The sequence below is a fragment of the Syngnathus scovelli genome, chromosome 3 (genome assembly GCF_024217435.2).
Source record: "Syngnathus scovelli strain Florida chromosome 3, RoL_Ssco_1.2, whole genome shotgun sequence".
Lineage (NCBI taxonomy): Eukaryota > Metazoa > Chordata > Actinopteri > Syngnathiformes > Syngnathidae > Syngnathus > Syngnathus scovelli.
In genome coordinates this window covers 16,630,408-16,696,656 of record NC_090849.1, presented here as the reverse complement: position 1 = coordinate 16,696,656, position 66,249 = coordinate 16,630,408, and the positions used below count along the sequence as shown (strand labels likewise).

Here is a 66,249-nt window from a genome sequence, read left to right as displayed (position 1 = left end):
CGGAGCGGAAGGACCTTAATCCAGGCTCAGTCTTCTACGAGGTGTAGCCTCACTCATGCAACAGCACATTGCACCACACACGTTTAATGTTGGACCCTAAATGGCCAATTGGCACAGGTTTCAAATTCTTACCCCTAATACTCCCATCCCCTAGTCCAGCTTAGGTGACTAGGCCGAGGATGCACCGGGACCTAGGCGATGTAGAGTAGGGTTTCTTTTTCAGCCATTCCCTCCACAGGTATTGCAATACAGGTGAGTTCCCTCTAGGTACTTGGACTTCCCTGGAGCCTCGCGATGGCGGAAGCACAGCAAAGTTGGAGGAACGGATCCAGCATCTGCTTAGGTCGTGCGTTGACATGGGACAAAGAAGATTGCTCAAGAAGAAAGAAGCTTTTTTTTTCCAGGTACAACCGGGAGGAGAGCACTGGGGAGGCACTGCTTAGTCAGGGCTGGCTCCAGTGCTCTTGAACCCCGCCCGGTCAGAGGAGAAAGGCAGCGGTTCACCGCGGCTGGTTCTCACTCTGATTGGGGAGGATTTATCCCCAGCTCTTCTGCCTTGAGTGGCTTGACCTGGATACCTAGCGGTGTTAACGAAGGGTCAAGGTGACTCAGGGCTCCAGTGCTCTTGGACCCCGATCGGAGGAGAAAGGCAGCGGTTCACCGCGGCTGGTTCTCACTCTGATCGGGGAGGATTGATCCCCAGCTCTTCTGCCCTGAGTGGCTTGACCCGGATACCTAGCGGTGTTAACGTAAGGGTCAATGCGACTCAGGGGGTACGTATGCGGCCCCCCTGAGTTCCGATTCTAGGGACAACGCACGCAGGGTGTGGTGGTCCGGAGCGGAAGGACCTTAATCCAGGCTCAGTCTTCTACGAGGTGTAGCCTCACTCATGCAACAGCACATTGCACCACACACGTTTAATGTTGGACCCTAAATGGCCAATTGGCACAGGTTCCAAATTCTTACCCCTAATACTCCCATCCCCTAGTCCAGCTTAGGTGACTAGGCCGAGGATGCACCGGGACCTAGGCGATGTAGAGTAGGGTTTCTTTTTCAGCCATTCCCTCCACAGGTATTGCAATGCAGGTGAGTTCCCTCTAGGTACTTGGACTTCCCTGGAGCCTCGCGATGGAGGAAGCACAGCAAAGTTGGAGGAACGGATCCAGCATTTGCTTAGGTCGACAAAGAAGATTGCTCAAGAAGAAACAAGCTTTTTTTTGCAGGTACAACCGGGAGGAGAGCACTGGGGAGGCACTGCTTAGTCAGGGCTGGCTCCAGTGCTCTTGAACCCCACCCGGTCAGAGGAGAAAGGCAGCGGTTCACCGCGGCTGGTTCTCACTCTGATTGAGGAGGATTTATGCCCGGCTCTTCTGCCTTGAGTGGCTTGACCTGGATACCTAGCGGTGTTAACGAAGGGTCAAGCTGACTCAGGGCTCCAGTGCTCAGGGGCTCCAGTGCTCTTGGACCCTGATCGGAGGAGAAAGGCAGCGGTTCACCGCGGCTGGTTCTCACTCTGATTGGGGAGGATTGATCCCCAGCTCTTCTGCCCTGAGTGGCTTGACCCGGATACCTAGCGGTGTTAACGAAGGGTCAAGGCGACTCGGGGTAAGTATGTGGCAGGGATGTGCGGTCAGAGGAGGCAAGGGGGGCTTGCTACGCACGTCACTGAGGTAGGCATATTAGCCTTACGGCACACATCTCCACCATATGTGGGCCTCCACAGTCCTGTGACCCTTTTCACCTTTAGGTGTTGTTGATGGTATGCTGGAAGCAGTAACGTGCGGTGAGGTTCATGACTGGGGAGGCACTGATGTAACCCTAGCTTTAAACCCTACTAAGAAACCCTAACTCTCTTCGCCCTGCCCTCTACACTACTGGTCCATTGGTTTGCTGTGCCAACTTGGGGGTGGGGCCACCTTATGTATTTACACAAATACTTGCATTTGTTTGCATATGCATACAAAGCGAGGTTCCAATTCTAAAAGCACATTTAGGTATATGCTCACACTTGGGATCGGCCCAAGTACTTATCGAGCAAGAGCCCACGTCACTAACCATTCGGCTATTAAAACCTGGCAGCCCATGGCCGTCTGCACTCTTTTGTACTAGTGATGTGCATTCCAATTCTTTTAAGTGAACTGATTCTTTAAAATCGGTTCACTCAAAAGATTTGTTCAAAAGAATCGTTCACCGAATCGTTCACTACACTTTATTTATTTATCTATTTTTTTCTTTACCTCAAGTAGTGTGCCACACCCGCCCTCACCCCCACCTCCTGATTGGCTGTTTGATCTGTGATGTCATTCGGACACTCTATTAGGTACACCACCATTTTCAGGTTCGTTCGCGAAGTTCAGGCGTGAGTGACAGACAGCGTTGCTGCTATGCCAGCCGACCTACGTTATGCCGACATTGCTGTTTTAATTTTTTATTTGTTGGCTTGTAGTTGATGATGTTATTATACCGAGTGTGCAATTATAAATGTCGGCGCAACGTGTTTTTTTTTTAACCTTTTATTCAAAAATAAACACATTCGGTATAATGATGATACAAAATTATTGAAATTAAAAGGAAAATGACTATAATAAAAACAATTGAATTTGTTTTTCTCCTTTTCATGATGGCAGGGGAGGCTAACCCTTGCCTCCTCTGACCGCACATCCCTGGCTGGAAGGTTTAACACCATATGGACATGCTTTTTATGTTTAGCCCATATTAAATGATCAGTATAAGACCGCAGGCATAATCATACTCTTTGCACGAGGATTTGATGACAGTGTTGTAAGCACCGAGGCCAAGAAAAGCTAAGTCTCTTTGCATGCATCTGGCCTAAGTGGTCAAGCTAAAGTCTCTTCGAAGGAAGATTATTGCAATTCTTAAAATCTCATCTCTAACAAAGCATAACAAAATCCATCTGTATAAAACAGGAACAAACCTGATTTCTCCTAATGCAAGTTTTTTTTTTTTTTTCTTTCTTAAAGGTACAGGTTCAGGTACATCTAACCCAGTGATTATTTAGATAGTGGTGTAAGATGTTATCATAGAGATATTAATAAAAATATTTGCCATTAAAAGTAAATTGGTAATGAGGATAATTTAGATTTCTGATCAGAATATCTTTGCCTTATTAGTATTACTATTACTATTATTTATTTTTAATTATTATTATTATCCTTAAAAAATATTCTCAGTAGGGTGAGATATTCAAAACAGCTCCCTTCATCATGCAGCACATTTCTACACTCCCCCGAACTACATCCACAATAATTAACAGTGGCAAATTCGTAATTTGTAATGCTGTCAATCAAAATCAAGGTTAGGGTTAAGGGGTTAGGGATTAGGGTTTTGGGGCTAGTGATTAGGGGTTAAGGATTAGGGGTTAGGGTTAGGATTTAGGGGTTAGGGTTGGGGGTTAGGATTTGGGGTTAGGGTTTAGGGGGTTACGGTTAGGGTTTGAGGGTTAGGGGTTAGGGTTAGGACAAACAAGACCCACAAACTACAATAATTAAGATGCACTTAGTTAACAAACATTTGCATATTCGTTTGGTATTCATGGTGACAATATTTGTTGTAATAACACTTCCTGTTGAAACTAACCAGCTAACTTTAAGAACTATCGATATTAATGTTTTTCCCTCTTAGTTTTGTCGCCTCACTCGCAAACTCTCCACCCACCTAAAAACATCAGATAAGCTGGAGACTGATGAGGCCGCCTCCTCCGCCAGAGCGTGCGTTACTGGGAGACTGCACACTGATTTCATACACGCTCACTCGAACAGAAAAAGAGCTCCGTGGAGCAGAAATGCATCTCTTATTAGCAAAACTCATTCACCTGCACGCCACATTGACTCCCTGGCAATTTAGCAATAAATCATGAGAAATACCCATGGAGGCCCGGCAGCAGACTGACGCCGTGACGCCACCGTGCCCTCGCCTGTCATTTTAGGCACCCTGAATCATTTTGGGTTCAGTGACCTCGTTTCATCTCTGATGAACTGAAAGGTCATCTCACAGGCTACGCAAGCAATATGTCTGCGGCTCATCGTCTCCCAGTGCTCCCAGTGATTGCTCATTCAATTTAGAAATTCCGCACCTTGGTGTAATATTTCACTGGGGATCATGGGAAGTATTTCACGCAATTATTTCAGCAAAGAGAAAATGAAACCTACGGCTGCCCTGAGGGTTGCCTCCTCCTTGAGTTTAGCGCTGCTCAGACAGTGGAAATTGCATTGCACGAGCAAGTCGGTCAGCAACATCGTGCCGTGCATAAACGAGTTGGCTAAATCCCAGCAAAGAATCTGTGTGCTACTTATCAGCCTAAACACCTTAAAGCTTAACTAGCTGGACAATAGCTGAACATTTTGTGCTTCCAGTTGCTGAGCTTACATCAGCTTTCGCTCATTTGCAGTTTGAGAGTCTACCGCAGAGCGAGCATGATTCTAACCTATTGGTTGACACACATTTGTGTCGCGGTGAGCACACATATTTTGTTAACCACACGCATTTTCTCTGCAAGCGTGCATCTCCAGAGTTGCTGACAGTGATACTTGCAGGACCGAGGCCTGGCCTACTTAAGGGGCTGCAGAGAGGAGGGCAGGCCAACTTGTCAGCAGCACTAGGTGCTTGCTGCTTAGATAAACCTGCAGGATTAGTGGCCCAGTTAAAGTTGGGGCAAAGAGGATTAGCCTCTTCTCTTCTGAGGTGGCAAGAGATTCCCTCCATGTCCTTCAGCGCTGCTGGCCTTAGAGAAGGATGAGAGCGAGTGCGAGGGGGTTGAGTGCCCCAGGTTGTGCCCTTACTTATCTGAGTGAGAATCATCTTTGTAGCATGTTTAAAAAAGGAAGAATGAGAACAAAAAAGGGGAGGAAAGGTGAGGAATAATAAATAAAGGTGAAAAGCACTGAAGCATTGCATAAATGGTTCCCAGCGTATTTTCATTAAGAAGGCAAAAGCCGTAATTACCGGCCGAGTGTCACAGTGAGGTCAGCCGTGGTTTGGCAGAAATGTATTCAAGTGTTTTAGAAGTTATTTGTCATCATGGTAATGAGAGTATGTACTTGAATATCATATTTACATTACATTTAGGTGTTACTGTCATTTCAACGGCTAAGTATGCTAAGTGCAGCATTTCAGACCTCTACTGCCACCAGCAGGCAATGAGCAAGAACAGCACAAATCCTCAAATCAAAAAAACCAACTAATAGAAAAGGGAAGCTTACCCTTTATTTTGTTTTTTGTTTTTTTAAATATTAAATTTAAATGAGTCATTATCATTATTCAGCCATCTATTTCCAGAACCAAGATTCAAAAATTGAACTTCAAAACTGTGAAGCAGACATGCTAATGACGAGTCATCCATCTTTACTTTCAGGGAGAAATTATAATAACTAACTTGTTGGATACAAATCTGCATTTGATCAACTTTTCTCTGTTTATTGTTCTCTGCAACTATCAACTGTACAAAAAATAATTATGACAGGAATGTAAACATAGTGAAATGTGACTTGTAAAGCATCAATGAAAATGACCTCCAATGATACCTCTTGGACTGCTCAAATAACTCCAATATGACCATACAGTACATACATGCATCATATAGATAAATAGGAAGCACAAAAACAAGATGTTGTACAGGGCAAGGAGCCAAATGCATAAAAAATACTCGACTAAATAGAGGCAAGGCCTCCGCCTTGATTATGCAAATATCTCGCAGCTGCAAGGAACATAATAACTCCGGAAATTCAAAGACAACGCACAGCACGTAATGCTATTGTCTACTACTTGCTTGACAACAGTAACCTTGCTCATCAGGCCCTTTTTTGCAACAATAATCTATTGGGGATGAGCACAGTGCATTGTTTAACTCCAAAATAAGCTGCCTACCCAAGCTGGCAACCCAGGCTTGAAACTAGTTTTAAAATATATAATCAATTCCATATAAAAACACACTACAACTAGTATCATATTTAACAGTAGCAACACTAACAATCGTAAAATAGATAAATATTTATTGCCGTGTTTCTTACTGCTGCGATTGTCCATTTATAGATTTTAAAAAATGTCAGCACTGTAAGAGATGTGATACAGTAATTGTGTAGGACTCAATTATAGGAATGCAGTACTGTGACTGTGTCAAGTCCCTGAGTAAAATGCAATTACACGGAATATTTTCATGATGTTTTATGACATATATTACAGCTATACTGCTTCGTTAACATTCTTGATTTCAGGGTTTTCTCTATAAGGAGCCGGTTATTTGACATGTTGCACATCCATTGCCCAGTTTATGAGGGCTACTCCCAATCCCACTGGCTTTCAATAAATATTTACAATGGGGTGCCATGAATAAAAGGCGTGCACTTTAACGGGTGCCAGCAGAGTGATCTCCTTTCACACACATCTCGGCTGTCTTGGAACTAGAATCACCATTAGCCCACTGTGGCTTTCAATACTTGGACGTGAGGGGCTCCATCTCTATCACCAGATCGCGAGGTCGTGGCCCCCGACTTAACTCCACCACCCGTGGGACCACGGTGGACCAGCGGTCTGAAGGGAGGGTGCACACACAGAGAATGGATTTGTTTTTCTCTAATGAATCGCAGTCCGGTGTGGAATGTTCATATACATACATAGTACATATACTATATATTTTTATATACACACACACACACACATTCGCATATATACATATTCATGCATTCATGCTTTTGTTCATTCATAGTCATGAAGTGCAGCGACAATCTCACCCCTCCGTAAGGCTCTAACACTTTGTTGAAGGCCATTGGCCTGACAGGTCTCATTCTTGCCCGGGTCCTCATTGATTATTGCCAGGTTTTGATTCCAATGGCACCAGTTCACCTCATCCACTCTGTTAAAATACGTGTGGTCTTTGTAAGCTTTATTTTTTACTTACTCCCTGTTTACAGTTTCCATTCAACATTTTTTTGAAAAATGACTATGAAATGTCAAGTACCTAAAGCACAATCGTCGGTCAGGTGTTCCATCCCAGTTCTTGCCTACGGTAACCATCTCGCCAACTCGAAATGACTTGCGAATACAAACTGGGAATGAGCGTTCGATGTCCAAGATGGTTGTTGCCCACTGCAAACAGACAATATTATTTTTTTTTTCATTGAAATACCTGGAAGTTAAAATTGTTAAAGCACTTCACAACACTTATTTTGATTAGCACAATAGTTCTGATAACATCATGTTACAATAGGTTCAATATATTCATTTATCATTATCTTCATAAATTAAATTTGCTAACAATATATTTAAACTCACGTGTATGTTACAAAATATTTTTCCATAGCCAGAAAAGGGCTACCTTAAAAGAGTCTATTTGAAGCTCATAGATGGTGCAGAACACGAGAAAAAAATTAACAGTATGCATGGATAATTGAAAAAGTTACATATGTGTGACTGCAACTCTTTCACTTTTATTGTAAGAATCTAGTAACCTGCAGCTTCCAGATTTTTTTGCTCTCCTTGGACACCTGGCCCACCGTCTCCCCCATCAAGGCAATCAACATGTTGAGTAGCAGCACAAATGTGAGGATGATGTAGGTCACTAAGAGAATGAGGAAAACTGCAGGGTATTGAGCACTGTGGATCATGTCCAATTCTCCCATCCCGATGGTCAGCTTAAAGAGGTCCAGTAAGAAAGTACTGAAGGTGTCAGGGTCCCTGCACTTGGGGTACGTTGGGCAGTCTCCATCACAGTCCGTGCCCGGGGGAGGGCACACGCTGAGGAGCGATACAAGAGCTGTGTAGGGTTAGAACACACGTTTATTTATTTACAATTTGTTTTCATATTGAATGAACGATACTCAATAGTGTATGATATTTAAGATCAATACAAGAAAGATATTAAAAAAAGAATGACTTCATTATGGTAGAAAATATGCTAAAACTCAAATAGCTTTCAGGTTCATGTTGGTCTCACCTGATGCATAGCCAATCATGAAGAGAACGTACACCAGTAGAAACCTAAACAGGTCTTTGAAAAGAATCTGGGAATCAAGCACAAACACGTTATAATTGTATTACGGTCGTATTTGAGGTTTGATAAGTACTTCAATTTCTCTGCATGGTTCATGAATATCAATGCACCTTCTGTATCATGATGCTGTAGGTACCAGTGAGCTTGAGGCCTCTGGTAAAGTAAAGTGTGTTCATCCAGCCCAGGACGAGAGCAAAGACCATCACAGACACATAAGCCTCAATGCCAGACAAGTAGAGAGCAGCTGTGACTATGATCAGTATCGAGTAGATGAAACTGAAAGGAGACAGAAGAAAAAAATAAAAGAGTGTCAAGGAAAGCGCTTGCGGTGCTAAACTCTGACACATGACTTGCTAGGCGAAGAAATGTACAAAGGTGTTCAACATTCAGTGCCCTTTGTTTTAATCACGGCTTTAATTAAAGATGTAAACTTGAAAACATGGCAGGGAGGAGGTAAACTAGACGATTCAATTAAGAGGAAGCAGAATTTGCCGCGGGTAAAATTTCACAAGATGTGAGGAAGAGTGCTTGCTGTGTGGGAGGTAGTGCGAGACTTACTACAGCAGTTGAAAGGATCCATCAATAAATAACGACTTCACCCCAGGGCACTTCTTCAAGAAGAGGTCCTTAATCTGCAATGAGTTGAAGACACATTTCCATAAATGCAACAACAAACACTCATTAAAGACGCAAGTGAGCAACCAGCCATTAAATATTTGACTTGAACTCACGTTGGTTAGGAGGAAGAAGATTCCCGATGCTAATGTGATGACCTCTCCTGCCATCCGCAAGTAGTCACTGGATGTTGTATAAGGATACGGGGGCTACAACATAAACGGCATGATCAGAAGGATATTTAGAAGCATTCAAGGAGATAAAATCAGAGTATAGCATACCAAATATATTTGGTACATCTACAAAATATGAGATCTAACCTTAAAGTGTACATGATGAATTAAATAACCTGATTTTATGACAGTATAGTGGTCGGGGATTGGCAACCGCACACTGTAGGTGGTCCCAATTTTTAAAATGACATTTTTGTCAGACATCACATTAGGATTTAGGCGGATTAAAAATTGTGCCCCCCCTTCCATTATTTGTTGTCCATGTCTGGTATAGTTTGTGAGTGCATTTGATGTTGACTCACTGGCTCTCACAGTTTCTAGCACCCACCGTTCCCTGTGTCGGGTGGTAATAAGCCACCAGAGTGAAGATGATCATGGTGAAGAGGTAGGAAACTACGTTGATGTAAAAGGTCACAGCTGCAAACTTCTGCCACTTGGCCCTCAGCAGTTCGTTGATGGGCTCCACTGCTAGCATCTCGTGACGGATCTGACAAAAGGACATTGTCATCGGACTTTTTAATACGCTGGACTAGGAAGAAACTATTTTTATTCATAGATTAATGCGTCTTTTTTATATTTTATTTTTTTACCTCACTACGACTGTTGTAGACAAGGATCTCAAGCACAGATGGTTCCCCTCCACAAGTGTCCAACGAAGATAGATCATAAAGGGACGAGTACACCGGTCCATAAGCCCAGTCCTTAAACTTGCGTGACAGATGCCGGACGTCCTCATCTTTGATCTCACGTCGGATGATGTGTTGAAAAACCTATGAAAGAAAATTAATATGATTTCATGCAAGAGTTCATGTTGTCATTGCATGTTGCAAGTTTTCACAAAAAGACTTGATAACAAAAACATTTGATATTCAAATGAGTGGGCAAATATAAAAAAAAAAAAATATGGGGTGATAATGGGGGGTGCCATTTGTTATATCGTAGGTAAAAAGGAAAAAAAGTGCAACTGCCTCACACTCAAGCCACACGCACGTGCAGCTCAGTTTTTGACTCATCGACATCACGGCTAGTAAAATGCTTTTGGCAGAACATTTAACAAAAAAGAAAAAAAAAAGAGCAATAACAAGGCAACATTAAATGGCATTTAAGCATCCTCACATTGGCACATCTGATGGCACAAAACAAAGTTAATGTTTTCATAGCATCATAATAATTCTTACTATTTAAACTTTTAGTGTTGCACCTGTCTGCATTCTACAGTTCTGAAAACAGACGACAAATTATTGACGTCCCACTTTCCAAAAAAGAACGATTAAATACCGTATGTTGTCGCTTTGCTTTAAATGTCATTAAATGTGTTTCTGTTCACACAAGTATTTAACAGTTTGTTTTGCATTTTATCCCCTTACTGTAAAATATGTTAGATAAACCGTGACCTACATGTGAGCTACATACTGAACCGTGATTTCAACACTTCTATCGATTCTACATTTCTGTAGTTTTACTGTTCCATCATTACAACCGGCCTCCTGAGTGCAACCATAAATAAAATATGGCCTGTAATGATAACAAGCTTGACATCCCAAAAACTATCTCAAATTATAACTACATAGAGCAGTGATTCTGTTGTTTTCACTGGATTGTACTAATGATAAAAACAAGTACTGTAAAGTTATGCAAGTATAAAAAGTGCAATTATGGAATTTACAAATAGTCACCAGCTTATTGCAAGGAATGAGGATTCCATTGTTGGGGGAGAAGCTCCTAAATTGAATTTGTAAAACTGTTGTTCTTGGGTGCTATTTTCCATCCATCTTACCCCAATCTTGCCCAGTTTGGCCGCCATCATAAGAGGAGACATGCCATCATTATTGAGCACCCTCTCCAGGCTGCAGTCTGGGTACAGTTTGGCGCTCTTGATCAGAAGCAGGTCATACATCTTGGTGAGGAAGCGAGTGTTGTCCTTGGTGTTGTCCGCAATGTGCACCAGGGCGTGCAGGACGGTGTTGCCACGGGAATCTTGGCGCCGCAGGTCGGCCTTCTTGTGGGGATTCTCGGTCAGGTAGTGCACAATGTTTGGCTGGTTGGTGCATGCGGCCAGTGAGAGAGGAAGCTCACCTGTGGGAGCCAGAAGGGAAAATTGTCAATTCCCCAGGGAGGACAGCAATTTGCTTGATAAAGCAGCTAATGAATGCAAGAGTTAATTAGGAACTGTTGCCGGCTTCTTTCGGGATGTGTTTGCGAAGCATACTAAACATGGATCAAAGATTGGACTCTAATCCCTGCTATGAAAACAGCGCAATTAGCAGTTGTTGGAGGGAAGGTTGCAATGGGGCCAGAGTGCAAAAAGCAGCTGCAGAAAATGAGCCGTTGCTATGGGTGACAGATTACTTTGTCACCTCAGATAGAAACGCTCCTCTTCATGGATTTGCACGGATGCACGCTGAGTGTTAGCGTGAGTCGAAATCCCATTAGCCATCAGCCCTGCCAGGTTTCTGTTCACCTCGCCGCAAAGCTCCGCAGCAAATTACTCACACTGTGCACGGACACGCTGGGATTTGGGAATGACAACCGTGCTACGTGCAAATAGAAATCATCTCCTCTGTGATGGCTGACGAGTAAAATGTGCCTTTACAATCAAATGCGAACATGCCTTTATATTGAGTAGACAGGACCAAAATCAAGGAAGCCACAAATTACATTGATTTCAGTGCTACATGGGAATATTTAATCCATCCTGTTTTGTTTTAATAATAATGAGAAAGAAATGCTGTAAATATTTCATCTACTGTAGTTTCTTCATTAGGTGCTTTTTATTTTATTTAGTTTCATTGTCAAATAAAAAATAGTGACATAACAGATATATCAAATCATACTCAAATTCTGAGAAAATACTTTATACATCTATTTTTGAAATATCAAATGAACAAAATACTGGGGAGGATTAACTGAGGCTATAGGGTTGGCCATAACACGACCCCTTTCCCAAAAACATGTATTTATATATAATTGACAATAAATAAATAAAGTTAATTTCCTTTTGGAGCATTTCAGAAGTTGTACTGAGTTCAGGAATTGAATTAGTACTTTTGCCACCTCTGCTTGTAAGTATCTACCAACAGAGGGTAGTGTTGCGTTTTACTCTAACTGAAATAGTGCCTTTCAACAGGTGTTTGTTTTCCGCGACAGAACACAGACACCTTTCTTCTGATGCAACTTGAACACGTGCCATGCTATACACACACACACACACGTGTTTGTAGAGCATTGCAGGACTGCCTTCAAGAAACCCTGAAAGGTGGAGACTCAGTCGAAGACACTAGCACTTTCTGAATTGGCCAGTTTAAAAGGGGGAGTAGTAAAATAAGTGTCACTTTTTCTCTGCCAAGAACATGTAATAAGGTACTTCTCCATCTTGGCAGCTGCTTGAAATGCATTCAGAGTGGAAAATGGTGACTGGTAAAGCTGCAGACACGGCGCATCATTACCTCTGCGTCATTTTCCTCAACACTGCTCCTTGTCTACAGTCTTTCATGACTTAAAGAAGAATCTGAGGTTTAATAGAGTGCAGTTAGAGACAAAGAGGAACAGTTTAAAGTAGGCACTTAGGTTATTACCAAAGTAGAAGTAGCCCCCCTCGTCCCTGGGTTGGAAGAAACGTCCTCTGGCCTGTGCGTGAACATCAGCTCCTTTCTCCACAAGTAATTCCACATATTGCTTACACCGGCGCTCGATGGCAATGTGGAGCGCCGTCTGGCCTGACCAAAACAAATTTAGAATAAGGAATTATTCAAATAGAATGAAGTGTTTGCGAAAATGACTTTCAAGCTGTGTGAGCAAACTCTTTCAATCATGCAAATGCAAGTGGTGGAGACCTTGAGGGCAGATGTCAAACAAAGCTGAATGAGAGCTGCAAAGTGTTTTTATGGAAACACGTGTTTCGGCGTTGTCACATAAACTTAACAGTTTTTCTGAACCAGACGCAAAGTTTAATTAACCTCCCGGTGACTTTTAGTCTGTGCAGAGGATGGAAAAAGTCAGGTACTCAAAAGAGCAACATTTCTACAGCTGTAAACAGTCACCAAGCACATTTGCACTGTAAATACTGACACTGTACATTCCTTTTTCTCACAATAGGACCTCACCCTTCGCGCTAAACATTGGTAGCTTCGACACAAGGAAGGAGAACTCAACTTAGATCAAGAAATGAGCCATAGTCATACGTACCTCTGTAGTAAACATCCCTGAAAGGTGTGTTGACAAACTCTCTCAGGCTTCCCGTCTTCTCCGCTATGTCCAACAGCAGCGGGATGGTGTCGTTCTGCCCGCTGTAGAGGTTCAACAGAGCTTTAGGAAGACACGTCTTGCCGGTGGATGGCTCTAATGGGGAAATGACAATAAAACAAAGAATGTAGGAAGGTTATTGGAACAAATAAATGAACACATTTGTGGATTGGAGATGCAGAACTCCCCTCAAATGACTAGTTTATCACATTGTTGGTCTACAGTGCCCCCCCCACACACTGTCTCACTTATTTTTACAGTCAACAGGTTAAATTGAAAAGAAGTAATCTAGTCAGGTCTCTATTTTTAGCCTCCTTCTAAATAGTCGGAGTCCTCCAGTAGGCCACAGTTTGCTGTGATTTTTCCTTGCTCCGTGTTATAAGTCCTGAGCATACACAGGAAGCTTTTCTTGCGACTCCCCATGCTAAAACAAAGTCTATGACATCAGTGCCCTTTCCCGGTCAAATCTATCTGGGTCAAAGAACAGCAAAAACCCAGAGGATCAACGGGAAACAGAAAGTCAACAAGGTGGAGATTACAATGGGTTCTGCTTGGACAGCTAAATGCCCAGCCTTTGCTAGCTCTGTTTAAACACATCCTGAGAATGCAGACACTCCCGGTCCTACCTTTGAACTCCTCATCCGTCAGCCTCTTGTCGTTTTTTTGCAAGTACTCCAACAGGCCCTCCAAGGCTTCAGGATCCCCACGTGAAACGCATTCAAAGAGGACGGAGCGGTTGAATACTTTCATAACCTTTGGCGGGTCCTCACTCGGACCGTCCACGTTGGATGTCTCGGTTTTACTATGAAGGTACACAAAGCACAATTGTCATGTATCATCTGCAAGATGCTTCAATTTGACATACACAAACATGAGCACAGAAGAATCTGAGAATTGTGACCACAACCCCGTCAAGCAAAACACAAACTGGAAATCGGGTCTTCTCGCAAGTCCAACATGATTGAACTTTCACTATTTTTTCTTCTGGAAGAATCAACGATTCCCACAGAAAGGAACCGACTCCACAGGTTCTTCCATTTTCACTTCAGGGCTATTTTCTGTGTGTTCGAATGCTTTTGCCCATGTAGTGTAGAGCTCTGTGCATGAGCAAGGAAAGTGCAGGGTGGAGGTAGTTATCCAAATATTACCTCAACGGCAACGGAAGGCACCAACAACATGCGCTCTGTTAGATTACTGAAAGAGGCCCACAGTGTGTGAGACCTGTGCCACATAAAGTGTGAGCTCACCACACTTTATGTGGCACACCTCTGTCCACAGCACTTGGAATATTTTTAGATTACATTTTTCCAACGCAATGTGTCCCAATGAAAGAAGATGTATTCGGTCTGTTGTGTGCCTGCTCACCCTCTGGGCAGCTTCTTCCTGCGTCGTTTCTGGTTGCTCGTGTTCCTGTAGGTGCCATAGTCAAAAAGGGAGTCCATGGGTGCTTTCTTTGGGCCTGGAACCACATTTGATTCATATATGGTGGATTCCAGGAGATCCATGGGGTTGGAAATGCCCTTCTTGAAAGCACCTTGGAACTTCATTCGCAGGTTTTGTCTCCCATCCACAGGCTGTCCAGACTGAACCAGTTCCTGGGCTGAATTCTGGCTGGCGTCCTGAGTAGATGGGGATCCATCTGCACTCTCAAACAATTCCGAGAACTCTGACAAGAACTGCCCTTCGGTCTCAGCCTGAGCGAGATCGCCATCGCCGGGATCGATCGAGAGGGCTGTGCTGGCTGAGGTGGTGTCGGTCTTAGACAAGGCGAGGTGGCACCTTCTCAGGAGGGTCGTTGCAGAGCGACCCTGGAATTACAACAGTCACACTTCACAACTTAAAAGGACTTTAGCAATAGCTGAGACAAACAGAAAAGGATGGTGCCAAAAATTTAAAACATTCAGCTGATTTTTAAAACACTAATCTCAAGTAAGGAATGATTATTTTTTTGTACAAATTCATTCAGCTTTGGTTGGGATGCTTTTTTTTTTTTTTTTATTATAGTGCATTGCATTCATGGCTTGCGTACCTCATTCATCCCTTTTATCACAACAGTGTGGTAAATTCCTCTTCAAGGGGAGTGGAAATGATGCTGAAGCATGGGTTCAACCTAAAAAAACCAACGGAGTTACTGCAAACCCACTCTAACATTTATGCATGCTTTAAAAAAAAAAAAAAAAAAACATCTGACCACCATGAAATAAAAAGTGGTTTGTGTCTGCCGTTTGGAAATTTGGAAAACAGATGCCAAAGGCAATAAGGTGACAGTTGCGTTTGCTCTGTGATTGGTCAGAGAGCCCATCAGACAGAATCACACCACCTGCACGTTCAAATGCATGACAGGTTTGCACTAAATAGTAAATAATCTTCCATTTCTAAGTCACTGTGGGAACATAAACATACATGTCGCTGATATGGTCCTTACAAAAGTTTATACAACATGTCAACCCTTAAAGCATCCTCTCAAAACCTGCGTTGGCTCATGTCAATGCAATCTTATCTAAGCTCTGAAAGGGAACAAGACAAACACAAGAGGGGTGTTGGGGGGGGGGGGTTCTGGCTCTGAGGGACAGCTATGACTCACACGCTGGCTTATCATTCCGTTACACTTCATTTCACATTGGAGAGTGAACACACACTCAAAAAAAGATGATGACCTTAATATAGTTTCACAAAAGTTTAAAGTTATGAGAAGATTAATGGAGGTGTCTGGGGGCACTTCTTTACAGACCAGCTGTCTGATTTGATGGATCAGATGCTCTGAAATTTCTAGTCTCACAAAAGTAATAAAGATTCTAAAAGCCCCTGTGACTCACGGTGGCCTAAAAAGCAGTATTTTTAATTTGGAGTATTGAAGTGATGGGGTACAATGCTTTTTTTTTTTTCCACAGGCCCCCAAATCCATGACACTGCTCTCACACACACATATTGCAGGTACAGTGCTGAACTGTGGATATTCTCTTGTGACAATTTTGGCATTAACAGGATAACATGCTCCACTGATGGTTTTTCTTTCATATTAAACACAGTTTCTTAATTTAAAGAAAATAGCAAACAGAATAAAAATAACTAAATGTATTTCTTCTGCTCCTCGACACTAAAGTTGTTTTTTTTAAATGATGTACATATAATAAGAGGCCCTAGTATTAAAAAGCATGAAGTCTTTACCTTAATCTGCAAGGCTGGTTTTATTTCTTTGCCTTCTCAGTCCTTCTTCATCATTTCCAGTTTTTCTTCACCAGTTGAATTTTAGTCTCTCTTCAACTTTTGACTTTCAGGTGACATAAAGCGCTTCAAGAGAGATGGCCGAACCCGCCGGTAAAATGCAGCACAACCACGCACGGTTCATGCTGGGATTTAGGGTGGAGTTGTCATTTACTAACTTGGCTCCAAAGTTGGAACTGACGAGGCAGTAAAACATGCAGTACCATATATTACCGCAAGGGGGAGACTCTTGATCGTGAACAGAGAATGAGAGGAGGATACACATTTTACAAATAATAAAAATACAAACTTAGAAAGGGTAAAATGAACTTCGTATTTAAAAAAAGAAAAAACTAAGATAGCTAAACTGAAAAATATTTTTATAGGGTTTTGCTCTTCTATTATGATTCCTAGGAATGTTGTCAAAGTGATAATTTAAAAATGTAAATATTTTGATAAAATGTTACGTTATTTTTCTATATTATCTACTGAGTTAAATGATTGTCAATTACTGTGATGAAATCGATGCTAAATAATCACCACGAAAGTGAAATGCACACGGAAAAACAAATAAAATGTTGCATGTTTTGTTTATTGTACTTATAGTGGGATGCTTGTTATCAAACATATGACATGGTTTTGCACAACCACATTTTAACTTAAATACAGCAGCAATTCGAGGAATTGGAGAGTTACTAAAACAATTAACACCCATGTTGAGCATATTTATTGTCACGCCCGTGCCACAGCACGCTCGGCCTGCACTTCGCTCGGCCACACCCCTTTCGTTACCATAATGTCTGTCACCTGCTTCCTATTGTTACCCTGTGTATTTAAGCCCTGCCCGTGTGTTTCTCCCGGTCGGTGTCTACTGTTGTGTCCATTCCTGTTCGTGCCCAGTGTTCCTGTTCGTGTCATCTGGTTTTCCCTCGGTCTGTCTGAAGGCTCACGGTCAGAATTTTAACCTTGTCCAAGGGGACTTCATGTCGGTCAGTCTGTCTGTTTTGCTGGCCGTGAGTCTTCCTCCCGTCTGTGTCGTTCGTTCCCCACCTGCCTCCCTTCCAACTCCTTTTCCCTGCAATAAATCCTGGTTCAAGCTGCATTTGGTCGCCCTGGCTCAACTCATTCCTGACAATTTATTATAGATAAGGAGGAAAATGAAATGATGCATCTCAAGGGGACATACTTTTTAAGCAATAAACAAAACAAAACAGATCATTGTAAATTCAGGTAATCAAAGTATTGTGGCTAACAATAGCTTGGACAGCTTGCCATCATGTCAACTGTCTACATTAAAAGTACAAATACACAAAAGTGAACAGACATCTGTGGTACATTTGTCATAACTAAAATTGCTAACAAAACACATCAGAGAAGGATTTAGGATTATTTCACACTCAAACTCTGTAGTCAACATCAGCATTCATTTTATTGTACAGCTCATAAACTGCATCGACTGTGGCAGAGAAGTTGATCAGGAATTTTTTTACTTTCTCCAAACATTCTTCTTCCTTCACTTCCCGGCCTTTGGAGAGCGCCTTCAAGAAGTCCGATCTGTATGGGGCAGCGAACAAAGCTGCCTAGACGCAAACACAAATGGCAGATGTATAAAACACAACTCAGGCCTCCTGTGTGGACTTGTCATGTTCTCTCGTGCTTGCACGGGTTCACTCCAGATTATTCGGCCATGTTCCAAAAGCATGCATATTAAGTGAGCCCTCTAAATTATCAATAGGCACGTGATAGTCAGCGAGATTGTGCTCCAGCTCAAGGTCCCGCACAAGAGCTTTCAAAAAGTGATGTCTGGGTGATCGTGTACTGTTCTTTTACAGCATGCCAGAACTCACCCTGAAAAGCTGCTGAAGCCACCAGCTATGGTATCGCTTCAACGCCAGTTCGTATGCTTTGGTCACATTGACTCGAATGAGGTTCGGGTTGTTTTCATCCTTTTCACCATCAAGCAGACTTTGAAGGAACACTTGGATAAAGCGTAGACCCCTTGGGATATAGAAGGAAATTATGATCACACTACAGTACACAGAAATATGTTACACGTGTGATTTGGACTTGCAAACCTTTTCAGCCACATGAGTGCTAGTGTGGCTCCAACTTTGGGCCATTGAGATCCATACATTTCCTTTTCGACCTCCAAAATTTGTTGAAGGGTCCTAAAGCGTCCTGGGTTGGTGTCATAGACTGCCTTGATTTTCTAAACATTTGATCACAAATATCTTATTTTGTTATGATGTGGCAAATATATCGTTGCTGTCGAGTGGATAATGCTCATTAAATAACAGACCAATGTGGGGATTGACCAATAGTACCGATTTGTGATGAAACTGAATAATTATGAACGGAGAAGATTTCCACTCGACAATGATGATATTGTTTATGTATGATACAAAGTAATACACAGGTACAAAGGGGGACAAAATTTTTATGGTCGACTAACTTTGCTGCTTTAGATGTCGTATTTGTGATTCACTCACAAGGGTGTCACATATGTACATAAATAATCACAATCCAAGTGCCCATACTTCACAGTAGTGATTTGTGATCACCAACTTTACATCTTTGCACGCTATGATCTTCTGCATGGACTCACTGACTTTCTGCTTCAAAGTGTGTGTGTGTGTGTGTGTGTGTGTGTGTGTGTGTGTGTGTGTGTGTATTGTAGTATGAGTAAGAAAATATGACTCCTGCCATAAAGTGCAGTATGACTGTGGTAGAAATACATTAGAGTTGAATATATTACATTCATTAAATCACTTGTACTTACTGTAATATTTGTTAATATGTCAGACTTGATGGGTGCAAAGATAGTCGGGCCAAGGCAGTCTGGGGGGACACATAGTATCCAAAACTTTAGAGAACTGAACTTGCACTTTGCATTAATTCTAAAAGTATCACAAATGAATGATAGTATTCTATAAAATGATGTGTTATTTCTGCATACTTCGTTGAACAACCAGAATGAAGTTTTTTAAAATTCAGCTTGTCCGTTTCAAAAATATAATGTTAAAATTAGTTATCAATAATCAACAGATTCAAATAAAATGTATTGTATGGTATCATGCAAGCACAGTCCTCAGAATGGAGCCACTGTAGTGTCTCTTTTCATGGACCCATTAGTACAGTATTATCATGAGTTGTTTGATAATTAGCCTCCTAGACGGGTGGAGGATTTGGTGTCAGGAAAGTGAACAATGAGATCTGTAGACCCACGTGGTGCTTTCTCAACTCACAGGCAGCTGTCAACAATACTTTCCGAATTTCTTCATGAAGGCACATCTTGTTTGGGAATTGCAGCAGAATTTGACTTAATTTTTCCAATAAGTCAACAAGCTTCAGAGCAATTTTGCAAATGTGCTGCTTTGCATGTTAAAAAAAAAGGGCAAAGGAATGAATGAAAAAGCTAAATTTGGCCCAAATGCCTTAAACCTTTATCAGGAACCCAAATTTGCGGTATAATCTCTCAAAACAAAGGAGAAATTCGTACCAGACAGTGCCAGTCACATCCTCATTTCATGACTGAGTGGGCCCGTAATGGGTCATGGCCAAAACATTTCTAGGTCATTAAAAAGAATGAGGGACAGTGTTCAATATTGACATCCGATTTGGTTCTTCTAAAAGGTCTCACATAACAATTTCTAAAGAGAACCTTTGACATATTAATACAGAATGAAGTGGCACAAAGATGCCCTGCACAGATGAATGGGCAAGCGGAACATAACACCATACTAATCATTTTCACAACTTCAAATCCAGGGCAGGGAATTAAATTATGCATGATAAAACAAATGGTGACAGCTTGATGAAGAGAAATCCGATCCAAAGAATTTGTTTGAAAAAAAAAAAGTTTAATTGCAACTATTGAACAAATCAACCAATTAGATCATTTTATCAATTCCAAACAGTTTGAAGCATTTAAAAACCAAAATGACTTTTTATAATCACACTGTCTATTAACATCATCCACTCCAGTATCTAAAATCCGTAAACAGAATAAATGATATTTTTCTAATTTGGGCACAGACTCAACAACATTGCCTGATATCGAAAGTTAAACCTGCATGATATCATACTTACCAAAGAATGGTGGAAGGTAAGTGGCAGCCTCAAGAAAAGGTCTGGTTTCCACTTGTCTGTCAGCAGGCAGTGGTCTGAACTGGTGCTCCAGTAGCAGAGCCATGGTGTCTTGTCTGCACTTGTCCACTCAGAGGTGATGTATCAGACTGACAGAGTTTCAGTGACCTCCATGAGACTGGGTGACACACACACGCGCACACACACGCACAGAAAATTTGAATTCTGTTAGTTCACTTATCTTTGGTCTGTCTGGCTTTCCGTAGTAGCGTGGGGGTGAGTAACCAGGAAGTGGAGGTAGAATCAAACGGCGAAAACCCGGATGACATCGGTAAAGTCTTTTTTAGTTGTTCTTGCGTTTTACTACAAACCCGTGGCCAAAGTGAACTTATTAGAAAATGCCTACTATCGGGCGTTTTTAGATCTAAACGTTTATTAAAATATAATTTCTGCGTGTTTTGTTAATTATGCTAACGGTTGTCTGTTGTATAAAAGCGAAACATAAGCTACGTGACGTAGATGGAGCGAGGAAAGGGGATGGCTGTCGTTTAATCAGTGTGTCTTTGCAGGTCCATGGCTCTGCCGGCCTTCTCCACATATAGGTCTCATCGGTATCGGAACCTTGGCATACAGCTGGCCTGGAAGAGGGAGCAACAATGCCGGAGGCGGGAGCAGTGCGCCCTCGATGCTAAGTACTTCAGGGACCTGAGTGTCATCAACCATTTCCACTCCGAGTGGACCTCCCGGCAATACTTCGAGCACAGGTAAACAGCACACAACAAATGATATTTGCTTGCATTGATTTTTTTTTATATGTATATGAACGAACCAAATGAGCTGGTGATCAGTAATATAAAAAATTATCACATCAAAACGTGTTATCATTAGCCTATTTCAATACAGAGTATCTTATATAAGTGCACAATTTGCAAACGTGGAATCCTCGGGGAAATAACTCATGTATGTACTTTGCCAGCATGGCAGCATATTCTAAACAGAAGATAGAGGAAGACAAAATAAACAATCTGGAACAGCGCAGGATGCGACTCAAGCACATGCTTGAAGAGGAGCAAAAACAAATGGACGCAGAGCTGGATCTTGTGGTACCTCACAGATGTGCAATGATGAGAAGAAAAGCAGATGCTACACACTCGATGAAAGAAGAGAGGAGAAAAAAGGTAGATTAAATCAATTATTAGAAGCATATTTGCTTTCGGCCTGCGTGTTATGCTTATTGTTATTGTCTTTTACTCCTAGCTAGCACAGGAGCTTCTGAAGGAGCACCGTAAGAAAAGCAACCTTGAATTGCAACAGGTAGACAATTTGATTTAAAAAAATAATAAGTTAGACAATGCTTGTTACACTGGCTTTGATAAATAATGCTATATCTGTTATGTGAATGACAAACATGTTGGCAAGTTTTGTCATTCCCATGTTTAAAGATGTATTCTGTCCAGGGGCTGAAGTTTCTTTCTGCATTTAATTTGTTCACAGGTTGAGACGGCCTCAGAGCAACATCAGATTGTCAAGCCGTTGCAAAGGCCATTGACTGAAATGAAACAGGTAGGAAACCCAGCCATAATATCAGTTTTCTTGTCAATTATGAGCTCAGTTTCAAATCTTAAATATTCTCACGTCCATGCTCCTAATGTAAATTGTTGACAACGTGCAGCAAGACGTGAAGGCGCAGGAGATGTGTAGCTTTCCAAAAGCATGTGAGAGAACCCAAAGAAAAGAAATCGAGGAGATCGAACAGGCAGAGGAAATTAGGAAACTTGAAGAGAATGAGAGGTCACAGGAAATTCACAAAAAAATGGAACAACTGAAGTTGATGGAAGAAGAGGTACTCTGGAATCTATAAAAGCAGATGTTGAGGAAAAACGGTATGATTAAAGTTCAAATCATTTTTTTCCTGGCCAAGGCAACTCATCTTAAGAAGGAAGAAGAAACTTTACAGGTCGAGCTATGGCAGTTGGAAAATATGGAAGTTGAGAGGAGAACAAATGAGGAAAGGCGCAAGAAAGCGGAAATGCGGTAAGGAAAACTCTTAAGGTGCAGAGATATTCAAGTGGTGGCAAACTAAGATCTCTGAATATTTCTCCAATTAGCAATTTCCTGATCCGACAATATAGAGCCCAGCTTAGGAGGCGAGCGCAGCAGGTGCAGGAAGAGCTGGTGAGTTGCCAACAAAGTTTTACTTCTGAAGCCTTGTGAAACCAAATCATTTGCACTTTAATCAATTTAAAAAAAAAAAAAATGGTTATACTCAAAACTGTTGGCGTCTGTTTGCCTTCATACCCTCCAGGAGTCTGATCATAAGATCCTGGCAGCTTTGCTGAAGGGAGAGCAAGAGCAAGAGCAGGTTAAAAGGTCGGGGGCACGAAGAGAAAGGGTCTTTGCTGATGCTTCCTGGCTGAATCGTATGATTGAAGAGCAGCTTGAGCTGGAGAGAGAGCGGGAGGCCGAGTTTGACCTCCTCCATAGGTGAGTGCCAGCGTTAAGCCTGCTCTCCAAAAGTTGATCCTAAATTTAACAGAGTGAGTCAGCCATTTTGTAATTCTGTTTGAACGTGTTAAAAGTGCGCCTTGAACAGTAATGAACAACAATTATGCAGAGGAAATCAAATCATGAGGCGTTTTGTTTGATAGCTCTGCAAGCGATATTTTGCAAAAAAGTAAAAGTAAAGCAACAAAGATGTACATAAGGTGCTTTGCTTGCAGGAATAAATTCCAAATTCACCCTTCTTTCTTCTGCTTTTCTACATGCACCTTCCAATTCAGAGAGGAAGCCCAACGTGCGTGGGAGCAACGAGAAGCAATATGGGAACGGGAGAGAAAAGCCAGGGAACTACTCATGCAAGAGGTGCTCTCGTCTCTTAATAAGCAATTTTAAAAATACTAATTATTTGTCACTGTTAAAAGGCTAACTGAGCATTCTTGTTTTTGCTTTGTAAAAGGTGCTTGCGGGAAGACGGCAGTATTTGGAGCTGAAAAAGCAAAACAATCGTGAGGCTCAATTAGAGTCCCTGAGGAAACGAGAAGAACTGATCCAGGAGTTGGAGCTGAACACCAGCAGAGGGAAGAAGAGCGGTGCCAAAGAAAAGCAAACGTGCAAGAGAACGGTGCTCAGATTTTGGATTGCTGCATTCAAATTGTTATTACTGATGAGGAAATGGAATGAAGAGACTGTGTACTCTCAATATTATTCAGCTATGTAATGCATGTGTGTCCTGAAGGAGGAGCAGCAGCTACAAGAGCAGTGGGAGGAGCAGTGCAGGATAGAGGACCTGCAGGAGGAGGAGGAGGAGGATCCTCACCTCATCCAGGAGGAGGCGCTAAAGCAGAAGATAATTAATAACGCATACCAGCCAAAGGTAAAATCACAATTCAGCGAACGAGGTCTGGCAGGGAACTTTGACTCTTGTATGTAAATGATTAACTAAACTTTTTCCCCCTCATTTTAGGTAAACAGTAAGCCTCGAGTAGCGTGGACATGAGCAACATCAAAACAATAGTTTTTTCATTTAAATTCATCAGTTATTGCCTTATGAAAAGGCTTGTGTGCAGTCTTTGATGTAAACGTGTTCAAGAAAAAAACATTTTGTACTTTCAAATTGTAGAACTAATTTTTAACAAATACATTGTTAGCATTGTATATGGAATAAACACTTTCTAATGTTCATTTTAAATAAATTAAATTTATTTAGAAAATTATTTTTTTTCCCAAATTGCAGCTTAAACAGCTACGTCATATACAGTACAGTACATCGCTGCACTCCATTCAGATACATTAAGTTGTGCTGCACAATCAGAAAAAACAGACATGAACAGCTCTATCTGATAATGTTGCACAACACAAAACAGATCAGAGTACAAAACACGTGGACACATGGTTGTTAGCTCCAACTATTTGTAACATTGCCAACACTGTAGTGGCACACGGACTGCATCATAGTGCAGAGTAGAAACATTTTCTTGTCAGCTTGCTAATGGTAGAACACAGAAGCGACAGATAGCGACAAAAATGTATTCATCATCACAACAACACCCCTACGTTGCACAATTGGGAGTATATTCTCCCGTTCGTGATGAAGTTATTTTACATGTGGGGCTTGCGCACTTTCAAGGTGCGGCGATTCTCCCGTCCAGACTTCTGACACACCCACTGTGCGTATTCTGGAAATTCACGCGCCGTGTGAAATGAATCCGCTACTGTGCTTGATCGTATTGGCTTTTAGAAGAGGACTTGTGGAACATGAATTAACCTTGAGTTAAATTGTGCAATTAACAGTATTTGTTGTAAAGCTCAGAGTTGGTAAAAGTCCCATCAAAATAATTAAAAAAATGAAGGCATGCATATTATTACCACAAAGATGAAAACAAAACCAGTTCTAAAATAAAATTAGAGCCCGAGGACTGAGATGCACGTGGCGCTGCAGCCCTGTCAGTGGGTGTTCTCCTTGGTGGTGATGGTGACAAGCTGCTTGGCTGCCTTGGCAATATCATAAGCACATTGAATGACCTGCTGGGTGACAAGCTGCATGTCCGGTCCTGGGCAGCCTTCCGGAGGCACCGCCTTCCTGCATTCGCTCTGAAGCCTGCACGCACTGGAAGTCAACAAGCGCAGAGAGCTTCTTACAGTCTCGGAGCGCGGCCGCTGTGGAGACAGGTGAAATACGTATCGGTAAGTTGAATATGTGCAGAAGGCTGAATATTGTATTTTCTAGCCGTTTCACATTCATCATTAGACATCTTGACGAGCCACTTTGAATGAACAGAAACTGACACCAGTTTTCTTACCTTTGGAAAGAGTGCAGCCATTTCTGTTACAGCCACGTGTATTCTTTCTGAGCAGGGTATAAAGCTGTGGGAGAGCAAAACAATGTATTACCAAGATTGGTTCATTTGAACAAGTGTAGTATGCATAAATTCACAATACAAGTGTAAATTCAGTTATTGTAAATCCATGCTCAATAGTTCAAGCAAAATAGCACACATTTTAGATATGCACTGTTTCCAAAACATTCCGCAATACAAAATAGCAGATAACATTTGTCATTAAAGAGTTCCAATGCCGCAACTAAAGATGCTAAGAGAAACGATAAATGAAACGATATATAAGAAACTCAACTGAGCTTTGACTTATAGGTGCATCTCAACAAATATCGTAGGAAATATATTTTAGTTCAATTCAAACAGTAAAGAGCATCGATTCATGTCATTCACTTATGTACATAAGTGAAATATTTCATGATTTTCTTGTTTTACTATTTTGATTATAGTTTACAACTAGCCAAAACCCCAAATTGATCATCTACAAAAATTTGATTTCAAAATATGTATCGACAAAAGACTTTCCTCTTTGTTTAGCTAATCTGTACAAGTTTCCCTTTTTGAATCACCCACAGCAGATGGAGACAAACTGTAACCAATTGCTGCTGGTAAGATGCAGCCTGACTATCATTGAGGTGCCCTTTAATTTCACTTCTAGAACTCAAAATCAATTTAACATTGCAGCTTAGAGTTGACCTACTAGTTGAATGAGGTTTTAGTATGACAAAAGTGTAAAATACGAAGATGTTGTGTTAGGCATAGTCATTCAAACAAACTGACAAACTCATGCTGATGAAAGCCAAACCATGAATAAATCAGGACCACGTCATGGTAAGAAACATTTGTGGCTAATGATTCACAATTTAAGAGAAAGGGCGGAGGCAGAGAACGAGCAAACGGTGCCTGGGAGGCAGGGACAGAAGCCAGAGTACCAGGAGGAGGGATCAGGGGAGCGCAGGTTGAGCGGATGAAGAGTGGAAGGCTTCTCAGCCCAGGGCATCAGAGTGCTGAAACATCCCAAACTGTGCCTGAGGCGGCGCACGCCTTCGCGCTCACACGGCCTGCTGACAGGCATGAGGCCCGAGGACAGGAGTGAAGATGCCAGAAGAGTCAACAAAAACTCAACAAAATAACGGGAGATGCGAGAGGTGTTGAAATGAAATAGAGAAGAACTTGAATAAACCCGTCAGATCTTCCTGACCTCTCGTGTTTGTTATCCTGAGCCGCTCGCAGGAGCTCCTGAATATTTTTAGTAATCTGCTCCGTTTTGCGGATGACGTCCTCGGTGCTGGGAAGCGCCGGGTCCGACTCCGCTTCCGTGTCATCCAACTCGGGGATGGAACTGCCCTCACCCAGCCGGCCACTGCTCCTCAACCTTCCTCTCCTGCACAGACTACAGAGGGAACACAACTTTGCAGCCAACTACTTATTAATGGCGACAGGTCAGTTTGACGTCGTCATAATTCTTACCCTGAATCGTCCACTTCAGAGTCATTGAATGTATTGTCATAGTCGCTTTCAGGCATGCTGCTCTGCTTCTCTAACTTGGAGGCCTGCAGAGGAAGCCATCGATGCGGCGCGTCATTGGAAATAGAAAACAGAAACATCTGTGCTGAAAACACAAGTTGAGTTTTGCATCACACTCACCCGTCTAAAAAATAATAAGCAACTGTAATTTTTTTTGTTGTTGTTGTTGCCAACAAGAGTGGGCCCAAATCACAACTGTCATAAAAGCTATTGCAGAAAACATCTGAAACAGGCTAATGAGGCCGTGAAGCAAGAGTGGACAATGTTGAAGCCATTTCGACAATGATAATTAGTACGGTTAGATTGTTTAGTCTGCAGAAAATAAGTACAGTCGCTGACAGCAGTGGAAAATGATTTTTTTAAAAAACACAATATTAGGGGGGGACTGCTATGCTGCATCTTTAACCAATTAAGTTTGCACTTTGCCAGAATAAATACGACTGAAACCCTCATCTCGAGACAGCAAAAATGAGGAAAAACAAATGATGACATTATAACTGTGAAACAAAGGCTTGTTTCTTCTAGAGGGGACTGTGAAGAAAGCTGATGATGAGGATGACAAAGTCCAGATGGCTTCAAAAAATAACCATCAAAACAAAACAAGAAAATTAACAGAGACAATCCAACCTCACAGACAGTATCGGGTACATTTTCACTGTCTTTGTAAAGTCATGTGAGGCACAAAAGCTGCTCATAGCAGAATATGAAATTATAGCAGATATGTTTAGACACAAGCCACAAACTCCTGGATCATCACTTCATTACCAGATGGGAACAGGTCGGGCTGCTTTACTGTGCAAAAAGATTTTGCATTGTTGCATTGAATGCTGAAACTAGTAAAATTACTATTTAATCTTATATTTATTTATATCTTATATTTTTCAGTCATAATGGATGATGTAAAAAATGTCTTGTGGGGCTAAAACAGAAATTTAAGTTGAAACAACTTTAAAAGCTAAATTATGACATTTATGGCGACAATGTTAGCACAACAAAGCAAGCAAGTTGTTAGCTTTAAACAATTTGCCAAGTTATTTGTACGTATATTTTCAACTTGGGGGACAAACTTCTTCGTCGAAAATGCGGGAAAGCCAATTTTTTTTTTAGCAAAACTTAAAATGTTCTGTCGAATTGCCCGTTTTTTTACCATGTACAGGTAAAAAATATTGCAAATCATATTTAGCATTGTCGTTTGCCGTGTAGAATTAATAGCTAATGATGAATTAAACCGACCTTTGTCACTATAGTGACAATATTTTCTGAATTCAACGCTACTCAAAATGACAATATTTTTTTTGTTTCCTTGAGCGTTTGTTTCAGTGAGTGTGACGCTGATTAAGGCGGGTGTTTGATGAGGAGGCGGCTCATGCAGATTGGCAGGCAGGAAGCAGAGATCAATAACGAGTGAGGCGAGGAAAAAGGTGATGAAAGCACCCAGTGGACTCGCTGCGTCCTGCAAGGTGAGCCCCGCATGAGGAAGTACTTAACCTTTAGATTACTTTCATCCTTGGACCAGGACAGGGTGGACGGAAATGAGGGGAGGGATGAAGAGGTGGTCACAAAAGCGCCCTTTTCCTTCTAAACATGTGGTCCAAATCACATTTTAGGGAGACAAAGATCTTGTTAAATTGTTATAACTAAAAATGGATGAATTATTTCTAATTAAAGCACTTTTTTTAAATAAATCTAAGGAAAAACAATTGTTAAATCCTAATTTAAAAAAGTAAATAAAAATAAAACCGCTGAGCTTTTCCTTGTTACCGAACACATGCTTCCTCAAAGTTTTGCAATCAACTGAGAGAAAGAACTTTCATTCGAACCAAACAGAAAGAAAAGCAGATGAGATTATGAGTTTGTCATGCAGTACAAAAACACAGTCTTTGTATGGTTGTTTTAATGCTTCATCAACATAAAAGAGAAGACAGTACAAAACTGATATAAAATCACGATAACACCATCTGCAAGCCAGTGTACAACTAATTATTGTCTATAAAAAAAAAAAGACAAGATGCACACCAGTAAACAACAGATGTAATGGCCTGGCTTTGCAACTGAACAAGATGAGGTGTGAGAGGATGTGATTGTGATTTTTAGAGATGCTCACAGTAAGGGGGGGGGAAAAAAACGAAATGGAGGACACTGAGAGGAGAAATGGGGCCAGTGGGGAGGAAAAGGCGAAGGAATGCAGGGAACAGGTCTTACTTACATGAGGTGGGAAGGGATGCAGGGTGGGAATAGCCTCCTCTGGGTAAGGACTTTCCCCTTTAGGGAGATAAGGCTTCAGGCCCGAGCCGGTCTCGTACATAGACATGGGCCGACTGGCCCGAGCGGATTGCCGGCGTTTCAGGGCTGAAGGACTGGCGGGGTCGGGATAGTCTGACGTGCTGGGGATCTGATAGATATTGGCTGTGACCTGCCGCCTAAGAGAGGTGTTCTCACTTTGCAGACATTGCAGCTGGAAGAGACGGTCAGCAACACACTAAGAGGCGCTCGCAGCAAAGCAAGCCTTCAAGTCACAGGAGTGTTTATGCTCACATCGAAAAAGCCAGCGGTAAGCAAGCAAAGGACGGAATGTGCAGCGAGCGAGCGAGGTGGGAGTGGAATCAGAGGTGCCGTTTACAGATCAAGCGTTGGCAGCAATGGAGATTTGGGAATTGACTCAAGAAAGAGGTTTTTGTTGTCACTGATGTTCTTGATTATACTGTAGTGCGTCACTACAATCGCACTGCACTGGAAATGGATTGACGTTGAACAGTGGGAAGAAAAATCGACTTCTGAGGACCACAATACTATCATGTGTTTGCCAGATTGAAATATTCCTATGCTGAGGAGACTAAAATAATCGACTACTGTAATATTTACAGTACAAATAAGAATGGCCTCTATCACATTTATGGAAGTAAATTGCCTTTTCTGTCCAAGCAGTAAAAAGGTAAATCACTTTTTTTTCACAGATTCTAGGGCCCTAATCAATCATTTACAAAATACCCCTACAAAAATAAACTGCTAAAATTACATCGTCTGTATTTTCTATGAACCACTCGGAAGACAGATAAACATTACCGAGAGCGCACAATCATGTGATGAAGCAAGGCACACTCATACAAATGAAGTTAGTCATTATCACCTATCTAATGAATTCAAACAAACAAAAAAAACATGCATTTTAAAACATTCTTGTTAGTAATTGGACAACATTCTTAAATTAAAAAAAAAATAAAAAGAAAAATCAACTGTGAAATGAACCGGAGTGATTTCCTCGTCCGTTGATTACGAGTGAGTGAGCATGCTGGCCGACAACAGAGGGAGGGTGGAGCAGGAGGGTGTTACGGCGGCCTTCCCGTTCACGTGGTCACGCACGGGCGGCCTAATTACAAGGCACGGGCTGAGCCGCTGTGGCCCCCGACACCGATCCCCCACCCTGACTCAGTCCTGGCCCTCGGTGATGTTAGTGATCTTATTGTTGGAGCCCGGCGGATACCTTTTTCTGCATCAGTCGCAGCTCATCGCTCAGGTTGTTGTTGGCTTTCAGGAGATGCTGGATTTTGGCCTCGGAGGCCGAGAGAGCATTTTTCACCTCCAGGTATTCCTGCATGGTGATGGGGCTGTCGGAGAGGTCCGAATCCAGGCTCTGCGGGGGTTAGGGAAGAAAATACATCCATGGTTGGAATGGTGCATAAGATTATCCGATGGTGAAGCTCGTGGTTTCACGGCGAAAAAGGCGAAGCACCTTACCTTTGTCCGATCGCCTTTACTTGAAGGGAGCTCTTGGTCTGTATCTTCATCGGACGCTACGCTATCATAATCGGGCTGGTCGTTGTCTTGGCTGTCACTGCGCGGCCGGCCGGACATGCTCTTCAGTATGAGTTCCACATCGTCTGCAATTAAAAGGGACAAATTGGAATTCTGTGCCAACTGTTTTGCGTCATACTTCAAAAAAGCTCAACACAGCATGGTTTGGAATTGGAAGGCGGGGATAAGTTGTAGATAATTTACTAGTGTGACATCATAGCAGCATGACTCAGTGCGACACTGCAATGGATTTAACAAAGAAAGTAATGTAGCACTTTGTACATCCAATTACAAAAAGACAAGACTTGTTTTGAGAACATTCTTGTGTTACTGATCCTTACGTGTCAGTGACGATTTCAGAATTCAGTTCTGCGGCAAGTGGTACAGTACTTCAGACCAGAACTCTGGAGTTTGGTCAAAAGAAGGTTTTAATTACTACTCACCTTGGCTGGCTGCTGAATTCCCTTGTTGTCTCCGCTTTGCATCGCTGAGTATGTCAATCACAAGCGTTGCAAATTCATGTGCATTGAATCGAGCAAGTTTCTGGCGTCCCTAAAAAACAAAAAAACAGCTCATTCTTATGTGGTCAGTATGGGAAGAGGGAAAGAATGCTTTTTGGGGCGCGAACTTGCCTGGTTTCTTGTGGATGAATACTCTGGATTGACGGGAAGGAAAGGCACCACAGTCGTCTCAGTCACAAGGGCGCTGTGATTCTGCGTTGCTAACCACACTTGGAGAGAGTGTGACAAATCAAATCAATTCAGTGTGCTTTTCATTATAAAGATCAGTGTGAAAACCGGCTCTGCAGAAAACTTTACCTGCGTCAGTTTCTCGCCTGTCTACCTCATCATACACATCCATGGCCAGCTCCTCAAATAAATGATTACTTAGCTGCAAAAGAGTCACAAAGTTGGGACTTTTAAGGAGGAAAGAGACAAAGTGGAAATAAAATAGTCGGGTGACGCCATCACTTACTGACTGCAGCTTCTTCTTTGCCGCCTTGGCCAGTTCGGATAGATCTAAACTGCTACAGTGAGATATTTTTTTTATCAACATGCTGCTGAAGCCTAAGGTCAAATATTGATGTGCATGACATGCCACTTGATCACACTTACATGTTCCTAATCCACCGACAGAATGCATAACAAAAGATCAAACAACAACATTTAAATGTTTGCTCTAGTTCTGCGATAAGAAAAGAAAAAAAAGGGCTAAAAGGGTTAAGTGTGACATATTTGGAGGTACTCCACTTCCTCTGACAATGTTTCAGCGAGTCCCAACAAGCCACTTGAGAGCAAAGACAACTTTTGGCTGTTGCAACCGCCTCACTTTGCAGTTTCAAGTTAAGTTCAAGTCGCTCAGTGAGAAAACATTAGGTTAACTCGCTTACCTGTCGGCCATTTGAGGAACGATGAAGTGCGGCCCATTTTTATGATCTTAAAGGAACAAGAAGAATGTTTGTGTACATAGAGCTCAAATTCAAAAGTAGGAAAAGTCACGTACCGTTTAACAGATTCCCTAAAGTAAACTTGAATTCCTGCTTCAATATCAGTTCTGAGGACCAATCTATCAACTGCCTTGAGTCAGTCTAATCTAAAATCATTCTTGGCTCGATTTTTCATGACCTTCAATCACCTTGCTGACATTAATACCTGAATGATGAACAGTGTTTTCTACTTTTTACTGTACGTGCATCGTGATTTGAACCTGAAAACACACCTGGTTTCCTCCCACACAGGTAGAACGCCAACCGATCCGTCAGCTCGTATTGAATCTCCACCAGTCTATCTGCCAGGTCATGGTGGCCCGCCTCCCTAAGGTGACACGCATTACAACCCTAGCAGAATCAACAAGACTCGTGTGAGCGTAACAACCCTGTGACTAACCTCGCATAGTCAATGGGAGTTTTCCCGTTGCTATCAGGGGCTCCGGGATCGGCGCCGTAAACGGTTAACAGTTCAGCTTGAGAGACTTGCCCTGCCTTTGCTGCCACATGCAAGGGAGTGTTGCCCTTTTCCTTGAAGAAAAAGAATGTGTGAGACCAAATCAGACAGAACATGTGTGGGAGTCTAATTTTAAATTCAATACTACTGGGATAAAAGGCGATTTAGGATTAAAAATGAATGAGGTTAGTGGCGGGAATCTTACTGGGTGAAAGAAGTTTGCTTGAGCGCCCAGAGAGAGCAACCTTAAGCAGGTCTCAAGATTTCCAGTGCGAACACTTGAATGAAGTTGCTGGAATAAAAAAAAAAGAAGAAAACAACCTACATTGCCACTGAACTGATGTTATGCTTTCCTTGTGAGCAGCGGCAGTATTTCTCCTCACCTTACTCAGATCCTTGGCTGTTGAGCTGTCATCCTCTCGACAAGGCATCCGGTGGACAAATGCCAGCATTTGATATTTGGCTTTGATAAATTCGGACTTGTTGGGGCTATCGGGAACATGAGGAGATACAACAGTTCATAGAGAGACAAGTAAGGAGGAGGAAAATGTTCATCGCTTTCAAATAAGAACAACTCACTGCAACTTGTCTTGGGGGTTGGCTTTGCGTTTTCCACTCATCACAGATGCTGGGTCCAGAAGGGAATGCTCCCAAATGGAATTAGCGCCATTGCTGTACAACATCTGAACCATCTAGGTGAAATTTAAAACATTTTTTCGTCCCGAAAGCCATTCAGAAGAATGCAGTAACAATTTCTAATTCAGCCAAAAATTGACACACTTGTATGCACACTACTAGTCAAAGGTTTGGACACACAAGTAAGAGTAAGAATTACTTGTAGCTGTGTAGGAGGCCACGGCGTGTGCGTCAGGTGACGGACTTGAGAGCTGTGTCTGCCCAGACTTCGATGAACACTGCAGCACTCATCGCAAATCAACACCCCCCTGTTCACTGAGGCCCAGCGGGGTTCTGCGAGGCGGGGGGAACAGAACACTTACTCGCTGTTAACTCAGTTTCTATGCGAGATGCAAACTAAAGACATCCATTACAAACGAAATTGTAATCCATGTGATTGGCGGATGCTGAGATAGGTGAGCAGCTGAAGCGTAGTGGGAACAGCTGCAGGGGGTACTAGTCGCATTATGGCGCCTGCTTGTACTTCACCCAAACTACTGTCCTTCAAGACCTCTCTGCTGGTGGGCCTTTACGCTTTCCTCAAACAAGTGCTTCTAAATTTGATAGCAGATCTTGAAAATCTAAAAATATTCACAACCAACAACTGGTCACAGTTACAAGGGAGGGGCAAGTGAGGCCAGCTGCTGTGGAAACCTAACACAATCAAATAAGATGAGGAGCAAAGCAGGGTTCTAAAACATGAGGAATTACATATGTATTCACTTCTGATCAATGATGTTCCCGTCTGTGTTTTAATGTATAATTTTAACAGGATATCCCCCCTCAGAAAAAGACTTCCGTATTGGAAACACTTGTCAATTCAGTAAGCATCCTGTTTGGCTTCCTGTGCTTGCTGAAAAACATCACGTCACAACTATAGAAAGGGGATTTCACACACTAGAATGAATGTATTGACAGTCAGGAATGGTTTTCAACTACAGTAGCTCTTTGGTTTGAAATACTTTGCTACATTTGGTTTCACAATGCATTCAGGAAAATGCTAAGCCCGGATGGTATTCAACTCCAGTTGAGTCATACTATCCAATCTGTGCAACCAAACAAGTCACATTAAAATGGGATCATTGTGTCTCGCATTACAAAGAAAAAGAGGCAATGGATTCATTGAAGATAAATGAATTAACAAAAATGTTCCATGGTATATAGCCTGATCAAACCCAGCCACAGAGCGTTCGTTTTTGAGTATTGATCAAATAAACAGTCCGATTGCTCAACTCAAACAATGACTGACCGGAAGCGACCGCTTGAGGTCAAATAGCATCCTCCTCTGGGAGTTCAGATGTCAAATACATTAAACTCGTCACATTGTATTTAAGAGTTAAGTAGACAGGAGCGTGCATGGGTGGGCAGAGTACCAATAATCCGATTAGAATCAGAATCATGGGGTGTGATACTTGTGGACAGACTGTCAAGAATCCACACGTCACTTAATGTGTCGAAAACGTCGGGTTAATGTTGACCGGTCGACTACAATGCTCACTTACCTGGGACGCAACAGTCTGCACACACCTCCGTGTTCCTCGTGCGTTTAGACATCCTAAGCCACGATGGAAATGCTTGCAGAAATTAGCTCAATTTTTGGCGGTGTGCACGCTGATCATTGATGACTCCCTGGAGATGCCTTCCGCGTTAGCTAAAAGCTAGCCAATTAAAGGCAACACCGAACAGCAAGACGCTACGTCCGATTGAGGCTGTTTTGAAAACCATTATAATGCCATTTCCCCTGCAGCGCTGAATGCCAATCTTCTTAAAGTTTGCCGAGTTAGCAGCTGGCAAGTCGACAACACTACGCCCGTTTACTGAGACGCGCTGCGGTTACTGGTAGACAGACAGCCGCAACACGACAGCGAGCTTCAGTGTCTGCCGCTGAATAAAAGCCAAACCCCCAGCTACGTCTTACAGGAAAACTTTGCCATAATATGAGCAAAAATGTCTTAAATATAGTCCTCAATTTATTGTTTTGTCATAATTTATAGCATTTTATTTTACAAACTGAAGTATTTATTCTGTTTTAGTGAACTTATTTGGAGCAAATTGCCTGGCATACATAGTTGAGGAAAAACTAACCTGCATTTAACGCTCCTTTCGGCGCATATGAAGATTTTAGTGGCGATGCTTCAGTTCCAACAATCACATTATGATGAATTTAAACTAGGATCACGTCCATATGCTTGAATGAGGTCAGACTTGAGAGGCATTCGTGTGCCATTGTTTAGTTTACATTTTGTTCGTAAAGTGACAAACAATCTGAAATGAAATACATAACGTGGTGACAGACGTGTTTATTACAAGTTAATTATCTTGGCGCGTCAATAGGATATACAATTTTGATAACCCCCCTAAATGCAACAGGCGATCCTATTTGATGCATAATTAACTTGCGCTGTATTTCGCATTCATTTTTTAAGTATTATATATGCACATAGTTAATATTAATACACTTTTTACTTTGTGATTGGAACGTATGACCATACTGTGACAACTGCAGTGACGTTGTATCGATTCGTAAACGTACCTTTGTAAAATATTTCGACACCCCCATGTTATTACGTTGAATGGACGTGTCCTGCTGGAACTGACTATTTATAGTTTTGTGGGCAAAATAATTAAAGCTATTTCATCTGTATCGCAATGACAATTTAGTGCGATGAAAGTGTTTAATCTAGAATGTATTCCTACACGTTTAAATAGCATACATTTTGGTGCAATACTATTTAGTTTCTAAATGGGCTTCCCCTGCCTTTGTTATGGACTCTTCCTGCCACTTCCTTGTTCGAACTTTTGTTTTGGGGAGAGCTTAGCACAAGTTTAGTGAGTTAGCGAATACTCTGATTTATTTTGGTTGATAATGTCAACGCCATGATCGATAACAATCGTAGAAGTGTGCTGGTAGAAGCCATCGCTATCACCGTGGTCGTGTTTAGAAAAAGATCGCTAACGTTGCTTTAGGCTCCACATACAGAGATGTCTTTAGCTAATGTTAGTGAAAACATTCGAATGGAGTTCCCACTGCACTCCTATGTTTGGGAGAATAATTACAGGAAGCTGGAGCAGCAAATTGTACTATTGCAGGTTCGTAAAACAGCTGTGTAGTCAGAAATGTAAAGCACTAACCATTGTTAGCTTAACGAAGCTAGGAAATTGCTACGAGGAAATAGGCCGCCTTGTTTGACAGATCTGCTCATTGCTACACGTTTGATGTACTAAATGCACGATTTTTCAATGGTACTATTGTAAATTAGTCATTTACATATTACTAAAAACGTACAATCACCGACCACACTATGAGGTACACCTGCTCAATGTTTGATCAATGATCAGTTTTGATTGACACTCCCAAATAGTATTACACTTCATAATTTACGCCATATTTATTAACGTATTTTGTTTTGTCAAAATGTCATATTTTAATTGGGTTGTGGGTGTGTAGACTTTTTATACACTCTATATAATGATGACCCCACCCGCATGTTATGTCTGCTACGTTTTAACCTATAGAAGACCTACCTCATTTATTGTGCTCCATTTCTGTAACTTTTTTTTTTTTTTTATGTGAAATTCCTTAGGATGAACTTGAGTGTGTGGATCCGAGAGGTCGGACACCTTTGCATCTGGCTGTGTCACTTGGGCACATGGAGTCGGTGAGAGTCCTCCTGAGACATGGAGCTCAAGTTACAAAAGAAAATGCCAATAATTGGACAGGTTTGTATTTAATTGTTCCATTCACTGCTTTTTCCTCGATGTGTCTCACTGATGGAAATTATTTTGCTGTCTGTGCACGGTTCAACTGTTTTTATCAAAACATTGCATTTGTCTATCTAGTGCTGCAGGAAGCCGTCAGCACGGGAGATCCAGAGATGGTTCAGTTAGTTCTGCAACGGAGAGACTACTTCAAAGCATCCACTGCTTTGGAAGGAGTACCCGGGCTTTTGTCAAAGATTCGAGAGGTTTAACAAAAAAAAACATGTTTTCGTTTATTTACAGCAACATTTAATATGATTTATGAAACAGTCATTTCTTTCTTTCTGTCTTTCGTCCACAGTCACCAGACTTCTATATGGAAATGAAGTGGGAATTCACCAGCTGGAGTAAGTTCTATGGAAAAATAGAGCAAGTTTTTTTGTTTCTCTTTGCACGTTGACTGTCAGGAGTGGACTGAATAAACATTGTTTTGCTGCACTTAAAAATATACCCAATGACGCAAACATGGCCTTTCCGAGTCCTACTGTCCCAACCACATAATTAACCTTCTTTATTAAAATGACTCAATGTTTTGTCTCACTTTTTTTTTTTTTTTTTTAATTTCCCTCATGCACTGTTGCTTCACAGTCCCTCTTGTGTCCCGGGTTTGCCCAAGTGACGTGTGCCGCATTTGGAAAAGTGGAGCAAACCTCCGTGTGGATGCCACCCTTCTAGGCTTCGAGAACATGACTTGGATCAGAGGGCGAAGGAGCTACCTTTTCAGAGGAGATGGTGCGTGTGCGTTCATAACAACATGAAGAGAATGACGTTATCTGATCAAATGGAACTCAACAAGCTTCTTGGCAGATTCGTGTGCAGAGTTGATGGAGGTGAACCATGATGATCAGATTGTGGACACGGAGCGTTTCATAATATCACAAGAAATGGAAGATGTCACTCTGGAGTCAATGCAGCCAGCAGAACAAGAAGTGGCCAAAAGGTTGACCACGCCAATTGTCAACACCTACTTGGACACCAAGGACATTGCTTTTGAAAGGCAAGGATCTCATTTTCTTCACTTAATGGCTGGCTTCTTCACAGGTTGCAGTGTGTGCTTGCTTCCAACTGCACTTTGAAAGGATTCCTTCCCATTTTACTGCTTTTACAGATTGAGTGTGAACATGGTTGGCAATGAATCCCACACAATATACTGGTTTGCGTAGTTGTAAAAGTACGAAAGACATGACACATTATTGACAGCTTTAAAATAAGACAAATTCTGATCTTGAGCTTTAAACGTTTGCTCGGTGACACTATCCAATCTCACTGATATTGTTTATGATGCACTTTTCCCCTTTTAATGATATTGTTCTCTTTTTTTGTCTTCTGACAGGAACATGTCTGGAATTTGGGGCTGGAGGACAGACAAAACCGAAGTAGTCAATGGTTTTGAAACAAAGGTTCAAATAATTCTTTTGCCAATGAGAAACAATTAAAATGTATGGAATTTCATATTTGTGTGAATTACCGTCTTCTGCCATCACTTTCTTAGGTTTTCAGTGTAAACAATGTGAATGTCGTCATCAGGACAAGGACTGAACATCTTACAGATGAGGAGAAAGCCAGGATAAAAAGTAGGTGGAAGAAAATTGTATTTCTCCTTTAAAGGGGACATTTTTACTTGGATTAAAAAATTACATCATGTAGGAAGCCGCTCTGTTTTAAAAAGTTGCAACAACTTCATGGCGCAATCAAGGTTTATAAGAAAATGGTGGATGTGGAATTTCATCACCAAGACACACTTAGACTTGTCACTTAAAGTAGCAGTGCGATGCATGACGTTGCCAAACACGCATATTTCTTTTTGTTTTTCACGTGGTAGGTCTTCATTTGTCGCCAAAGTTGTTCTCACTCTGGCATTTCAGCCAGTCTAGCTATCAACTCATTGGCAGAAAAACTTGCAGGAAAGTGCAGGAACGGTTGTTATGTTAATTACACTGGCATGAGTGCAGCAGAAAGGCTTGCTCACATACACGTTATTAAAACTGGCCAGACAACTAAACATTTATTTAGTTGCTTAATTTACCAGTTGATGGGCGACCAGGCACTTTAGAGAATCAATTGTACGCAAACATTCAAAATTCAAATGTTCTATAATGTGTCCCGTTTAAGATACATACATTTTGTGAGTGTGTGCGCATGTGTAAAACTTTGTTATTGGAGAAAAGTGAATGTGGAATTTCTCTTAAAAGGTGAAAGGAACATCCTGGAGTCTCTGCTTGGCACAGTTGAACAGCATATAAGTGCACAAGGGGTAATACGCACATCCTGTGATCAAACACATTAACGACATCCACAACCACAATCTATTGAGATCAAATCCAAGCGCTCTTAGCAAAAGAACACGAGAATGGCACTTGTAACAAGGAGCAAAAGCACAAAAGTCCATTTGTCGTTTAGCAACCTCCTTCCTGCATCCAAGAGCATGACATAAAACATCACAAATGGACTCAAAGTGACGTTTTGATGTTGTTTAGTGGTTGAACCAAGAATAAAAGTGCCAAGAAATTTGGCAATTTGAACCTTTTTCCAAGTCATAATTTAAAGCTCTCTTTGGCCTGACATCATTTCTCGATAGTTTCATGGGGATTCGTTAATGGCTTTCATACATTACTACACACTAACAGACAGATTTATTGCTGAAACAATACACCGTGTCTATTTTTTTGTCATTTTGTCTGTGTGTGAATTTAAGTTTTTTTTCTTCCCACAAGTTGATGAGTTGCCTGCTAACTCTTACAGGACCTGACACTTGAATATGCAACAGCCACGAATCCCACAGCCATCACTCCAGCGGAATATTTTAATCCCAATTTCGATTTGGGGAACAGAGATATCGGCCGACCAATTGAGCTGAGCGTGCGAACGCAGAAGTGAGACAACGATCCTTAAGATACTTCAAAAAACGTTTTCCGCATGTTCAAGCGGTGTGACCTTCTCACACAGGTTCAAAGGGACATTGTGGATGAGTGAAGATCATCCTCTGTCCCTGGTGGAGCAGGTGACCCCCATCATTGACCTGATGGCTCGGACCAGCTCGCATTTTGCACGGCTACGAGATTTTGTCACGCTCAAATTCCCTCCTGGATTTCCTATCAAAATTGGTGATTGTCGTAGCTGGGAGAATCCCACTTTTTTTGTGTGAAACGGCTAAATGATGTAGCGCTTTCTTCTATTTTGCAGAGATTCCTCTATTTCATGTGCTGAATGCCAGGATTACTTTTGGTAACGTGAATAAATGCAGTACTGAAGAGGAAGCCAACAAAACACCAGCAACCACACCGTCGTCCTCAGGAGACGACGACGAGGCTCGAGGTAGACGCATATTCAACAACCAAATGCATTCAACTCACTTTGCTTCTCAACCGCCGCTTACCTGCGTGTCCAGTCGCGCCAACATTCCAGGTATGTCCGTCTGTGTTTGCGATACCCAACCACTACCTCCGCCGAGGGGGCAGCCGACACGTCACTACGCCCGCTAATGACGAGGAGTTTTTGCAATACGCAATCCATCAAAGTCTCTTGGATTCCCACATGAACCGAGAGCAGGTGAGGCCTCAGCGAGCTTCTATTTGTGCTACTCGCTCATCTATTTTATTGGGAATGCTTGTCACCTTTCTGTCACTGTAGGAGAGAACAGGGGATGAGCCACACAGCCAATATAATGACGTCATGGTCAACAGCCAGAGTGAGAGGTAGATTTTTTGATGTTGATAAAATGACTGAACCTATTGCAGCAAGCACACAATTAATATTGTGACTGTAAGTTCAAAATGACTTGTGCATTTATGTTTTTGGTCCAAGCATATTGGAAAAATCCACATCAAGGCCATTTAGGTGATGTGTGGTTATCTATGGCAGTGTTTGCAACCATTAATGATGCTCATATTTCATCTCACATCACCATTGCTACAACAAAAATGGCACAAAGTGGAACGGTCATACATTTCTGATCCGTCTCATAAACAGCCTATGTGATTCCAGGAGTATCCCAGAGGGGGTGCTCGTGGATTATGGCGACACCTCTAGCCCCACGAGCACCTTCTCCACCTCAAGCCATGACTCAGAGCTCCACTTGGCCATGGAGCTCTCTGCGCGGGCACAAGAGCGAGAGGAGCAGCTGAGGAAGCAGGAGGAAGAGGACCTGGAGCGGATTTTGCAGCTGTCTCTCACTGAGAAGTAGAAGGACGAAGAGGGAATTGGAAACGGCCCCAAAGCGGCCGCCTCACCTCATTGACACTTTCCTGTCTTCTGTAGACCCCTTTAGGGTTTCTTTATTTTGGGGGCGCGCCTTAGCTGGAGGCAAAAAGATCCAGCTAACACCGTGACTTGGGCCGTAAAGCGGTCTATGCAAATTGGGACCGCAGATTTTCCCTTTTACAGCCTAGCCTAAACAGGCAAAACTTTCGTTCTCATTAACTTTTTAAAGAGTGTTTTGGGCTAAGAGGTTCCACGTTATTTCGTATCTACGTCCTGGGGCGTTGTGGGCTTTTAGTACTTCAAACAGCAGCCCCATCATATCTTAGTCTTACGGCAGCTCCCAAGAATGTTATCAAAAATGACTACTTCAGGCGACGCAACCTAAGTTGCTACTCCCACTTGAGAATTAAGTGCCAGAGCACAGTTTATATTCTTGGTGTGGTTTTAATCTTAAATTTCTGATGTGATCAAGTTTGGGGAATAAAATAATACTTTGCTGTGGACCACCAGGGGTTTAATGCTACAAGCCATTTCCATTGGATAACAGAAATCTCAGGGTCAAGTTGTAACAATTCTTTCTTTGGAAGTTTGAAACTACTGGTTATTATTATCACATATCTCTCTGCCATACTACTAACTAAAAGTACTTGCAGGTTTCTTGTACTTTTCAGAAGGCCAAGAAGAAATTGCTGCGAGAGAATGCAAGTTCCTGCAGCAGTTGTATATATTGTTGGTTTGTTTTGTTTTAAGTGGAATTTGTAGGGATTTTTTTTGCTGCCTGAGCAAATACCAGCAATAATGCCTCAGTTCAAAAATGCAACAGCAGCCTGTGCAGGGTGCAGTCCTGTGCAAGCTGTCTCCATATTCCTGAAGGCAGTCAGACTTGCTTGTTTCTCCTGTAGCCACAAACAACTTCAAACCTCTTGAGTGCGTGCAGGCCACATCAGGATCTGATTCATTCATTTGTTTTCTTTCAGCATGTGCCAACAGACACTTTGTCTGTTACTTGATGGAAAGTTTGTTTTGCCACCCAAAACCTTTTGATTATTTCCTTTTCCGACAGAAAGCAAGTTGTACCCATCGTGATGTTGAATAACCACTGTCATGTAGTTATTTTACATATATGACCAACCACTAACCTGAGTGCTTTCAGCTAATCTTATCCTCTGTGGTACATGATGAAAAATTAGCTGATATCATTTTGCCAACCTTTTAATAAAGGACAACCTTTGGTTCAGTCAACTGAGATCATTGAGCTACAGATGTTCCTAAAATAAAGCACTTTACTTACATATATTTTGTGTGTGACTTCATGCACTTTGTGAGAATGTAGACATACCTTTGTTAAACCTTCATAATATTAACTAAAAAAAAAATATTGGGTCATATTAAATTTAATGAGCAACACAACTCAGGTAACATTATAAACAACCAAAACATGTATTTACATCACGAGGTCAATTCATCGCATATGGTATAGTCTTAACTCCAAATAAATAATATAAACTCACACAAAACTCAATTTGAAAACACAATGTACAGTATATCGCCTGAGGTGGGATCAAGGTAACCCCTAGAGCCACTCCAGCCATTGTGAAGCCCACTTTTCTCTGGTGGGTGGATTTGATGACAATTGAGTGGCCCCTCAGGTTATTTATTTTGGAGTCCTTTGTCTCCGTGACTGAGGAGCGAGGACACGCTCAGCGCCTGGGTAGAGGGTTGTAGACGCACACCGCCATGATGATCATCAGCAGCAGGAGGACACCGAGGACGCTCCCCAGTGCGACTGTGCACAAAAACCCGCATCAATTTATTCAATCCTAATTTGACGTGTTTCTGGTTTAAGCAGCAAAAGGAAGTAACGGGAAAAGGCGCGGTCAGCCAATCATTAGTGTTTATTTCTTACCTAAATTTTGTTTCAGTAGGACCACGTAAGGTCTCTCGGCTACTATAAATTCCTCGCCTTGGCCATCTACCAATATCATTAGTGACATTATGAATAAAGCCTGTGGGAAGGCAGCTAGCATCACAGCAGTAGAAGCGGATGGTGATGAGAATGATGCTGATGGGAGCGAGCGCTTCCGCTACGGGATCGGGGTCCTACAACCGTCGAATTTTCTGACTCAGCAAAAATAAAAAAAGATTCATTAATAGTGTTATGTGATTTGTAGCTGTTACATGAACGAAACAAAATAGCTAATGCTCAAATGATTTTCAAAGAATATGACGCTCGCTGAGAAAGATTCAATTATAGCCCCTTCTATTAAATGTTAAACGTATATGGCTGAGAATTAAATTTATCATACCATCCAAAGTCATGGTTTCAGGTTGAAAAAAAAAAAACACGACATACAATTCTTGGCCAACACTTCATAATAACAATTAGGAACAAACCGAAGTAAAAAAAAAAAAAATCGTTTAGAATTTTGAATTGTAGAATTTATGTGTGACATTGTGATTAATAGGTATGATTTGAATGCATGGGCCATCAATCGCAGTATTGATCACTCTGTTAGCCAGCACATGGTGGTTATTTGTGAGAGAAAAAAAAAGTTTTAAGATGTAATCAACCACAAAAGCTGACTTTTAGATCATAATTATCATGTCAATGTGATGAAACTACTGTAAGAAAAGTTGAAGCAGTTCCATATATTACAATGGGAAAACTATTGTGATTGAGTCATAATATAAAATCAAAGTTGGATCATCACGCAGCAGGCACGTTCGCAGGTCTTGGTAGTTGTGGTAGCTGTCAACAAACCTACACTACAAATATTATAAAACCTCATGTCTTATTGGAAACCATCATGCGAGTGTCAGGCCTCCATCACATTTCACATGGCTGAAATGTCAAAGAGCAATCAAGAATTATGTAAAGGTCAAATTCCTTGGGGTTATATCCTTCTATAATTACTTTGCATGAATGTTTATGGCCTTTAGCTTCATCCCGAAAGAACCATTTCATAACACATATTGCCCCTGATTTGCAGCAAAGCTTTTGAGGGATGGAATGAAATATTCACACTAATACCTTTCCATCATGTGATGTCTTCGATGTGTATGTTTTGTCATACACTTCCTGAAAGAAGTTTAAAATCCTACCCCTCAATCCCAATATTTATTTATGTTGACTCCATAATCAAAAGTAACTATAATCATACAATTTATATATTTTGGGAGTTCTCATTGATAGTAACATACATAATGTATATGTGTTACTGCATTGCCGTAGTTCATAATCAATCTTTGTACCATTTGTTGAACTGAACATTACTGCAGTAATGTTAAAACAATTTAATACACTACTATTTCAAACCAAATTTGGATCCCCGGATACATGAACAATCCTTGAGTGACATATTTATATTTATTCATTTCCTTTAAAAATTGCTGCATCAATTTGATTTATTTATCGGTTTTTCTCTACCAATCGCCGCTCATGTTATTTAGGAGCAGCAGCCTATTAAGAAACATCTCTTTTATGTGTTTCCTGTTGTATACTTCAATGGTCACTGACACAAAGAAGCTTTGATCAACATCGGCGAGAAGCTCAATGGTGGATCGTACTGTATGTTACAAACTACTTTATACTCTTGTGTATGTTCCTACTTGTAGTCTTTGTAGTGATGGGGCTTGGTTTCTTTACCACAACCAAAATGACATCTAAAATGGGCTTTTAATGGACCAAAATAAGTGTTTGCATGCAGTCCTCAGTACTGTGTATCCTGTACAAACTTGTCTGGCATTGAAGACAAAAAGCAAGTGTGCTTGTTAGTTTTTCAGTTCAGGGGATATTTTTTATGTTTTTTAAATTAGCATGCTAATCAAATTTGATATGAAATGATGTAACAAAATAGTAAATTGGAATTAAGTTAACCATCTCATAAATATAAAATCATGATTGCAATTTATTGTTTTTTTTTTCTTAGTAGCACATTTTGTTAAACTTGCCTCCTCTTGTTAGAGCACAGGAAAACCAGCCCACTCAAATGACTTATAGAATAATGGACACTAAATTTAAATCAGACATTTACTGAAATAATGTAATTCATACAGCAATCATCACTTTTCTCATCACATTACTCACTGGATAAAAAGAAAAAGTTAAAGCGCTTGTATATGAGATTTGACCAATGTTGAAAAAAAATAAATAGGCATCTTCAATTATCAAGTCAAAACACTGTTTGGAGAGGCACAATATCAAAACAACCAATACCCATGATGTACATCCACTGACATATTTAGGAAGATTAAGGCCAAAGAGTCTATTCGAAGAAAAGTGACGAATCAGACAGAAGTTTGAAACGATCTCGTTGCGCAACCATTTCATCACTATGTTTAGGGGGAGGGGGGGGGGGGGGGGGGAAATCCCTCAGTCAAGCCTCATTGTCTCATTTGTTTTCATTTTCATTCATAAATGTTTGGCAGCTGATATAGAAACCTACACATCATGTGAAGATGATGTATTACAAATAATGACACAGAGTAAAAGTCACAATTAAAAAAAATAATAACCCACAATGTGTCTTCAAACTGCTGCCAGAAATACATCATTTGTTAATTATATAAAATCACACGTTATTGACTTGAAAAAATTAGCTGAACACATCCAACTTTTATCATAGTTTGTAAACAGCGATTGACTTGAGGAAATACCTCATGCAAGGCAATGCACGCTGTTATTTTCTTTCCTTCTTTATCAGTTATTGTGAAAACAATACCAGGTACAGACTCTTAGAGACTATAACACTGAAACACCAACTTGCAAAAACTTTACATTGTCCCATTGATCCAGACATATCTTTGAGCACACAAACAAGTATTTATTTTTAATATTATCAAAATGTACCTTGTAATTCCTTATTAACTTGATAAGTTACCAAAAAAAAAAAAAATCACCACATAAGCTGTAAACAGTCATTATGTCACAGATAAAAAAAAAAAAAAACTTCCGATACAAGACAGACAAAGGTATTTTTTTCATCTGTAGTATCTTCCTTCCTATGGAACGATGGCCATGTTTAGGCTGTCGGTGTGAATGTCAGGTAAGGTCCTCTCCGGTCTCAGACACACTGCTAGCCTCTGTCAATTGGAAAGTCATTCCATTAAGAACATTGGTTTTCTACCCAGGTCTTTTTTTTTTTCTTTCTAAATTGACATTGCGGATTCACAGACCTGTTTGAGAGATCCTGGTGTCCACACCATTTTGTAAATCATGTAAATAGGGATCCACATTAGGGATGAAAAGCCAATGATGTATCCAACTGTGATGCTCCAGTCTGGGTACTGATAGTCAAACAATGTGAGTAGTGGGGCTTTCAGTAGTGAACTCACCATGATATACTGAAAATAGAGGAGAGACATGGCATGACCATATAGATGACATTCAATTCACACCAATATTATGTTTTGAATGCAAACTTTTACTAGTGTTAGCCCTTTGTGGCCCCCAACTAGATAATGTGTGGGGAAATAATATTAATAGAGATAACAACATATAGTATAATTGGTTTTATTGAAAATAGTCCTAAAGTAAACAGAGACTTCTTACCGCCAGAAAGGCTGGACTGATAGCAACCCAGCACACCTTCCAAAACATTCCCGGGGCTTTGCCCAGCATGGCTTCAATATCATTGCTGAATCTGTTGATACCTGAAAGCAAGAGATGGAAGACAAAACCGATATGACTTGGAGTTGATGCTTTTCGTTGCTGTCACAGGAAAACAATTACGCCATCAACCACACTTGGGTGTACCATAGAACCAGGCAACTGCAATGGCCTCAAGGAATCCCACAGCAATGATGGAACAGCCAACCCCAAACTCCTCCAGCAGCTTCACAACATAGGCACCGCCCTGCCATTCAGCCAATGTTAAGTCACGTTAAGACAAATGATCAAAAATCTAAAAAAAAACAACAACAACATACATTTGTAAGAGTACTCAAAGAGCCCAGAAAGCAGACCACCACCAAAATAAGAACAAAAAGTTCACGTCTTTGAGAGAACTGATCGGGGTATTCATCCAATACGGCTGTGATGATCGCCTCCAGCCCACCAAACTGAAACAAATAGTAAGTAATTGTCTTCACGGTGTCACATTATTTGCTCTATCTATCACAGCATGTACATTTTAAAACTTCAGTTTGTCCAACTGTAATATCATATCTGTGGGATATAAAGTTAATTTTCCATTAGACCCGATGATTACATGAAACATGAGGGGAGCGTTCACTTCCATATGTTGTTATGTTATTTAACTCGATTGTGTAGTGAATGGAGGTGTCAAGATGTACCGTACTGTCCAGCCCCAGGGTAATCATCATTACAAAAAATATGATGGCGAAGAAAGTGGAGCCCATCATGTTGGCGATGGCCTCAGGGTACGTGATGAAGAGTAAACTGGGTCCTGTGATCAAGCCAACATTTTATGAGGTCAGTATGAATTTGGATCATTTTTAATGTCTTGGGGTTACCTTTATCTCTGGCCACATCCTCAACTTTCACTTTCCTCATCTCCGCCATGTAACCCAGCACGGTAAAAATGACGAACCCTGACACGAAACTGGTCACACAGTTCACCAAACTGGTCACAATGGCATCACTAAAGAAGCGCAACAGAAAACAAACAATTCAACGCTAAGCTTATTTCTTGTAATAAAATTCAATTAGCGTCTTGGATTATATGAATAGTCCAACCCGAGTCCGTTCTTACCGATAGCAATTGTTAGTGAAAGGGTTATAGCTGGAGAGTGCCAGTAGCACTCCAAAGCCTGGACCGAGGGAAAAGAAGATCTGAGCAGCAGCATCAACCCACACCTTTAAAAAAAATGCAGAGAGGAAACCATGAGTCTGCAAATGCAATTCTAACTGTGACAAAACCATTATATTCAAGGCGAAATCCCAAATAAATCATCATTGTTATTCGCCCAAATGATGTGGACGCCAAGTGGTGTTGTGCAATTAAAGCATATATTGTAGCTGCCTTGTTGCCACCCAGCTGTTCGCAGGGAGATCTGAAGAGCAGCGTGTTAAAAAGAAGAGGGCAGCGTTGTGAGTGAGAAAAAGGAGGCCTTTGTTAATGGGCAGAAAATCTAAACCAATTATGCATCTTATTATGCCCCTCTGTAGCTTATTTATGCATCTCATTTCGTCTCATCCATATTCGCCTCCAACCAAAGCGCACACAGGTTTTAGCATAACGCCTCGGTGAGCCACAGAAAACCTTTTATCGTCAGTATCTCAAGGGATCACACATTACATTTCTATACAATTATTTTCTATCTCGGCAAAATTGTTCCGTATTCAAAATGGTTCAGATGCTTTCTCAATACAGGCATAGTCAATGTTTTAAATTAGTAGTTATTAGAATGCTGTGTAATATAGAGCATAGAGTCTTGATCAGTGTAATGAAATAATGCAAAGTGATTTTTTTTTTTTATTAGGATTGTCTAATTGTTTTGGATATGTTTACTTTTCAGGGAAGAGGACCACTCACACTGGTCTCCAGCAGTTTCTCCCAATTGGGTTTGAGGTAAAATTCCACTCCTCTCCAAGCACCTGGCAAAGTTGCACCGCGGATCAACAGGATGAAAAGGACAATGTAGGGCAGAGTGGCGGTCACCCATACAACCTGGATGTGAAAGGTGACAAGTGAGAAAAGGAGGGGGTGGGGAGAATAGCAGTGACAAGGTGTTACCTTGCCAGAAGTCTTCACCCCCTTCCACAGACTAAAGTAAACAATGGTGAAAATGAGAAAAAGGCAGAGCATCAGCTGCCAGCGAACACCTCCCACATTTCCCAGACCCGCCGACTTGTGGATCTCAAGGACATTCCTCCTGGTAGGGGTGAACACATTCTGCCATCAGCACCCCTTCAACAACTTTCAATCCTGACATGCCTTTTCTTATTAGTCAAACTTACATGCACTTACGTGTAAAATTCCTCTGCCGGAGATCGTGAAGAATTTGTCCAGGTGACGTTATCCATTCCAAAATAATTGGTGCAGTTGTCAGTGTTCCACACGTTGTCACAGTTTGTCCATGGCAAGATGGTGGAGAAGGAGGAGTAGAAGTAGAAGAGGGCCCAGGCGATGATGGTGTTGTAGTAGAAAGAAACATACAGAGCGATAACGCAAATGGCATATCCTATACCTAAAACACAAGAAAAAAGCAGACAGATTTTTTTTTTTTTTTTGAGACAGCATTTTTTATTGTTGTCAAAGTGTACTGTAGATAATGTAGATTTCCTGGCTGCATTTGGCTTACCTTTGAAGATGGGACAAATGTGTTTCCATATGGATATGGCTCCAGTTCTGTGGAACTGTCCCAGAGCCAGCTCCATATAAAAGAGTGGCACCCCGCCAAAGATGGCCATCAGAATATAAGGGATAAGGAAAGCTCCTGCACTCTCACATGCGCACGCACACACACAAGCATACACATGGACGAAGATACACCAGTCAAAATTAGGATACACAGTTCCACAAAATATTGTATTTAGGATAATTATTTATATTTATCGAGTTTGTAATATGATGACAGGCAAATTGAAGATGTTTAAGAGGCTTAAATTAAAAGGTTTTAGGCTCAAATTAAAATGTTTCATTGTGATTTACCTGGATTGCATTTTTCTGCAATCAATTTCATTGGCATAAACCACACTTGCTAATGAAATTGCTAATAAACTTTATGCTGTCTATGGGATTTACAATAATTCTATTTTAATTCAATCATAATCTAATCACAAGTGTGGTTAAAAACGAACAGCTCCTTAACAAATATCACCCTAATTATAGCAACACATTTAAGAATTGTATTTTATTTGTTTAGAAATGTAAGTTTATTATTTGTTGTTTTGACGTGCTGGTGGAGATGAAGTGTCATTGGCTTCTTCTTAAAATCTGTTAAATCTGAATGTGATTTAAAAAAAACGATTTTCTGGTCTTTTAAACATGACAAAATGAATGTCATTTAGTCCTCTTTCGTGGAAAATACGGTCATTTTTCGAGAAACAAGCTACTTTCAGTACCATGGACAGCGTGCGTGCACTTGTAGCGTGTTTGGTGGTTATTCTTAAAATTACATCCAAATGGCCTACTTAACATAAATGAACAATGGTGAAAGTAAAATACACATATCTTACCGCCACCGTTCTGGTAACATATGTAAGGAAACCTCCAAACATTTCCCAAGTCCACAGCAAAGCCCACGACAGACAAGAGAAAGTCCATCTTTTTGCTCCATTTGTCCCTTGAGCCAGTTTGCGTGATGATTGGCATCTGGACCGCGTTGGACGCGTATCCGGGTTTTGGGGACCCGTGGTGGATCAGACTACCGGCCATGACCACTGAGATCTGTTGGGCCACCGGACTGCGAAAAGTCAGCCACAGGAGCAGCTCCATGAGGGGTGGGGCGGGGGTGGTGAGCGGGCGCTGTGGGCGGGGCCTTGATATACGCCTCGATTCACCAGAGAGGATCTTTTGCAATGCAAGTAAGATTTTGTCATAACCTTGTATATGTGAAGAAGTTTGGATTGATGAAAGCCACATTAGAATTTTTAGGACAAGTTATAAATAAAGCCTTTTTAGAATTAGGAGTATGAAAGCATCGGGAATGATATTTGCACATTATAACCACGCAAAGATAAGTGCTGCATCATACTGGCCTACACAACATCTATTTACCAAATCAGTTTTGAAAATGTCAGACTTGATGCACATGAAGGCCAACAAGAAGGCCTCATTGACTGTATAAAGTTTAATCCAGAAAGCTGTTGATAGGCAAGTGTACTGCTTGCTTGAATAGAATCACAGAGGCTAAAATGCTCTTATTAAGAAAACTTGATAAATGATAAATCAAATCCATCGCTTTTAGCAACAAGCGTATTAAAAAGATTGCACACCGGAAGAGATCTCAGATTGGTTCTGTGAGAGCAGAGTGCATCAAATGAAGTTAGTCTGGTAAATTGAGACACATACAGTTCCATCATTAAGGTGTCACCTTTAAAGCTAATGTCTGTGTCCGGTGAGCAATAGAGCCTGTAAGAAACTAAATGGCCATTGCAGCGCGAGGAAATGGAAAAATATGTTTTTTGTTCCCATTTTTTGCAGCAAATACGTATAATAGCAGCCATTCTTCTGGGACAAGTAACATTTCTTTTTAGATGCTGAAATGCGTCTGGGGAATTTTGTCCATTCATCCAGAAGAACATTTTCAATATCAGAGATAATTGATTTGGTGTGAGGTGGCCTGGCTCACAATTTCAAGTCTCGACCCTCTCAAAGGCATTCGATATGGTCGGTCGGCTCATGTTCTTCATGCCTTCATGGATAGCAATCATCTGAGGGCGGAGGGGTGCAAGCTGTGGCTGCTCAGCCGAGGTGTGCGCTTCCCGAGGGCCTACAAGCAAAAAGACAACAGCTCACATTGCTTTGGCCTTCTCTAGCATACCATTCTGTCAATCTACATTGGCACACGGCGGTAGAAGAACATCAGACTGACAGGAGCCTCCATCGCTTGTACGAGCACGTCGACTCCAATCACACGTGGACATGTGCATGTCAGCCATGCCCGCGGATGCTGCCAGTAGACGAACACACACAGAGATGGCACGCCATTGATGTTTCTCAAACTTGCAGATCCAATGGATTGTTCCAACTGATCCTTCACCAAAATGGCATCCTGGTGACTCTTTTCATTCTCCTCTCAATGATGATACTGAACCTGTTGGTGTGATAATAAAACCAAACACATGATGAAGTTTGGAGAGAGCTCTGCTGTGCTGTTTACTCGAGCAGAAGCCCTGCTTTGACATTTAACAATGTGCTTTTACCTCAACCTCATGTCACTGTCAGGTGTGAGTCACTTCTGAAATGGAATCCTAAGACAAACATGTAAAGGAGAGAAAAAATGCAAGTAAATAGAGAGAGAAAAGAAAAGCGTTACAAGATGCTGGGGTTTCCTCTGCGTATTTCTCTATTGATCTCATTTTTGTGGGTCTTTGACAGGTGCTAATTTTTATGCATTTTACATTGTAGTTAATTTTTATATCATTTTGACTTGTTTTTAAACTCGCTTAATTTTAACTCATTTTTAAAAGCAAATTTGCATACTTCTTATGTCTTTTTAATGATTAGTTTTTTCATTAGTTTGAGTTTTTTGACATTCATGGGGGAAAAGAGAAAAGTGGAGCACTAAGTTTTGTGTAACAAAGCAATCCTCAAACTACTGTTTACCTTTCTTCTTCTGGACAGATCCAGTACAGCAATACTGAAATACAGTAAATACTTTATTATTATTATTATTTGTAAATTGTTTTTGCTAGTTTTTGTTACCTTGCTTGGATTTAAAGTGATCTGTAAGACTAAAGGATTGCAGTTCATATTTGGATGTGGACACTGTTTGGGCTGCCAAGAGTCCATCTTGACATTCACATTCTCAGTTGGATTTTGTTTGTTCTGATGCTGAGACCATGAAAGCATCTTTGGGGGGCATCCACCTCCTCAGTCTGTCATGCTGCATAATCACTACATTCTTTCGCCAAGTGATCCACCTGACAGCTCGGTGCCTCCAAGGCAGAGTGGGACTCATGGCCTTGAGACTCCACCATCTGGAATAATGATGTCTATACACCCACTTAATGCTGGTAGTTTTACTCTTTTGGAGAAATAGATTATTATTATTATATAGATATTAATTAATCCCTGATTTCTCATCTGTATGTGGTGGGAAATTACTATAAATTGCCACAGTCTCTGCTTTGTATAGTTTTGCTGTACACAATGAATGTGGAATTTTCTTGTTGTCCCCATGCTTTTGCATATCTAAAGTGTTTTACCTTTATGTAGAAAATATAAAGAAAACACAGATATGGATATGCATACTGTTTGTACAATCTGATAAGAAGTTACATTTCATGTTTGTATTTAATTTATGTATGTAGTTTCCCACATGCACCACAAGATGGGCCCATAACAAAACTTTTTACATCAATTTTGGATCTCGTCACACACCAAAACAGCAATTAATCACTGATATTGATGATCATGAATTGAGCTGTAATTTTTGTCAACTACTTTTATTTTCTCTGTTTTGCTTTTAGGTATTGTTAACTGTTGTCTGTGCTTGTAGGTTTTGTATCTTGGCTTGTGTGAAGCACATTGGCTTCTGTGTGAAATGTGATGGATAATTAAAACGGCCTAAAATATACGAAAAAAAACATTTTAATAAGGTGTCGCCCTGGAACTTCAAGTGTTTGTCCACCCTTTAATCAAACAGAGGATTGCCAAAGTGTCTTGGGCAAGGCCTGCCTGTACCTTTAAGAGGCGGGTCCTCACGGGGTGGAGGCGGAGTTGCAAGGCACTTCTCGGAGTCGCACGTCTCTGTTTGATGGGAGGTGCTGCGCGTGCAGGAACACAGGACCCATGGCAACAATCATGGCAGGTGGGAATTGCGAATAAGTCCAGCATCCATATGTTGACATGGCACTATTTTCAGGTTATAAAGCTTGAGCCGAGCTAGCTTTAAAATGGCATGTGTTTCTTTTGTGTCGTTAGAAGCTGAGACGCGCCAGAAGCTGCTGCGCACTGTCAAGAAAGAGGTGGGTGGTTTCTGCTAGCTACTACAACAAAACACTTTTTTTTTCTTTGTTTTTATTATTATTATTTTTTTGGAGGGGGGCAGATGAGATCGAATCCATTTAAATTTCCTAACCCTAAAAACACGTTGGTACTCTTGATTGGCGTTCATCGTCCTCATAACACCTGTCGTGTCGGATGCTTCTTTAAATTTGTTTAAGTACAGTACACTGTCCACCCCTCCTCCTCTTCCGTAGAACTATATTATATTGCGCGCGGGCGCGGCGAACGGGTGCGTGTGCGCGCGTGCTTGTGTGCGCCCGCGCGCGTGTGTTTGTGAGTGCGTGAGGAGAAGTAGTATGCATGAGACAGATTTTGTTGCAGGTCTTAGTGGTGTCAATAGCAGAGGGAACGACAGCTTTTTGTCAACCAATCTATTTGCTTGCAACATTGCCACATAAAAGTGTGTGTGTGTGTGTTTTGTGTGTGACGTGCAATAGAACAAATATGGAAGCTACTCTTGGATTGTTCACTCTCTGAAATATATGCGTATCATGTCATGTTACTGTGGTAACACCAACTTTGCCTTTGCTCAGAATCATTCCCTATCTACTGTACAGTGGCCAACAGGTTTCAAAGTCAGGTTGCGGGGGCCAATTGCGGCCTGCCATATCATTTGGTATGGCCCACGAAAGCAAATTATGTGTCAATGTCCATGATGCTAAAATCTCTATCAACATGTATGTATATATTTCAAATTTGACTTCTGATTTCCAAACTATCCATCCATCCATCAATTTGTTGTTTATGTATGTACTAATATCATGAGATGATTTGTTTTGTTTGTTTATTTGAACATACTGTATGTGTACAAGTGACACTACATGACACATGCCAAAATGTGTTATTTGTTTTGATTTATAAAACACCTTCGTCTGAAAATAATCTAACGTTATTATAATGCAGCTATTTGTTCAGAATTTTATTGCAGAACATGAAGTTACTACACTTTAATTATGCCACAGCAATGATGTAATTAACGGCATGCCCGAGTACTGTCTGAAAACTAGTTTTCATATGACTAGTGAGTAAACTAGCCCACTAGGACTGCAACTAACAGTTATTTCAATAATCATTCAGTACGTGAATGATGTGTTGAATAACAAGTTTTACTTTGAAATTGCCAAAAATGTTCAGAATTGTTTTCCAAAGTAAAAGTAGTTGTCAGCAACTGTTTAGTTTTGATTCACCAGAAAAGAATAAGTCGGATTTCATGGAGTCATACACAAATTAGAAAATATTTACTGGGTTGAGAGGCTGAAATTCAAAGGATTTGAATAACAATTAGTTGTCAATTAACCAATTAATGGCCACACCTCTATAACCCACAATTTAAAATGAAGTAAATCTATTTGTGAAAACATTAACATAATAACCACCATTGCACCAAGTTTCTCGGCCATAACGAGTAAAACAGGAGTTAATCAGTTACGCTCACTGAACTAAAGTCTCACGTGACATCTCTGATGGTGATGGTTTTTATGTGACATTTTACGCATGAAGAATCCAAGCGTGGAGTTGTTTGTCTCTGGAAGTGTGCTGTTTGTTTCATTACTCTGGGTCCACACATCCAAAACGGCAATTAAATGCAATCAATGCAAAAGTTCCTCTTACAACCAAATGGGAATCATTAGCGATGTGATTAAAAACAATCCTAGCGCTAAAGCAACATAATGGACACAAAAGCAATGCAGAACACTGTAAAATGAGCTCTGACAAATTCTGCTTTAGGATGCCAAGAGATGCATTAAATTGCTCAGACAGCTCTGGAAGTGGAGAGGAGGATCCAAATTTATGTTTTTCTCCTGAAGGCCAAGATAGGCCAAGATAGACCAATCCGTGCGTGTGTGTGTTTAATTTTCACTTAAATCTAAATGACTAGGGACCAATTATCAAAACTAGGCAGCAAAAATGGGAACACGGCAAAGATTTTTTTTTTTTGGTCACAAGCACAGTTGTATGAATCATCCTGTTGCATTTAGAAAAGACAAGTAGGACAGTACAAGCCAAAATGAATCACTGATGGATGCAAATGTTCAAGGTACAACTAGTTCGTCATCAAATAATTTTGATTCATTGAATTGGAAATAGATGATAAACACAAAGGCTAAGTGCCTAACGGTCTGCAGCGGACTATGTTGTTCTGGTTTTAGTTGAGGTCGGAGCTTCCCTCTGTTTGTTCTGCTTAGGAGCTTCTCTCTTAACCACCTTGTTACTATGGAGATCCCCAACACACCGAGGGCCTCACCTTGAAAAGAAAAAAATCAGCGGGAACATTTTGTTATGTTTTGGTGTACAATCACAGTGAACTAGAGGGTCACTCTTTTGCTTTTGCTATTTTAGACTTCACTTGGCTGTACTCTATTTCATTTATTTGCGTATGGTCAAAAAAGAAAGGTGCTTTATTTCCGGTTTGCGTCTTGAGATTAAATCAAGGAAGTTGTGAAAAGAGGAGTGTTGAAAATGTAGTCTGATTAGTTTTCAAGTGAGTTTTCTTATCAGTGGTAACCAGACCCTTTCCATGATGAACTCTGCACTCACTATACAAATGAATGATATAATAGAAGATACAGCTGTGGAGGGCAATTACATTAAAATCAAAACAAAAACTGTATTAAAAAAACATTGCATTTCTAATCAGAATAATGCTTGAGTAGTCGTGCCACAGAGCAGAATAATACTCCAATCTTGAGTGGAACAATTTGCTATTGGCTTCGAACCAACACAACACAAATAATTCATCCAATATTATTATTATCCTACTGTCCGCGTAGATGCTGTAAAACTTAAAATTTCCTTTTGTGGTAGAAATGAAGGTATAAGCTATACTACTACAATTAACCCAACTTACTTTTTTCTTTTAATGTCGTGGATCATTCCTTGCCTAGTTGCATAATTGGTATTACCGGACAATTTGGTAAAAAAGCATAATATTCCGATGCATAAACTCTATTTTTTACACTATATGCATTCTGTATATTTTTATAAAGACGAAAACTGTGGAATTACATTTTTCCTCGTTAAAAGATCAAAATATGGCTGGAATGGATGAATGGAATTTCCATTAATTTCACCGCTGACCCTCTTCTCCTTTAGTGACGTCATTGAGACAGTGTCAGAAACTGCAATCACAATACTGCAATATAAATGCTTGTTTTTTTTAAATTATCGAATTAGTCTCTGTCAATTAAAGCTGACTGTGATTATGTTTTTAAAGACTGACTGTTCCATACACTTTCTTGTATTTTTAGTTATCTGTACACATGTAGACGACACCATCTGCATGTGATCCTTTTCCACTCGGTTATATGCAATCAGTCCACTCAAACGCACTGTCAAATAACATAGGCCATTATCGAGAGAGCACAGGATGTTTGAGGCAGCAGAATCCACTTCTGGCACAAAATCGGTTTGAATCAGACCTCTTATTTGCCGCAGCTTTCATATATATAACCTTTCTGTGTCACCGGGTGTTTGTGTTCTGTTGTGTGTACCTACACAACATGTGTTCATTGCCAAAGGAAAGAAAAAAAGATGGAAGATTTCACGTAGAAGCTACTGAAGGGAAATTATCAAACATTATTGTTGTCATCGATACTGACGTTGGAACAATTAAATATATTCACAGGATTGAATGGATCTCAATGTGATCTGATCTGGCTGTACTGGGAGAATGGAGAATGTTTTATAAAGAACAGGCTTCAATGAGTTTGTCCATTCCTTAAAATCAAACTCAGTCACAAGCGGCTGCTGGTGCGACATTTAAGGATTAAAGATGCACTGTGTGAATGATGGCGGCTTCTCTTTTCAATTAAACTGGATAGCAGCCTCATATATATTCTGTAAAATAATGTCAGGTCAAGACTGATGTTTGGCAAAGATTGCATTGTCAGCTCCTCTCAGGCTGTGATATGGTTGCGTGAACGTGGAAAGTGGAATTCATTTCACTCGCTTTCATATTATTTTGCCTTTGTAGTGTACGTCAGCAGTTGTGTCTGCATTTGGGAAAGACATGTGACTACAATTCACTGATCAACAAAGAACGATCATTTCTTTAATTTCTTTCATTTTAATTGGGAATTTTCTGGACTGTTCGGACCCATGTTCCTATTGCAGTGTAGTACAGAATAATGCACATTCCATCGTTGCCATCGTGTTCTTCAGGCCGCAAATGAGTTAAGAGTGTATCGACGGCGTGTCTTCTTGTGGCAGCCAAGTAATGCACGCCAATTTGCTTCGATTTTTCAAAGACAAGATAAATCAACACTCGATTCCACACAACTGAAACGATTTGTAACCATTGAGAATTATTGTGCCCATCTTCAGTTTTCATGGATGAACAATAGGAATGTATCCTTTCTTCTTATTCAACAATGCCAGTGAGACGATTAATAATGGAGATTGGTAGATGAATCCTCTACTTTCTTGGCTGTGCTATTGCCGAAGTGAATTGGAATAGTCCGTAAATCCTTTATCACTCTGAATGACGCCTTCTGGGTGCAGTGCATCGAGGAGCCTCATTTTACCAGGCTGCTGAAACACACATTGATCAAACTGTCACAGCCGCGGCTACGTTTACACTCTGTTCCCGGCGGCCAAGTCGTGCGGGCGTGGGATTTGGGCCATCTTTGTTTTGTCTGCATTTAAATCTCACTGTTTCGGTATCTGTGATGGTCAGTGGTTGGACTGGGCTTCTGGAGGTTTACCACAGATGCAGGTACAGTCACAATCTGATGAGAAACAAATCCACTAAGGTGACATTTTAGTTGTAGTAATAACATCGACAAATCGTCTAGATTGATTCTCTGCAATTCCAAAAGAGCACAGAATTTTAACAGGGCTTAGCTCCAGTGAGGTTAATATTTGAGGGACTGCTTTCATTTAGTTACTCCTAGAGATAAATGAATATTATTGACGTATGGTCTTTGGCGGAACTCTACTGTGCAACACGTGTCGTTTCCATAGCAACCTGCAGGCTGTCTGTGCTTGGACACCGTTGCCTAAGGAATACATCTGAGACCTGATCAGTAACCCAAATAAGAGATGTGAACTAAAGATTACTGCTGCCAAAAGTCAAGGAATCTAATCAGGCTGGTGAATTAATTATGAACATGTTATGTGTTAAGAAAAAAAGGCTTTCAAATGTTTTTTGTTCCCTTTTGTTTTCTATTTAAAAAAAATAAATTATTCAAAACTCAAGGGGTAGTAAAACAGACCCACTAGACTGTTCATTTTACAAAACATTATTATACCGCTCTATTTGGGAAAGAGCAAATGAAAGCAATTGAGAAAAGAGCAGGCACCTAAAACTGGAAACTTGCTTGGACAAATGTTCCTGTCACACCCATTATGGGCTAACATGATCAACAAATATTGCAAGTAGATAACTTTGTGTTCATGCTAGTCCCGGAGACGAGTGCAAACACTGTTTCCATGAAGAAATGCCCTCGGTGCTATACTTATAATGTCATCAGATTCCGCTTAGTGCTGGCCATTTTGAGAAAATGTTCTTGGCCTGATGGTGACTTGATGACTTTGTTGATACCGGCTGAATAAAATGAACTTTCTTGACAGCTAGCTGGTAACTATGCAACTGTATGATAGAACTTGGAGCTTCTAAAGTCTCCGTTCTAGAAATGCTTGTGAACCATTGTATGCCTCTTTGACACAAAAGCGCTAAGAGCAGCAAATCCACCAATGGTTAGCTTCAAAGGGTCTGTTTTTGCAAAGGCTGTAGATCCATTTGAAGATGGCCTCAAACCCTGCACGGCCACCGGCCTTCACAGCTGTCAGGGTGGTTCAAACTCACAGCTCCTTTCCGTAGTTCAAACAATGTTTGCCCTTGATAAAATGCATAATGATCAGATACACTAGCCCGCATAGCTATCGTCAGTTTTCATTAGTGTATAAATGGGTGGAGAATCTCCAAGTGCTAGAATGAGCAGAATATTTTTGCCTGGAGAATGTGCCAAACAGAGGTCTGCCAGGATGAAGACTTTAGCCCAGCCGCATTTTGCTACATTCTGAAGCTTGTAACAGATATTTACATGAGTAAAATATTGGAATGAAATCATCAAATTGAAATTATATTTACATTCAATGACTCTTTCTTGTCTCATTAAGGAAAGAGCTTAAGCTCCATGAAATCATAAATCAAGTCAAGTCAATCAAGTCTTGACTTGACTTGACTTGACTTAACTTGACTTGACTTGACAATCATAAATATTGAGCTGAGCTGGCGATTGACGTAGTTTTGTTACTCATGTAGGCCAATAGATAAAGCCAAACACACCCACACACATACAGCAATTGATTTATTCAATTTTCTTAACTAGTGTTCCTTAGCTGTTGTCAGGAGAGGACTCGATCTAGATCCCCATGACGACCAATTACGAGTGTTACCTTGAGACCAGGGCGGCTCTGTGGAGCACTGGTTAGCACGTCCGCCTCACAGTTAGGAGGGTGCGGGTTCGATTTCATCTCCGACCCTCCCTGTGTGGAGTTTGCATGTTCTCCCGTGCCTGCATGGATTTTCTTCGGGCACTCCGGTTTCCTCCCACATCCCCAAAACATCCTTGATAGGCCAATTGAGCACTCCAAATTGTCGTGAGTGCAAGTGCGAATGGTTGTTGGTCTCTGTGTGCCCTCCGATTGGCTGGCAACCGGTTCAGGGTGTCCCCTGCCTACTGCCCGGCATGCCCGCGACCCCCTTGTTATCACTCATGATAATATGCATCATCAATTGCTCCCACCCAAGGTGGAAAAGGAGGCTGACGTAGAAATGAAATCTCCTTTTTACTTGTAAATGTCACACTTTTCCTTGGAAAGATCCTGTGGGTGAGAGATGGTGACTCATTCAGCAACTGAACTTAGCACTCATCCCACTCCATTTTTATTCTCTTTAACTTGTCGATAATACCCCTAAAGTGCCTCATTTGTCTACATTATGTTTTTTCCACAGCATCCATCTGATTATTCCGAAATATATTTATCACTCATTCAACAATCCCTTCGGAGACCGTGTGTGTGCATCTGTGGCATATTAATGAGTGAGTCATGCTGCATCTGCCGTGTCATTGACAGGTGAAGCAGATTATGGAGGAAGCAGTCACCAGGAAATTTGTTCATGAAGACAGCAGCCATATTGTTTCCCTTTGTGGTGAGTAAGCAAACATACTGTAGCTGGAACACTGTGAACAAGCCGGCGAGAGAAAAGCCATTCCGTGTGTCTCCTGACTTTATTGCTCACAAAATTCCATTTAATTGAAATGTATTGTTATGTTACGTTTATAACGCCTCGAAAGCCGGGGACTTTGCTTCTTGTTAAAGGTACATCAAGTAAAAAGATAACGGAAAGAGGCAACCCATTATTGTAAATTGTGCGCTAACCTAATTATCATGAGCAGTAAGGCAGCCCATTTATTAATTTAGTGGAAGTCACGCACAATTTGTTCCGGTATGCCAGTCGGTGTCAATTTTTCTTCCAAGGGAATCGTGATCATAGAAATAATTAGTCTACCCAAAAGCACCCAATATAACTAATTAATGGAAAGTTTCAGGAATGTCAAGTATAGTCCACTAGATGCAATGATGTACTCTTTGTGTACTTTTATCTAGTTCTATCTGATGGCCATGGCTCGGACATATATTAGTAGACCGATCAACCTTTATCATCATTGAAATGTTCGGCTCGATTCTTCCAAGGCACAATAAATGCTGCCAAGCCTTCTCTATCCAAAATGGAACAGGCTGTTGATTAACATTATTAATTGCTCCTAAGATTACTCTGCACACTTATGTTGAAGTGCTTCCTATGAAAAGTACTTGGCTAGTAGTTACTATCGACAAATCGACTGCGCTCATCTATGTTGCTGAAACAGCAACATAGTTTTAGTTTTTAGTAGACACTAACACTTGTTTTTGCTTTAGATTATCTTGGCTATCAACACAACATTTTAGTAATTCAATAGGTGTTTAACCAGTGGCATTTAAAGTTCTTTTTTTTTTTTTTTTTTCACCAAATGCTGGCAGTGAAGTATGATATTATTATAGTGTGAGAAAAACACACTGCCCACGTGCAAGCCACACTTGTCATCTGCGTGGCTCAGACCAAACAAGATTTATTTGTGGCACTCACTTTATCACTTTGTACAGACTGATATTTGCATGACGATGAAATGGTTCAATATGAGAAAAAAATAAAAGTTAAAACAAGCAACCTACGGTATCTGTATTTACAAAATATTAAATTATTACAACTAATGCTATCAATGAAAACTAATTTTTACAACACAAAAGTAGGAATCGAAACAAAAAGCTGTAGTTCACTAAAAGCATTTCTGACACCTTACCTCATGGCATGATAATGAAAAAAGTTAATTTGTCTGATTCCCAAACAGATGTCGGAACAGTTAAACAGTTTGAAGCTGCGGTCACCGTGACATTTAATTCAATTTAATCCTTAATCCACATCAATGAACATGTTAGCGCCTGGGGGGAACGCACTCGAGGACCGAGAGGAAATGAAATCGAATTGCTTGAAAGACACAAGGTTTTACTACAAATTGTTATAAAAGCGATTTCACATTTCAAATCTTTTTTTGTGGTGCGTGCAATTAGAATTCTTTCATTTAACATTCTACGAGGAAATAAACTTCAGTCTGGGTAAATTTGACAGTTTAGCTCGTGAAAGCCAATGTAAATACGGTGTCAGGTACTACACACATTTTATTCAAATATGATTGAACGTCTCCTTTTACACAACACTTTAGTGTGTTTAATATTTAATGTGGTAGGTTTTGTGTTTAATAGTGCCTACATGGAAGAGTCATCAAGTTCCTTTGCTGTCACTATAAACATTAAGCAATGAATCTTTTAAAAGCCCGACTGGTCACTCGGAGGAGAGCGTTTCTTTTATGGTGATTTATCTTAATGGGCACGAAGCAGTTCACGAAATCCGCTCTCCATGTTCTGTCTTGTTGTCTGCCATCTTCCTCCTCTTCATCCTCCTCCTCTCGCCATGTCACCGTGGCTCTTGTTACCATCCTCTTTGGGTTGTGGTCCGTGTAGGCTAGAATTGAGCGAATGGAGGATGGGAGAAGAGCTCAGCCGGCTCTCCAGGGAGCAATTAGCCTTCAACATAGTGGCTACTTTGATGAGCTGCCCGTAGAAACTCAGAACACTTGAGACACAGTGAAAAAGACTGTGGCGTGAAAATAAATGATATGACAGGTGTTAAATGTTGAAATTTTATAGAGACGTTGTGTTGTGGATGCATGTCGACCTCTATGGGGACATACAGTGATTATAAAAAGTCTACACAACCCTTAAAAATACAAGCAACAGATTGGCAGCGTCCTACTTTGGAGCAGTTTTTCTTCAGATGGGGTTTTAGTCAAGGTTAAGGAAATTATGAACAGTTTTAAATAGCAAGCGGTGTTGGAACAAAATATTCATACTTCTGCTAGAATAGCAAAGCAATAAAATGTCAGAAAAGCTCATTTTAAATGTTTTTGGGCGGTGTTAATCATAGGCACTATAATTGAAGGCAGGTCTGCGCTGATTTCCATTTAACATGGATTTGAATTTGGCGAATTTTGAACACAGACTCATCGCAGATATGCACACTCATGCACAGCATTTTTTGTTACTTTTTCTTGACATTTATTTTTACAAATTGCGTATAGGTTACATTAACTCATTCACTGCCCGCCCAATTAAAATGGATCTTCTACGTCTATAGCCCTCAATGGCAATGAATGAGTTAATTGTGGAAATAGTTCTGAGATGATGATGTCGCATTCTAAATCTGGTGTGTGTAGACCTTTTATAGCCGCTGTATGCTTGGCTAAATGTATTCTTTTATGTTTTTGTTGTTTCTCCAAGGACAATCGGTATTATTGATGATAAATTACATTTTTGCAAAAGATTACACTTTGTGAGATTACTACAGTAATGGCTCTGGCTAAAAGCAGCAAAAGGGAAACATTGAGTAAAACAAATCGAGGAAGATGGGAGAATGTCATAATCAACAAAGATGCAGACTGGTTCCTGTGGTACAGTTTTGTTGGAAAGTGACAGTTTTATTGGCAACGCTGAAGTTGAACCTGGCTTGGAGCTATTGTGAATGTGGCTTCAGCGGTGACAGCGGCAGGATGCAGGAGATGAGACGCTGTGTTTGAAGGAGTCAGGATGATGAAAACACAGATTGTGATGCTGATGAGTCTCGGCTGCCCCTCCCTCGGCGAGCTCTTCCGAAGCTTTATCTCAGTATCAACAGGGGTTGCCACAGCAACCGTGGTCTTCCATGTGCCCCCATGTGAACAGAAGCATAGGATTAGCCCTGAAGAGGACTCAAATGTCAACACAGCTTCAGGTGCTGCCATGTAGGCCATCAAGCAGAGGGCAGTCGGCGTTTTTGCTCGTTCTAAATTCTTCAAGTGTGTTATCCTGTTATGGACATATCATGTGGAAGAGGGAAGAAACTGCAAAGATGATTATGTGGATGCAGTTAACAGCAGTTTTCAGGCTACTGTTCTTGGTTAAGAGGCAACATTATTTTTTTTTTACTTGAGTATTTACAAGTCACAGTAATGGTGGAAATTTTTTTGGGCACCATTCTACTTGGGGCTGAATTGACTTCAAATTCATTTTATTTCATAATGATTTGTAATGTGAGATTATATTTATTATTTTTCAGTGTAAAGTGATTTTTTTGGGCATTTAAATTAGCAGATTCATGTTTTAGTTATTTTGCTTTTATTATGTTCATGCGGTGATTTAAAAAAAAAAAGAAGTTAAGTCACCAATTAGTACTTGTAGTTTTTTCACTTGGTACTTTTTACTACACTCAAATAATTATGTGGAGGGCTACTTTTTAAATTGACATATTCTAATGTACTAGCACACACACTTGCTCTATCCGTCTCTAATTATAGAATACATCATATATTCCGATAATAAGAGCTAATTTTTTTTACATTTACACATTATAAATTTGCATAAACATTCATATAAAGCTGTTCTTTTTACTTTAACATTATTATACATCAGTTTGCTTATCGCATTATACCACTCACTCATTGTAATCTAAGAAACAAATTTTAGCTACATTTAGGTTTAATTTATCGCAGTAAACAAAACATTTGTCATCATATTTTTCACAAATCAATACATTTGCATTAATCTGCAAATTTCATGCACATGCATTTATGGCACTGAATATGGTAATTCATCAATTAAGTTAATAAAAATCTCATCTATCCATATTCTGAAGAAAAGACCATCAATGGAAGGCCTGTGGCATAAAATCTACTGGCAAAAAGCACGTTGTTATTTACTTCATCATAATAAAAAAAAATTCCAACCTTGTGTGCTGAAACAGCTGCGGTGGAGGCATGTGTTTTGCACGGGCTGAAACGTCGAGCGGCAGGCTTTCTCCGAAGCAACAAAATCGCCGCCCTGTTCATGAAGGTGGGCAAGAGCTTTCCCCCCGCTGAGGAACTGTGCAAGAAGGCCCAAGAGCTGGAGCAGATTATCGGGACTAAGTGAGCGAGCAACGCAGAGCACACAGCAGACAAGGATTCCGTGTCGTTTCTGTCACATCATTATTTCTCTCCAATTTATCATGTCTACTTGCAGACGAAGCCAAAGTTTGCAAAGCCAGGACAGCCTGCGCAGAATGCCTCGGCTTCCCAGCCTCACTCCAAAGGCCATTAAGAACCTATGGATTCGGACGGCTCTCTTCGAGAAGGTCCTAGACAAGATTGTCCTCTTCTTGGTGGAAAACAGCAGGTGCATTACAAAGTGTAAAATGTCGTGTGTACGTGCAAGTTACTGGAACATTCTGTCCTCCCCACCTACCTGATTCTATTCCTATTTATCTGTCTTCCAGTAAATATTATGAGAAAGAGGCTGTTCTAATGGACCCTGTAGATGGACCTATCCTTGCTTCTTTGCTGGGTAATTTGTGACTTTATTAGCAAGCTTTTACTGGAGTTTTTTAACAAACATGTTTTTTGTCTCATTCATACATGTATCATAGCTGCTAAATTCAGACTAAAAGCTTTTCTTCCGTACCCTTTCTTGTGGCGTTAATTGTACCTCTACTGAAGCCTAAAAGCGTTTGTGTGAATTGTGGCAAGGACCTTAATTTCAGATTTAATCAGATTTATGTGTAGTACTCAGGGATCTTGATATATAATGTGATGAAATCTATTACAAGAGCTGTATGAAAAAAAAGATTCATCATAATTATGGTAATAATGATCTGTTTTGATTAGGACTGTCAAAGAGGTTTTCGTTTAATACTGCAGTAGGCTTATTATTATGATGTGCTGTATGGCATCACACAGCTGCAAACAAGGTACGTCACAAAAGTTCCAGGACTGATTTTACAAAAGATTTATTTCAAAGGATCTCCAAGTTTTCTCCCCAGAGTCAAACTTGCTTTCCCAGACTACTCTTCTAAAGCTTCAAGCACTTCTACTTCTTTTATACTAT

General features: G+C 40.8%; 7 protein-coding genes and 2 long non-coding RNA genes across 18 annotated transcripts in view; 4 read left to right on the top strand and 5 right to left on the bottom strand.

Annotated features, from left to right (window-relative positions):
- Positions 1-5,823: 5,823 nt before the first annotated feature.
- Positions 5,824-16,444, bottom strand: trpv4 (transient receptor potential cation channel, subfamily V, member 4). Its single transcript, XM_049762201.1, has 17 exons — positions 16,264-16,444; positions 15,125-15,205; positions 14,461-14,903; positions 13,722-13,897; positions 13,039-13,191; positions 12,429-12,569; positions 10,631-10,929; positions 9,444-9,623; positions 9,182-9,340; positions 8,737-8,829; positions 8,564-8,637; positions 8,116-8,281; positions 7,949-8,015; positions 7,464-7,768; positions 6,974-7,101; positions 6,747-6,868; positions 5,824-6,546 (listed from the first exon to the last, which is right to left on the bottom strand). Exons 2-17 carry the CDS (start codon positions 15,131-15,133, stop codon positions 6,446-6,448), a joined length of 2,616 nt encoding a protein of 871 aa, XP_049618158.1. The 5' UTR covers positions 15,134-15,205; positions 16,264-16,444; the 3' UTR covers positions 5,824-6,445.
- Positions 16,445-17,439: 995 nt separating this feature from the next.
- On the bottom strand, positions 17,440-20,529 carry gltpa (glycolipid transfer protein a). The gene is made up of 5 exons (XM_049762213.1): positions 20,389-20,529; positions 19,079-19,137; positions 18,375-18,508; positions 18,147-18,297; positions 17,440-17,879 (listed from the first exon to the last, which is right to left on the bottom strand). The coding sequence occupies exons 1-5, from the start codon at positions 20,489-20,491 to the stop codon at positions 17,697-17,699; spliced, it is 630 nt and encodes a 209-aa protein (XP_049618170.1). The 5' UTR covers positions 20,492-20,529; the 3' UTR covers positions 17,440-17,696.
- Positions 20,530-20,958: 429 nt separating this feature from the next.
- tchp (trichoplein, keratin filament binding) lies at positions 20,959-24,095 on the top strand. Its single transcript, XM_049762212.2, has 12 exons — positions 20,959-21,149; positions 21,362-21,563; positions 21,643-21,699; positions 21,880-21,948; positions 22,058-22,228; positions 22,307-22,419; positions 22,494-22,560; positions 22,691-22,869; positions 23,166-23,247; positions 23,342-23,506; positions 23,621-23,758; positions 23,849-24,095. Exons 1-12 carry the CDS (start codon positions 20,959-20,961, stop codon positions 23,879-23,881), a joined length of 1,467 nt encoding a protein of 488 aa, XP_049618169.1. The 3' UTR covers positions 23,882-24,095.
- Positions 24,063-35,020, bottom strand: git2a (G protein-coupled receptor kinase interacting ArfGAP 2a). 7 transcript variants are annotated; one of them, XM_068650092.1, is made up of 20 exons: positions 34,657-35,020; positions 33,315-33,448; positions 33,059-33,171; positions 32,863-32,968; positions 32,685-32,771; positions 32,423-32,553; positions 32,256-32,350; positions 31,927-31,972; positions 31,512-31,563; positions 31,355-31,427; positions 31,169-31,266; positions 30,980-31,088; positions 30,480-30,622; positions 30,226-30,375; positions 28,951-29,199; positions 26,688-26,770; positions 26,419-26,610; positions 26,150-26,281; positions 25,185-25,248; positions 24,063-25,041 (listed from the first exon to the last, which is right to left on the bottom strand). In XM_068650092.1, the coding sequence occupies exons 1-20, from the start codon at positions 34,706-34,708 to the stop codon at positions 24,829-24,831; spliced, it is 2,322 nt and encodes a 773-aa protein (XP_068506193.1). In that variant the 5' UTR covers positions 34,709-35,020; the 3' UTR covers positions 24,063-24,828. The 7 variants fall into 7 exon arrangements, with proteins under 7 accessions (XP_068506193.1, XP_049618166.1, XP_049618162.1 ...); XM_049762209.2 differs by lacking the exon at positions 26,150-26,281 and adding an exon at positions 28,233-28,322 and having other exon boundaries at positions 31,512-31,560; XM_049762205.2 differs by lacking the exon at positions 26,150-26,281 and adding an exon at positions 28,233-28,322 and having other exon boundaries at positions 34,657-35,019.
- Positions 35,021-35,791: 771 nt separating this feature from the next.
- ankrd13a (ankyrin repeat domain 13A) lies at positions 35,792-42,405 on the top strand. Its single transcript, XM_049762211.2, has 15 exons — positions 35,792-36,244; positions 36,739-36,874; positions 36,995-37,119; positions 37,215-37,260; positions 37,502-37,645; positions 37,721-37,910; positions 38,247-38,313; positions 38,406-38,487; positions 39,106-39,167; positions 39,656-39,786; positions 39,860-40,017; positions 40,097-40,228; positions 40,302-40,462; positions 40,544-40,608; positions 40,898-42,405. Exons 1-15 carry the CDS (start codon positions 36,137-36,139, stop codon positions 41,094-41,096), a joined length of 1,806 nt encoding a protein of 601 aa, XP_049618168.1. The 5' UTR covers positions 35,792-36,136; the 3' UTR covers positions 41,097-42,405.
- An 86-nt stretch (positions 42,406-42,491) lies between these two features.
- LOC125993566 (uncharacterized) lies at positions 42,492-43,412 on the bottom strand. The gene is made up of 2 exons (XR_007490284.1): positions 43,020-43,412; positions 42,492-42,899 (listed from the first exon to the last, which is right to left on the bottom strand). It is a non-coding gene; the product is annotated as an uncharacterized lncRNA (long non-coding RNA).
- A 1,201-nt stretch (positions 43,413-44,613) lies between these two features.
- LOC125994531 (uncharacterized) lies at positions 44,614-48,730 on the top strand. The gene is made up of 4 exons (XR_007490636.1): positions 44,614-44,681; positions 46,833-47,185; positions 47,385-47,546; positions 48,593-48,730. It is a non-coding gene; the product is annotated as an uncharacterized lncRNA (long non-coding RNA).
- Positions 45,492-50,490, bottom strand: slc6a4b (solute carrier family 6 member 4b). The gene is made up of 13 exons (XM_049763871.2): positions 50,256-50,490; positions 49,379-49,513; positions 49,045-49,264; positions 48,811-48,949; positions 48,610-48,744; positions 47,827-47,930; positions 47,588-47,715; positions 47,408-47,520; positions 47,042-47,173; positions 46,869-46,968; positions 46,665-46,765; positions 46,289-46,456; positions 45,492-46,195 (listed from the first exon to the last, which is right to left on the bottom strand). The coding sequence occupies exons 1-13, from the start codon at positions 50,452-50,454 to the stop codon at positions 46,115-46,117; spliced, it is 1,755 nt and encodes a 584-aa protein (XP_049619828.1). The 5' UTR covers positions 50,455-50,490; the 3' UTR covers positions 45,492-46,114.
- Positions 50,491-53,474: 2,984 nt separating this feature from the next.
- Positions 53,475-66,249, top strand: part of sgsm1a (small G protein signaling modulator 1a) — a 24,248-nt gene continuing 11,473 nt past the window's right edge. For all 4 annotated transcript variants that reach the window (XM_049763706.2, XM_049763708.2, XM_049763707.2 and 1 more), the window contains exons 1-6: positions 53,475-53,554; positions 53,668-53,711; positions 60,832-60,907; positions 65,132-65,294; positions 65,389-65,541; positions 65,642-65,709. In XM_049763706.2, the coding sequence (XP_049619663.1) occupies positions 53,536-53,554; positions 53,668-53,711; positions 60,832-60,907; positions 65,132-65,294; positions 65,389-65,541; positions 65,642-65,709 (523 nt within the window). In that variant the 5' untranslated portion in view covers positions 53,475-53,535. The remainder of the gene's footprint in view (positions 53,555-53,667; positions 53,712-60,831; positions 60,908-65,131; positions 65,295-65,388; positions 65,542-65,641; positions 65,710-66,249) is intronic.

Coding starts and splice junctions, on each gene's coding strand:
- ankrd13a (XM_049762211.2), top strand. CDS start 36,137: ATGTCTTTAGCTAATGTTAGTGAAAACATTCGAATGGAGTTCCCACTG. Junction 39,787..39,859: donor CTGAGCGTGCGAACGCAGAA/GTGAGACAACGA, acceptor CTTCTCACACAG/GTTCAAAGGGACATTGTGGA. Junction 40,609..40,897: donor GTCAACAGCCAGAGTGAGAG/GTAGATTTTTTG, acceptor ATGTGATTCCAG/GAGTATCCCAGAGGGGGTGC.
- gltpa (XM_049762213.1), bottom strand. CDS start 20,491: ATGGCTCTGCTACTGGAGCACCAGTTCAGACCACTGCCTGCTGACAGA. Junction 18,509..19,078: donor ACATATTAACAAATATTACA/GTAAGTACAAGT, acceptor TCAAATGTTTAG/AAAATCAAGGCAGTCTATGA. Junction 18,298..18,374: donor GCACTCATGTGGCTGAAAAG/GTTTGCAAGTCC, acceptor CTATATCCCAAG/GGGTCTACGCTTTATCCAAG.
- git2a (XM_068650092.1), bottom strand. CDS start 34,708: ATGTCTAAACGCACGAGGAACACGGAGGTGTGTGCAGACTGTTGCGTC. Junction 31,428..31,511: donor CAAAGAAGAAGCTGCAGTCA/GTAAGTGATGGC, acceptor ACTCTTTTGCAG/CTAAGTAATCATTTATTTGA. Junction 31,089..31,168: donor ATTCATCCACAAGAAACCAG/GCAAGTTCGCGC, acceptor TTTGTTTTTTAG/GGACGCCAGAAACTTGCTCG.
- slc6a4b (XM_049763871.2), bottom strand. CDS start 50,454: ATGGCCGGTAGTCTGATCCACCACGGGTCCCCAAAACCCGGATACGCG. Junction 48,745..48,810: donor GGGTGAAGACTTCTGGCAAG/GTAACACCTTGT, acceptor TTTCACATCCAG/GTTGTATGGGTGACCGCCAC. Junction 47,521..47,587: donor GGATGTGGCCAGAGATAAAG/GTAACCCCAAGA, acceptor GCTTGATCACAG/GACCCAGTTTACTCTTCATC.
- tchp (XM_049762212.2), top strand. CDS start 20,959: ATGGCTCTGCCGGCCTTCTCCACATATAGGTCTCATCGGTATCGGAAC. Junction 21,949..22,057: donor CATTGACTGAAATGAAACAG/GTAGGAAACCCA, acceptor GACAACGTGCAG/CAAGACGTGAAGGCGCAGGA. Junction 22,420..22,493: donor CGCAAGAAAGCGGAAATGCG/GTAAGGAAAACT, acceptor TTCTCCAATTAG/CAATTTCCTGATCCGACAAT.
- trpv4 (XM_049762201.1), bottom strand. Junction 9,624..10,630: donor CCAAACTGGGCAAGATTGGG/GTAAGATGGATG, acceptor TTTCTTTCATAG/GTTTTTCAACACATCATCCG. Junction 7,102..7,463: donor AAAAAATCTGGAAGCTGCAG/GTTACTAGATTC, acceptor GTCTGTTTGCAG/TGGGCAACAACCATCTTGGA.